Source organism: Nicotiana attenuata, unplaced genomic scaffold, assembly GCF_001879085.1.
Source record: "Nicotiana attenuata strain UT unplaced genomic scaffold, NIATTr2, whole genome shotgun sequence".
Taxonomy (NCBI): domain Eukaryota; kingdom Viridiplantae; phylum Streptophyta; class Magnoliopsida; order Solanales; family Solanaceae; genus Nicotiana; species Nicotiana attenuata.
The window spans coordinates 87,068-153,429 of NW_017672294.1; the positions used below are offsets into that span (position 1 = coordinate 87,068).

Below are 66,362 nucleotides of genomic sequence, written 5' to 3' on the forward strand. Positions count from 1 at the left end.
GGGGACTAATGTATATTTAATTTCTAAACCGATACTTTTTCTAAATGAAAAATGTAAGGAGTACTAAGTTAATATTTGAAAAAAAATGATATGTTTTTTATTTCTAAACTGATACTTTTTCTGAATCAAAATTGTAGGGAGTACTGATTTAATATTTGAAGAAAAAAATGAATGTGTTGTTGATTTCTAAACCGATACTCTTTCTGAATTGAATTTGTATAACTAAAACGACAATTAAACTGAATTACACCATTTAAACTAAAGAGTAAGTTATAGCAAGAAATAAAGAAGGTTCAATTTGGTTCCATGACTATAGTAATTGTAACATCCCAGACTTTAGACAGAATCTCACATGGGCAAAACACAAGAGAGATGTTGGGTATATAAGTTAACTAGCCTTAGACCCTAGAGGCGCGTTTTAAACCCGTGAGGGCCAAGGCCTAGAGCGGACAATATCACTAGCGGCTGAGTTGTTACAGATGGTATCAGAGCCATAAGAAGGGGTGTATGTAACACTCAGACTTTAGACAGAATCCCACATCGCCAAAACTCAAGAGAGATGCTGGGTATATAAGTTAATAAGCCTTAGACCCTAGAGACACATTTTAAACCCATGAGGGCTTAGATCCAAAACGGACAATATCACTAGCGGACTGGACTGTTAAAGTAACTGCTACAATGTGAATGATTATGGTTGAGAAGAGATGAGGGATCAAAAGAAGGAAGGTGGTAAAAGGCAGAAAGGAAAGGAGCTTAATTAGCAAGCTAGCTGGAAGAGAAATTGGGTCATTTTGGAAGGTTGCACTTAAATTTGGGCACATGGAAACAAAAGGCTGTCTATTTTGGTTTTGCACTCTTAGCGGGGGGATATGCCTTGATTGTCCCAAACCATAGTTGTCCCACACTATAATCTTGTCTTGTTATTACCAAGACATGTCGGGGCCATTCCCATTCTCATTGGTCCACCTCATCCATGCCTCTCTAGATTATACTCCTCAGCTTAACTATAGTACCTACGTATCTCATGTTTGTTTCAGTTTCTTTTTAAATTCTAGTTGATGGAAATTTGGAGACTAGATCCTTTCAACTAAGATAAAAGTATATACAATCCCTTTTGTAGCAGAAGATAAAAGATTCGTTCTTCCTTTTTCTCCATCTTTGGTACCGTACATGGAATTTGAGATATAACGTATGTTTATCTTGCAATAGTACATAAGCCGATTCTGAATTTTAAATTTATGGGTTCATACAGAAATCTCAAGTTAATATACAATAATAATTGAATTAGCGGATTGAGTTTCGAGCTAAATATTCTTATATATTTAATAAATTTTTTAATATAAATACATGAGCTAGGCAAAAGTTACTTGGATTCATGGAAACCCATAACTAATGCACTGGATCCGCCCCTGCCCACACATGAGGAGATGTGCTGATACATATCGTAATTAATTGAGGATAACGTAATTTTTTTTTTGGATTATTTAAATTTGTAAAAAAGATAGTCACACACTTCAATAAATGACCAAATATTTTTTTACGTTGCACTTCCTAATTGTTTGTTTTGAAACCTAATATTAGAGGCCAACTTAAAAGCAATGTCGCTCGACATAGGGAAATAATAATGGAAGTCTAAAATTAAGCAATGCATATATAATACATGATAGGGAGTTGTAGACAGCGCAATAAGTAGCAATTCCTCCTACGTTGGTTTAGACCTGAAAATTTCCTCATGCAAGCTAAGGCTGATCAAAATTTGGACCATCCAAAGAGAAGTCTTGAACGTGATGGCACGTGCTTTTTATTAGGAAAGAAGCATTAATTTGGAGATGTTGCATTTGGCCACTGAAGTGGTTAGTCTATTAAACATGTGAAAACTATAGCCATTTGGTCTTTTTGGGTATTTTCTAAATCAAGACCTTACAAGGAAACAATTGTTGATCTCCTGATCTTGTCTAGCTATTGAAATCTGCAATATTAATTCTACTGCTGTAACTTAAAAGGTAATGAATATCATTTGTCTGAAAATCGAATCACACGTAAAGAAAATATTCAAACGGTACCATGATTTTAACCACATGCATCACCTTGTAAGTTCACTCCAGTAATCAATTCATCAATTGATAGTAGTACTAGTGATTGTTATTTTAAAAAATAACAATGTAGAAAGGAGGAAAATGGATTTAGTATAGTATGCGTTTGGACATAAAAATTATAGTTTTTGAAAAAAAGTAGTTTTTGGAGTTAAGTTGAAAAATAGTATTTGGAATTTGAAATTATGTTTAGACATGCATTTTACACGTTCAAGAAATAGTAGTGCTTAATTATTATCAGTCGCGTTGACGTTCTTGATTTTTTTGACACGTGTGTGTACAATGGGTTGAATTATTACTCCCTCCGGTCCAAAATAAGTGATTTTTTGGATGTTTTCACACAGATTAAGAAATCCACCTTTTAGCATTAATTAGCAATGAAATTGATCATATTAACCTTTACTATCTCACATAAACATTCCTAACACATATTCCAACACTATTTACTCCAAGGACAATGTAGGAAAAAAATAATTAATTCATTCTTGAAATCTGAAAAAATCACTTATTTTGGACCACAAGAAAAATGCCAAAAAATCACTTATTTTGGACAGGAGGGAGTATTAAGTGAAATGACATGCATGTGTGAGACGCAAAGCCTTCGGTAATGTTAATTAGGCCTATTATGTGACAGTATGAGTGTCGTGCTTGTTCCACTCTACAGCTCTAGTGGACGAGACGTGCAGACTATATAATTAATAAGAAACACTAATCGAGAGTTTCAACCTTCGTTTTTTTTTATTTTTTTGTTTACTTAAAAAGAAAGTCCTACAACAGTAAGCAAATCCCTATTTTTCTGGATTACTGAATTTCCTTAAAATTACTAGATTTTTGTTTATAGTATTAACAGTTGCTTTGTCAATCCTCCTCTTAATTTTTCCTCCCTTCTTAGTTCGTACGTAGCTTTCGTGTTGTTTAAAGTAATTTAGTGTCATTTTTTTTCATTTTACATAAATTGAAAGAAGTCCGTGTTGAAATTAATTTCCTTTATCAATGTCATCCGTGTTGAAATTAAGATCCTTATCTGCGTAGTACGTTTTCAGATTTTTTAAAAAATAATTATTCCTAATTAATGGTTTTTCTTTTCGCTAAACTATATACGAAATTTGTACAGGATTAGCATTTAGTTTAGCACCTTAAAAACGTAAATTTATGTTACCTTTTCTCACGCTAATAGCCCCTTTTCTCCATCAATTTATGAAGAGATTTATGTGTTAACAGTAGAACAGTGCTAAATCTCAAAAGGGGGAAGACAGAAAATGGAGCGAAAATGAGAGGAAACTGATATTGTATAGTCGCTCTTAAATTAATAACAGAAAAATATAATTTTTTATATATTTTTTGAGTATATATACATTTATGTATGGTATATATAAAAAATATACATTATATATTTATATGGCTATTAGATATGAATAGTTTCTGTTGGAAACCTGAATTTGAAACCAGAAAATTAGAGAAGCAGAGAAACATTAGTTTAATAAACAAAAACAGAAAAAATAATTCCGAGCCCACTGAATGCACAATGTGTCCTTAAGGAATTTAATCCCCTCACTGTTGCCCAAGGTATACGGATTAATTCCTCCCAGGATAGAACGGAATAACTATTCTGTGATAGCGGCACTTCAAATCACAGAACTTCAGCGAACTCAACAAACGGAGCAAATCACACTTGACACTTATGTTTATTTAGAAAATAATGCAACAATGTATAAAAGAGGGGAGAAGATTTCAGATTTTCCTTGTCTGATTTCATATCTAAAAAATGAGGCCAAGCCTCTAAATTTATAGATAAAGGAAGGGTGATATGGAGAGGTGCAATCTAAAAGGTGCCTCTTCCATTTCCCATTCACACCCCTTAATAAAAACGCAACAATCCCCCACATGAATGGGGAATGGTCATATGAGGAAAAACATGCATGAAAATACTGTGTGATTCACAAATAAGGATTAATCGCATCTGGATAAGTAGGTTTCCCTTAGAACTTTCCGTAGTGAACTTATGTCGGATATACTCGGTCAATCGGTAGATTTGATATCTTTGAACCGTCGAACTTTGGTGTATACCTAGACAATCATAAGTCACACAATTAACCCTTAACCGTTTTTGGTTCTCACGGTTGTGTTCGTTTCAGCCATGAACACCGCCTGATTTTATGAGTGCTTAGAGAATGGGCCTTTACTTTCATTCCCCTTAAAGCGGCTTACACTTAACACTTACATAGATGATTTCTAAACGTGTAATCCTATAGACACACTATCTGGTCATATCCTGCCAGACTTAGAAAATCATTAAAAAGCTTTAAGCTTTATTGATTCATCAAAAAGCCTTAATGCTTTGCCTTGATTTCTGAACATTGCCTTCATCACGAGAATGGGTTGAGTTATTTGACAATGTTGAACCGTCATTCATAACTTTGTTTGATCTCTTTGAACTTAGCTCTTGGAATCTCCAGTCTGCTGGGTAGAGTTACCGCCATGATGACTTGTCCTAGGCCTTAGCCCCATTCCCTTCAATGATATTTCAACTGCCTCTCTAGATAGGCCTTTTGTAAGTGGATCTGACATGTTATCTCTTGACTTTACGTAGTCAATCGTGATAACACCACTAGAGAGTATTTGTCTAACGGTATTATGTCTCCGTCGAACGTGACGAGATTTTTCGCTATACATAATGCTCCCTGCCCTGCCTGTTGCCGCTTGACTATAACAATGTATACATATAGGTGCCAAAAGTTTGGGCCAAAATGGAATATCTTCCAAGAAATTCCGAAGCCATTCAGCTTCTTCACCGGCCTTGTCTAGGGCTATAAACTCAGCCTCCACTGTAGAGTGGTCAATACACATTTATTTGGACGATTTCCAAGACATCGCTCCTCCACCGACTGTTTAGAATCGGTTGAACCGGTGATCTAATTTGCATCACTATACCCCTATATTATCGCGGGATACTTATTGTAGTGCAAAGGCTTTTGTCATGCATAAGCTAAAAGCCTCCACATTTTAAATATTTCATCAACATATCATCTACATATAATCAAATAATGACTATATGAGTTGAAGTATTCTTAATGTAAACACATTTGTTTACACTCATTAATTTTTAAAATCATTTGACAATAGTATTTGATCAAATCTCGCATGTCATTGTTTGGGTGCTTGTCTTAGTTTATAAAGTGACTTAACAAGTCGACACACCTTCTTTTCTTTTTCAGGAACCACAAACCTTTCAGGTTGTTCCATTTAGATTTTCTTCATCCAAATATCTATTTAAGAAGGTTATCTTTACGCCCATCTGATGGATTTCAAGGCCATACACGACGGCTAACGCTATTACCATCCAAATAGATGTAACTTTCGTTACCGGTAAGCATGTGTCAAAGTAATCAAGACCTTCTCATTGTCTTAATCCTTAATCAATCCTGCCTTATATTTGTCAATAATACCATCAGGTTTTATTTTCCTTTTGAAAATCCACTTAGAATCCAAAGGAGGATCAACCATTTTCCCAAGTATGATTACTTAATATGGATTCTATCTTACTATTGACAACTTCTTTCCGAGGAAGACATAACTTCTTCCAAAGTTTGAAGATCATTTTCTAACAAGAATGTCAGAAAATATGACCCAATGGAAGCAGTTGTCCTTTGACGTCATGGATTCACCTCATTAGGTGTACTTTCCTTTGCTTCTTCCCGAGGTTGCTTAGATATTTCACTAGACGACTCACATTCCTTTTTATACGGATAAATATTCTCTAAGAATTTAGCATTATCTGATTCGATTACCGTATTAATATGAATGTCGGGATTTTCTGATTTATGAAGTAGAAAATGATATGCCTTACTATTTGTTGCATATCTTATGAAAACGGAATCAATAATTTCCGATCCGATTTTTATCCTTTTTGGGTTTAAGAACTTTCACTTTACCCAAATAACCCCCACACTTGAAAATATTTCAAGTTGGGTTTTCTTCCTTTCATTCATTTTTCATATGAATGGATTCCGTTTTGCTATGGGGAACTTAATTGAGTGAGTTAGCTATAAGAATAGCTTGTCCCCACAAGATCTGGGGTAAACCAGAACTTACAACAAGACATTTTATCATCTCCTTTAACGTCCTACTCATTCTTTCCGCAATTCCATTAGATTGCGCTAAGTAAGGGGCAGTCGTTTGATAAATAATACCACATTCCAAACATATTTCTTGAAAAGGAGATTCACGTTCACCACCCCTATTATGTTGTCGATCCAACCACAAGAATTATTGTTTGTGCCACGACATAGCCAGAATTAATAAATGGTGAAGTTTTTAATCTTCAAACCAATTTGACACATTCAGAATTAATAAACGGTAAAGTTTTTAATCTTCAAACCAAGTAACATCTGATACGACTAAATCTAATAAACGGTGAAATTTTGAATCTTTCAAACCGATTAATATGTCTCTGCTTCTCTAATTTTCTGGTTTCAAATTCAGGTTTCCAACAGTTTCAACCGCTAGCTAGAATAGCTAGCGACACTGATTAAAACCATTGTTTATTAGTCAAGCCAAATAAAAAGTATACTACTATTTATTGATAACCTAGTAGAGTAGAAATTAAATATAGAAATTATAATTAATTCACAAGTTGCAAATAGTGCTAGCTCCAATGTTCTGAATAACGTTGAGTGTAGGATTTCTCAAACAAAGTGGAACAAAGTTGGGATATTTGTCTGTTTCTACCGACCACGATAACAACTTTGTTTTTGCATCATCTTGTCGCACTTTCTATGTACCCTTTGCCCATTGTGAATCTCTACAATTGGCTTTTCTCATAAGCATGTGTAGAATTTTTTTTAAATTGTTTTAGCTTTTAAATTTACTACTCCATATATTACATTGATCAAGACAATATCAAGTAGTAACAGTTTCCCTATTTTCTACCTACTACTATAGGACCCCTTCTACTTGTTTCTAGGCAAAAAAAAAATGATATTAATTAAAGAAATATAAAGAGCTGATATCTGAATGTTTTGTCTCTTGTAAACCATCCTTGCTGTAATGTCTCTCCATTTTAGGCCGTGTCTTCTGACCTAGAAATTATCATTTTCTTCGCCTATACGATATTATTGTTTATTACTGTGTATATATGTGATTTTCATTTCTCAGCTTACATAAAGCAATAAACTAATTAAGGTGTTCATTCTCTGTCTATAACATACTTTCTCTAGATAGTAGATACGTACGTTACTCAAGATTTCATTTTCAGGGACTAAAATAGTTTCTCTAGATACGTACATGAAGTACTAAAGATTATTCGTTTTCACGGACCAATAATTAAATAAAATTAAAACAGTGCAAATCTGATAAAACTAGACAGCTCAATATCTAAGCAATTTTGAGGTTCAAGTTCTTGTGAAATCTTTGAGGAAGCAATAACACCTTTAATTTAAGCTCGCTATCTCAAATAGCTAATGGATTTAAGTTATATAATAATAATAATAATAATAATTATTATTATCATTATTATTATTTTATTATAATAATAATACAAAATATTTTAACGTGTCGAGCAGGTTATTACTCTATTTTTCATGCTTTCATATTAGATTTACTATAAAGAGTTAACTGCTATTGAAAGTAAATTTAACATGATGGTGTAAAAATTCGATACACTATTAATACCCAAAACTTAAACTCTAAACCCCTTCATTTAAGTTTTATGTGTCATAATATGAGTCCAAAACTTAATTAATAATTTTTTGAACATAAAATACATTTTTGATGTTAAAAAAAAGGATACAATAATGGGTATTTCGCAGTTTTATACTGCGAATTGGCTTAACGGATTTTTTGCCGTTAAGGCATTTCGCAGTATAAAACTGCGAAATATTAAAAAAATAATTTTTTATGACATTTCGTAGTACAGTACTGCAAAATAGGCTGATTTTAGGCCCCACCAATAATTAACTGACATAAGAATAATTCAAATACATAAAACGCAGTATAATACTGCGAATTACTTTGAAAAATTGTACACCCCAAGGTCGGACTTGCCTTATTTATAGGCGCTTCAATTTTATAAAAATTCATTCAACACTTAAACTTCAAACATACGTTTATTCTCTCTTCTCCTTATCAATCAATTTTTTACAATGTCTGAAGTGTCAAAAATAAGGGTTTCACTGTATTGGGGGAGGGGGGGTGAGATTGTGGTGGAGAATAACTCTGTGAGGTATAGCTCACCTCCACAGTGTCATGTTAAATTGCCGCTTAATATGGAGTACGATACATTGGTATCGTTGCTACGTAAAAAAATGAGTGAGCGGAGGCGTTCGGTTAGCCTTAAAGTAACCGGTAGATTTCCTTATTCAGTGACTCCGCAGGGGTTTGCTTATTATTCTGAGTTTAACATCGAGGATGATGAAACTCTTAGAGATTTTTTGCGGATTCCGGATGAATACAGGAAATTTATTGAATAAAATTATTGGAAATGTACGTCAAGGTGGAAGACGTTCCTAGTAATGAGGGCGTGCAAAGCAGGGATAACCCCCAATCATCGGGTGGTTATTCTGGAGCAGCGTTTGCCGGACAGATTGGAGATGAAAAAGCTTGCCTTGATTTAAACATGTCACCACAGGCGAATGAGCAGCCAGAAAATAATGTTTCCACTTTATATAATCAACAAGACGACTGGTAAACTTCAATTTTACTACGTTTTAGCGATTTTTTTTCCATGTTTTAATTGGATTTGTATTAACACTCATATTTTTTATAGGGGGTACCGTCCGGATTTGAATTTTACAAGTTATGACCTCGCCCCTAGTTGGAATCTGCGTAGGTCTGGAGTATTGGACCACGGTGGTCCATCTGGGAGTTATCACCAACCTGAAAATATCCATCATGAAACGTCAAGACAATACGATTTGTAAGTAAAGTGATATAGCGATATCTAAAGTATTTTTCCTGAGTATTGGGTAACTTAGGTTTTTGTTCATTTTGTGCAGTGAAAATGAGCTTCTTCAAGCTCCTGGCCTCACAGAGTTGCCCATAGACGACGTTTTTACTCGTGATTTGGCAAATGCGCAGAGTCAGGAGGATGATAGTAATTATGACAACAATGCGGATAAGTCTGGGGATGAGACACCCTTCCATGATGAGGGTGATGATGAGGAGGAGGAAATGAATGTTGAACCTGAGCTGACTAGGGAGCATGTTCCTCCACCTCCCGCTAGACCAAGAGTGTATGAGTCCCACGTGCCATTTCATGAGAGAAATATTCCCTACCTTGATAATTTGCCAAGCATGCCTAACGTTGATGCCCTAACAAGGGATGATGATGAATTACGGTCAGTGATGTGGGATGAATCTAGACCAGTTGTTCTTACAAAGGGCATGTATTTCCCCGATAAAGCTCGCCTAGTTAGGGCTGTAAAAATCTACAGTATAAGGGAGTGTCGTGAGATGACGGTAAGTGAGTCAACTACGGAGAAATACAAGGCTGTATGCCGTAGGTGGTTTATGGGTTGTCACTGGATGCTGCGTGCCACAAAGAAGAAATCAGGTTTGTGGAAAGTGGGTAAATTTATTAGCGAGCACAGATGTGAAATGGACACATTCAATGAGAATCACTTCAACTTGGATGTGGACTTGATTTCCCTTGTCTTGATTCCATTTTTGGAAGTGTCCATTAGGTTCAAGATTAAAGAGTGTATTACAGCCGTCCACCAGGAGTATGGTTGTACTATAACCAAAAGAAAGGCATATCTCGGTCGCAAACGTGCCTTTGAACTTATTTATGGCGACTGGGATAAGTCTTTTTCAAATCTGCCCAGGTACATGGCTGCACTGCAACACTTTAACCCCGGGACTGTTGTTGAATGGAGGCGTGAGCGAAGTCCGGACAGACCGGAATATATTTTCAACTATGTATTTTGGTCATTTAAACCAGCAATTGATGGTTTTGTGCATTGTCGTCCTGTAATTTCCATAGACGGTACTCATGTCTATGGAAAGTATGATATTAAGCTTTTGATTGCAGTTGCTGTAGATGCCAACGGACAAATATTTCCACTAGCTTTTGCCATTTGTGCCAACGAAAGTGAAGAGACGTGGACGCAGTTCTTGAACCACTTGAAGCAGCACGTTGTCAAACAGCGTTCAGGTATTTGTCTAATATCTGATCGGCATGGTGGTATTTTAAGTTCTGTACGTCACTTGCCTGAATGGCATGAACCATATGCATACCACCGTTACTGTGTGAGGCACCTGAAGGCCAATTTCCAGAAGAAATTTCCTGACAAGGCCTTGCATGACTTAATGTGGATGGCTGCAACTGAGCACCAGCAGTGCAAATTCACGAGGCGCATGGAAGCGATCCGGCAGATAGATCCACGAGCCTATACTTGGTTGATGCAACATGAGCTTCACATGTGGACATTGCATGCTGATGGCGGCAGACGATGGGGAGCCCTCACTACAAACGTGTCGGAGTCATTCAACGGCTTGTTGAAGTCTGCCCGTGGACTGCCTGTCACTGCCATGGTCCGCATGACTTTCAAACAGAGTGCAGAGAGGTTTGTTGAAAGGCATGCAGCTGCATCGTCATTGATGGACAGGGGTGTTGAATTTATGCCAATACCCATGACAAGATTTGAAAGGTACAGGAGGCGGGCACAGTGGCATTCATTTCTTCAGTATGATCATGAACGGGGTGTTTTTGAAGTTAAGACCGCTATCAACGGACACCGTGGGAATAATCTACAGACGGTGAATGAAAATAGAAGGTTATGTTCATGTGGGAAATGGACCATCTACCACATGCCGTGCCCACATGCATTGAAGTGCTTTCAACAAGTTGGATATGGGGCAACAAACTACATTGATAGGCAATACAGTGTTGCAGCATACGTAGACACGTATAGTGGGAAGTTGCATCCATTAGGTGCTGAGCATTATTGGCCGCCGGAACCTTTTAAGTTGGTATGTAACAAGGACTATTTGCGCAAGCTGAAAGTGCAAAAGAGAACGCGTATACGGAACCAAATGGATGTTGGTGAGTCCGTTTATGCGCGTAAATGTGGCATATGCTCTCAAACTGGACATGACCGTCGTAAGTGTCCTTCAGGTGGTGGGCGTGGCGGTGGTAATCCTGGTGCAAGTTCGTCCAATGTACCCAACTATCAAGCATACCCCTAGCAGGATTACCACCGCCACGCCCACCACCTGAAGGACACTTACGACGGTCATGTCCAGTTTGAGAGCATATGCCACATTTACGCGCATAAACGGACTCACCAACATCCATTTGGTTCCGTATACGTGTTCTCTTTTGCACTTTCAGCTTGCGCAAATAGTCCTTGTTACATACCAACTTAAAAGGTTCCGGCGGAGCATCGTTTCCATCCGCGCGTAGTAGAGATCCTCCAGACTTCGGGATTATATACCATTTTTCAGCTTGGACGGATGCAGCTTGATTGGTCGCTCATCACGTCCTTGGTAGAGCGGTGGCGACCGGAGATGCATACATTTCACTTGCCCACTGGAGAGGCTACTATCACGCTGCAGGATGTCCAGGTTTTATATGGACTGCGCGTAGAGGGGCGCGCCTTCGCATTGCCCTACCACTAGAGAGGGATGACACGTGCACAGTTGGCGGACATGATGGGGAGTTGACTGGTTCGAGACCGCAGGGTGACCGGGGTGGCAGTCGCGTGGCTTTATCATTCATTAGAGATCAGATGGCGGTATTGCACCCAGATATTACCCACGAGACAGAGCATCTTTGGATTCACCGGTACACTCGGTTGGCGTTGCTCCTGCTTTTCGGGTGTGTCTTGTTTCCGGACACCTCGGGGAACAAAGTGAGTATGCGCTTTCTTCATTGTCTTGAGCAGCTGGATGAGCTACCCCAGTACAGCTGGGATGCTACTGTTCTGGCGTATCTCTATAGGAGCATGTGCCGCGCGAGCGTAGGTCCAGCGGTTGATATATGTGGTTTTCTGCCCCTCCTTCAGGTGCAAAAAATTTCCGAATACATTGTTTGTTTCCCCAAATTCTATATCGTGAAATGACTCATAAATTTACATCAACATTTTATCTTAGGTTTGGGCCTGGCAGCGGATCATGCCGTTGCAGCCACCTCTACCAGTACTTCCGCCCGGTCAGGATTATCCGTTTCTCCCTCTAGCTATCAGGTGGATTCTCCGGCGTGGGAACTACCGAGGGACGGATGCTCACCATAATCTCCCCCTTCTTAGGGATGTGTTAGATATGTTGGTGGACGGACAGGTAAATATATTCCTATACTTGGCTGTTTTAAATTGAGTTATGTTTTGCGTACTCATTTTTATGTTACTATTGGTAATTCATCTGGATGCCATACAACATCGAGTTGCTTGGTCACCTACCCGCTTGTTGCTCAGTCGACCGGTTGATTTGGAGCACCTCCGTCCCGTTGATCTTCTGGGATTTTGTTGAGTATCATGCCACGGAGCGTGTGCTTCGACAGTTTGGCCGTCCTCAGGCTATACCGAGGGAGCCTGGATGGGAGCCTACTCACTATCAGCGGGACAACCGTTCGAACATGGACCAACAGTATGTTGGGTGGCTACAGCAGCAGATAGCTTATTGGGAGGACCGAGCTGAGCACATCCCGCTACCACCTACAGTTTTCCAGGAGGCCTCTATTCAGCTGTATGATGGGTGGTACCGCCGCCATACCCGATTGATGATCGGGAACCCCGTGCATGTACTTGGCGAGCGCTACAGACCGTACGCCGGGAGGCATGAGGCACTGGTATGTTTTTGTGACTTATTAATATCTTATAATTGTGATATAGAGTTATTTAATTACTATTTTAAATGTTTCACAGGCTATTGGGCTTCATCGCATCTACCAGTCGGGACAGGAGATGCAGCAGCGTTCGGACATCCCTGAAATGGTTGAGTATGGCCGGGAGATGGCCCAGATGGCTCGTCTGACACTGTTGCAGGCGAGGGATGCCGAGAGGCTAGACCATGAGCCTCAGTATGTGGCTCCAGGGGCCTACCAGAGGGGTAGGCCAGTCCCACGAGCCAGGGGTAGGGCACCAGCGAGGGGACCCCCACCAGGCAGGGCTGCCCCACGGGGTCGCAGGGGACGGCGAGGAGGTGGCCAGCAAGGAGGCGTTGAGGTACCTGTCGACCCACCTGCCGATGCACATGACGAGGAGTTCGGAGTTGGGGGCTTTAGAGATGACCAGCAGGGTTATATCCCTCATGCAGATGAGCCTTCCAGCAGCATGCCTTCATATAGCCTTCAGCTATCTTTGCCAGCATCGCAGGTCACCCCGTCAGGAGCATTGTCGATCATGGGTACATTCGACGGGGATGTAGATCAGTACTTCGCATGCCCATCTACCGCAGCTGAGGATCGGCCGGCCCGAGACGTGGATGGCGGGCGCAGGTTGAGTTATCCATCGTCCCCGGCAGTTCATGCGGTATGTTTGTATGACTTTAATATTTCAATTTGTTTTCTTTTCCTTAAATCGCTGCCATTAATTAATTGTAACTTTCTTATGCAGTCTTCGTCTCAGCCCATCTTTGAGGACACTACATGCGGTGATGAGCACACCATCGATACATATACCCAGGAGGTCGACGAGACCATGGTGAGAAAATATTTTCTTACTTAAAATAATAGTACATTCTGTAGGTTAAGATAATAATACATTTTCATAAAATAATACATTCATACATGCTAAGATTACTTCTTGTTTTGTAGGTTACTCACGGCCCGACGGCCTATTCTTCCGACCCTGCCAGTTGTGGTGTTGATGCTGCTGCACATCCTCACATAAAGAGGCGGCTTGATGATGATGATCCAGATAGTGTGCCCGGGCGACAGGGGATGCGACTTAGGCCAGCAGCAGCACTGAAGCACACAGGCTGCGGCACTCACTGATTTGCTTATGTATTAAATTTGTGTAAATAGTGCTTTATGTAAATAATAGTAACAACTATCTTTTGACAACAATTTTATTTTAATTGCGTTTGAACAGCAATTTTACTTAAACAATACAACTCAAACACAAACCTTACAAACCTAACACATAAACAAACAGTACAACTAATGAAAGCACTTGACACAACAGAAACATGAAGATACACTACAACACACAACACGTAAATGTCATCGCTTAGTTACGACCGCCTAGTATTCTCTCCTTAATCCTCTCGAGCTTTCTTTCCAATTTCTTTTTCTCTTCTTCCACCTCCTTGATCTTCGCCTTCAACTCTTCAATTTCTTGTTTCGATTGGCGCTGTCTGTCCCACTGCCCATTACACACATCTTGAAGATGATACACCTGGTCTTTGTAGTATTCCTGCTGACATGGTTCATCAACCCATACCTTAAAATTGCATATAGGTACGTCGGGTTGCCTATAAAACTTGTTCATGCACGCCCAGTAGCGGCGTCCAGCTTCTTCCCATTCATCGTACATCATGCTTTTGTTTCCACATTCGCACTTTGGGCAACGAAAGGGTCGTACAGACATTTCTTAAAGAGAAGTTTGGTTTTATGGAAAATCTCGATTATAGGTTCTTTTGAAGCGTAGAAAATAACTCGAACGTGCTTGTTATTTATAGGCAAGATATCAAATAGATCGTAGTATTATACTGCGAATTACAAACATGACAACTCCACAAAACGTAGTATTATACTACGAATTACATAGACATGACAACTCCACGAAACAGGGTTTTCACATGCTTTTCAGCTTTTTCAGAACGAAATGACAACTCAATAAAACGTAGTATTGGAGTACGAATTACTTATTAAATTTCTCTGACACAAATTCGCAGTATTCAACATGCTTTTCAGCTTTTTCAGAACGAAATGACAACTCCGTAAAACGTAGTATAATACTGCGAATTACATATTAGACAACTCCACAAAACGTAGTATTATACTGCGAATTACATATTAAATTTCTCTGACATGAAACAGGTTTTTCACATGGTTTTCGACATAACATTTTAAATTTCCACATGACAGCTTTAGACTTGCATATTTCGACATATTTTTTATTGAAACAGAATTTGAACAAGAAACATAATTTGAACATGAATTTTATTAGAAAATGAAACACAAACACAAAAGCGGGAAATCTAAAGATACATGACAGTACAACTGCTACAAACACATGACAATGGAAACATGAAAATACACTACTACGCTTATTAAAAATAAGCTACTATTTAATCACGATCGTGTCTTACAATTCGCTCCAACCACTCGAGTTGCTCTTCCAGGTTTTTTTTCTCTTCTTCTGCCTCGTTGAGTTTGGCCTTCAATGCCTCAAGTTCTTCATTGGTTCGACGCTCGCTCTCCGCTTGGCTATGACATAAACAATGAAGCTCATAAATTCTTTCTTTGTAGCGCTTTTGCTTACATGGTTCGTCCATCCAAACCTCAAAGTCACATGTAGGCTTGCCGGGTAACTCCTCGAGCTTGTTCTTACATGCCCAGTAGCGGCGTGCACCTTCTGGATACCATTTGAACAAACTGCATTTTTCTCCGCAGTAGCACCTTGGGACATAAACGTTTTGTGCAGACATTTCTTATAGAGAAACTTTGGTTATTGTTAAGCGAAGAATATAAGTACCATGCAACCGTTATTTATAGTCAAGATTTCAAACAAAAACGTAGTATAATACTGCGAATTACATAGTAAATTTCAATGACTTAAAACAGAGTTTCCACGTGCTTCTCAGCTTTTTCAGCAGGACATGTCAAATCCACAAAACGTAGTATTATACTACGAATAACATATTAAATGACCCTGACACGAAACAGGGTTTTCACATGCTTCTCAGCTTTTTCAAAATAAAGGACTAGGGGTATGCTTGATAGTTGGGTACATTGGACGAACTTGCACCAGGATTACCACCGCCACGCCCACCACCTGAAGGACACTTACGACGGTCATGTCCAGTTTGAGAGCATATGCCACATTTACGCGCATAAACGGACTCACCAACATCCATTTGGTTCCGTATACGCGTTCTCTTTTGCACTTTCAGCTTGCGCAAATAGTCCTTGTTACATACCAACTTAAAAGGTTCCGGAGGCCAATAATGCCACGCACCTAATGGATGCAACTTCCCACTATACGTGTCTACGTATGCTGCAACACTGTATTGCCTATCAATGTAGTTTGTTGCCCCATATCCAACTTGTTGAAAGCACCTCAATGCATGTGGGCACGACATGTGGTAGATGGTCCATTTCCCACATGAACATAACCTTCTATTTTCATTCACCGTCTGTAGATTATTCCCAAGGTGTCCGTCGATAGCGGTCTCAACTTCAAAAACACCCCGTTCATGATCATATTGAAGAAATGAATGCCACTGTGCCCGCCTCCTGTACCTTTCAAATCTTGTCATGGGTATTGGCATAAATTCAACACCCCTGTCCATCAATGACGATGCAGCTGCATGCCTTTCAACAAACCTCTCTGCACTCTGTTTGAAAGTCATGCGGACCATGGCAGTGAGAGGCAGTCCACGGGCAGACTTCAACAAGCCGTTGAATGACTCCGACACGTTTGTAGTGAGGGCTCCCCATCGTCTGCCGCCATCAGCATGCAATGTCCACATTTGAGGGTCACGTTGCATCAACCAAGTATAGGTTCGTGGTTCTATCTGCCGGATCGCTTCCATGCGCCTCGTGAATTTAAATTGCTGGTTCTCAGTTGCAGTCATCCACATTAAGTCATGCAACGCCTTGTCAGGAAATTTCTTCTGGAAATTGGCCTTCAGGTGCCTCACACAGTAACGGTGGTATGCATATGGTTCCTGCCATTCAGCCAAGTGACGTACAGAACTTAAAATACAACCATGCCGATCAGATATTAGACAAATACCTGAACGCTATTTGACAACGTGCTGCTTCAAGTGGTTCAAGAACTGCGTCCACGTCTCTTCACTTTCGTTGGCACAAATGGCAAAAGCTAGTGGAAATATTTGTCCGTTGGCATCTACAGCAACTGCAATCAAAAGCTTAATATCATACTTTCCATAGACATGAGTACCGTCTATGGAAATTACAGGACGGCAATGCACAAAACCATCAATTGCTGGTTTAAATGACCAAAATACATAGTTGAATATATATTCCGGTCTGTCCGGACTTCGCTCACGCCTCCATTCAACAACAGTCCCGGGGTTAAAGTGTTGCAGTGCAGCCATGTACCTGGGCAGATTTGAAAAAGACTTATCCCAGTCGCCATAGATAAGTTCAAAGGCACGTTTGCGACCGAGATATGCCTTTCTTTTGGTTATAGTACAACCATACTCCTGGTGGACGGCTGTAATACACTCTTTAATCTTGAACCTAATGGACACTTCCAAAAATGGAATCAAGACAAGGGAAATCAAGTCCACATCCAAGTTGAAGTGATTCTCATTGAATGTGTCCATTTCACATCTGTGCTCGCTAATAAATTTACCCACTTTCCACAAACCTGATTTCTTCTTTGTGGCACGCAGCATCCAGTGACAACCCATAAACCACCTACGGCATACAGCCTTGTATTTCTCCGTAGTTGACTCACTTACCGTCATCTCACGACACTCCCTTATACTGTAGATTTTTACAGCCCTAACTAGGCGAGCTTTATCGGGGAAATACATGCCCTTTGTAAGAACAGCTGGTCTAGATTCATCCCACATCACTGACCGTAATTCATCATCATCCCTTGTTAGGGCATCAACGTTAGGCATGCTTGGCAAATTATCAAGGTAGGGAATATTTCGCTCATGAAATGGCACGTGGGACTCATACACTCTTGGTCTAGCGGGAGGTGGAGGAACATGCTCCCTAGTCAGCTCAGGTTCAGCATTCACTTCCTCCTCCTCATCATCACCCTCACCATGGAAGGGTGTCTCATCCCCAGACTCATCCGCATTATTGTCATAATCACTATCATCCTCCTGACTCTGCGCATCTGCCAAATCACGAGTAAAATTATCGTCTATGGGCAACTGTGTTAGGCCAGGAGCTTCAAGAAGCTCGTTTTCACTGCACAAAACGAACAAAAACCTAAGTTACCCAATACTCAGGAAAAATACTTTAGATATCGCTATATCACTTTACTTACAAATCGTATTGTCTTGACGTTTCATGATGGATAATTTTAGGTTGGTGATAACTCCCGGATGGACCACCGTGGTCCAATACTCCAGACCTACGCAGATTCCAACTAGGGGCGAGGTCATAACTTGTAAAATTCAAATTCGGACGGTACCCCCTATAAAAAATTTGGGTGCTAATACAAATCCAATTAAAACATGAAAAAAAAATCGCTAAAACGTAGTAAAATTGAAGTTTACCAGTCGTCTTGTTGATTATATAAAGTGGAAACATTATTTTCTGGCTGCTCATTCGCCTGTGGTGACAAGTTTAAATCAAGGCAAGCTCTTTCATCTCCAATCTGTCCGGCAAACGCTGCTCCAGAATAACCACCCGATAACTGGGGGTTATCCCTGCTATGCACGCCCTCATTACTAGGAACGTTTTCCACCTTGACGTACATTTTCAATAATTTTATTACAATAAATTCCCTGTATTCATCCGGAATCCGCAAAAAATCTCTAAGAGTTTCATCATCCTCGATGTTAAACTCAGAATAATAAGCAAACCCCTGCGGAGTCACTGAATAAGGAAATCTACCGGTTACTTTAAGGCTAACCGAACACCTCTGCTCACTCATTTTTTTACGTAGCAACGATACCAATGTATCGTACTCCATATTAAGCGGCAATTTAACATGACACTGTGGAGGTGAGCTATACCTCACAGAGTTATTCTCCACCATAATCTCACCCCCCCCCCCCCCCAATACAGTGAAACCCTTATTTTTGGCACTTCAGACATTGTAAAAAATTGATTGATAAGGAGAAGAGAGAATAAACGTATGTTTGAAGTTTAAGTGTTGAATGAATTTTTATAAAATTGAAGCGCCTATAAATAAGGCAAGTCCGACCTTGGGGTGTACAATTTTTTAATGTAATTCGCACTATTATACTGCATTTTATGTATTTGAATTATTGTTATGTCAGTTAATTATTGGTGGCGCCTAAAATCAGCCTATTTCGCAGTACTGTACTACGAAATGTCATAAAAAATTATTTTTTTAATATTTTGCAGTTTTATACTGCGAAATGCCTTAACGGCAAAAAATCCGTTAAGCCAATTCTCAGTATAAAACTGCGAAATACCCATTATTGTATCTTTTTTTTTAACATCAAAAATGTATTTTATGTTCAAAAAATTATTAATTAAGTTTTGGACTCATGATATTTGTGTGGCTATAAAAACTTTTCCTTATATATAAAATAAAAAGTTTAAAAGTAAACCTTTTTTTAAATTAAAAATACAACAATAGTTTTTAAAAAGGGCTAATCAGGACGTAATGTCACGTAAATGAGAGTGAGGCTGTTACGAAGTAAGTAAATTTTTTATTTTTTATTTTTTATTTTTTGTAATGTGCGGGAGTAAATTATTGATTGCAATATAAAAAAAAGAAAAAGGAAATTGGTCCATCTTGTATGGAGGCGTATGGATTGTGGAATGTCAAATATTGCGTGTTATTCTTCTTTAGTCCCCGCGTTTTCGGGACGGCCACTTTTTATCCATGAATATGCTATATTTGAGTAGTATGACTTTTCTACAAATGTTTGCTATATACATATTCTTGAACAGCAATAAAAAGTTGTCTTTTTCTTTTTTAGTTTCCTTTTCCAACTCGTGATGATTATAACTGCCCCAATTTGTCAAAAGTGGAGCAGTATTTCCAAAATATTACAAATATACTTTCCCCTTTAGCCTTTTAATTTGGAGGCAGAAAGCAAGTTGTATAGCTATTGGAGTTGACGTTTAAGTGGAGATCCCATACCTGTAAAGAGCCAATTTGCCTATTGCCTCTTTCAAGTTCAGCTTCAGTTACTTATACTATTAATTAGATCATATTTACATCTTGTAAAAGGTAATTAATTTATTTTCAAGATTATGAATAATCCTACTTTATATCGGAAAATACTCGTAATAATTTTTAAGTCATGACGTGATAGTTTTAAAAAATTTACTGTCGGGAATAAGGAAATATGTATCTTTTCACTTTGTACTTTGGTACTTGGGCTAAACTTTCAATGCTGTAGTTAAAGATCCGTTTGGTTGGACATGAGGATACTTATGATAGAATGACCTTTTCTGATAGATATTACATATACCATGCTACATGTACATTATTATGAGAATAAATTAAAGAGGGTGTTCTTACGTTGTCTAAGGAATTTTTTTTCTATCAGTTTATACATAGTTAATTAACATGGAAAAAGTAGAACTCAAAAGGATAATCATGGTTAGGAAGACATTTGATTCGAGTTTGTAATGTTGCGGTTCACAAAATGACTTTGTACGGCCATATTATTCACTAATGAGTAATGACAGCTCCAGTAAAACATTTAATTATCTTTGGAATAATTGGTCAATGAACATTGAAGTTCTTTTAGACATACCAGTCTATTCGTTTTATCAAATCATTTACGCAAATTTTGGATAATTAAGGAGAGAAAAAAAAGAAGAAGAATTAGATATCCGATCCTCCATTTATTATTTTGCAGCTCGGACATATAGAATTTTATTTATATTAATAATTTTCTTAATATCAGGCATAGCTTGCTTACCATATGAAAGTTGCAAAAATTTTTATTTTTTACCTCACACAACTGACACTAGTCGTGTGAGGCCTCTTTTTTGTCTTGCAACTGTGGTAAAAATTGTGTGGGGTAGCCACTTTTTAAAGTGGTATTTACTTTTTATCCAACATTTTTAATGCTTAGCAATAGTAGCCATTAGTCTATTAAAATTAATATGAAACAACTGTGTTACCCTTTCTTCTACGTCTCTTCTCTAACGAAGATAGTTTAGGTTCTCTGCTCGGTCAGAAGACCAGCAAAGTTTTAGTACTTTCTGTTTCCACCTTGCTTTCAGTAGAAGCTGTGGATCTAGAGCAGAGGTGCTCGTGTCTTGGCACGTCCTCTTCATTTCGTTGTTCTTTTCTTCTTTTTAATTTGTGTTGGTTCTGGTTTGTGAGCTTCAGTGGTGAAATGAGTCGAATATACCAAGCCAATTCATATGGCCAGACAACGAGAAACCTTGTGCTAATGCTCGAGAACTTCAAGTACCACATATTGACCTAGGAGGAGTACTTTCGGGTGATCCTTTTGCAACAAAACAAGCAGCTACCCTTGTTAATGAAGCATGTCAAAAACATGGTTTTTTTTTCTAGTTATTAACCATGGAATTGACAATAATCTCATTTCTTGGCACGTCCTCTTCATTTTGTTGTTCTTTTCTTCTTTTTAATTTGTGTTGGTTCTGGTTTGTGAGCTACAGTTACAAGTTCAAAAGTTAAGGACACTTGGTCCTGAACTTCGAGTTCCAAGTTCAAAAGTTAAGGACACTTGGTCCTGAACTTAGACTAACAAGCTTAAAAGCTAAGGACAATAGGTCCTGAACTTACAGTTACAAGTTCAAAAGTTAAGGACAATAGGTCCTGAAGTCCTGAACTTAGACTAAGAAGCTCAAAAGTTAAGGACAATAGGTCCTGAACTTAGGCTAAGAAACCCAAAAGTTAAGGACAATAGGTCCTGAACTTATACTAACAAGCTCAAAAGTTAAGGACGATTGGTCCTGAACTTACAGTTACAAGTTTAAAAGTTAAGGACATGTAGTCCTGAAGTCCTGAACTTAGAGTTCCAAGTTCAAAAGTTAATGACATGTAGTCCTGAAGTTAAGTTCAAAAGTTAAGGACATGAGCAGAAGGGTATTTTCGTCCGGGCAGTTAAAGTTTATTAAAGCAGTGGCTAAAGACTAAAAACATTTTAAACAGTGGCTTAAAAGTAAATACATGTGTTATTAGTGGCTAACCGTGCACTTCCCCCGCAACTGTGTGGTCCAGAATTTTTGTGAACCCAGATGTGTAAGATATGGGTCAACGAATATGTGAGATAAAAAGAGACCTCACACAACTAGTGTAAGTTGCATAAGGCACAAAATAAAATCACTCTGAAAGTTGCTAACAGAAAAACAGATTATGCACACACTCCCAAAAAAATGTATTGAGAAAGGAAAGTATTCACAGAAAATACAACAACAACAACAACATACCCAGTCTTATCCCACACCATGACATCTGGGGAGGGTAGTGTGTACGCGGACCTTACCACTACCTTGTGAGGATAGAGAGATTGTTCTCAATAGCCCTCAACTCAGGAAAGCATAAGCACCACATTTAGGGGTGTTCATAAAAACCAAAAAAAAACAAACCAAACCGTAAACCGAACCAAACCGTCCAAAAAAATCGATACTTTTTAGGTTTGGTTTGGTTTTGGTTTTGAATTTTAAAAATCGATCAAAATTATTTTGGTTTTGGTTTTGGTTTTAACCAAAAAATAACCGGAAAAACTGAACCAAACCGACTATAAAAGTAGCTATTTAAATTTATTATTACACCTATATATATGTATATTTTTATATAAAGTTTCTAAAATTTTATGGTACATATTAGTCATTTATATTTTTAGTCGAGTTCTTTACTATTATAATCATCTAATTCTTTGCCTTTACATTCTAGTTTGATTAGTAGTTTCCTTTTTCTAAGTACAAGAATCTATTTTATGTTAAAAATATTCGATTTTTAATTGAGTACTTAAATTATTCATCACTATTTGATTCAATTATCATCAATATATCTTGGTAAATGATAGATTTCTCAGTGAGCAATTGATTTGATAGTGTTACGTTGAAAATGTAGTCGCCGAAATATGTGTTTGGTAGTGTATGTCTCATATTTAAGAAAAAAACCGAAAAAACCGACAAAAATTGAATTGATAAAAACCGACTTAATTGGTTTGGTTTGGTTCTAATATTTGATAAACCGACTTACTTGGTTTAGTTTCTTTTAGGAAAAAACCGACTCAAACCGAACCATGAACACCCCTAACCACATTAATAAAAATATAGACAAGAAGGGACAGTACCAAAAAGCCACATAAAAGCAGAATAAAAATAACAAGATAGTAAGGCAATTGACAATGAAAGAAAATAACGGTTAGTTATAAAAACCTACTACCCATAGAAAGCGAGATTGCGTGTCAATACTACTGTTTTGAACACTCTAGACTACCTACTCTACTACCCTAATCCTCGACCTCCGTACCTTCCTATCAAGGGTCATGTCCTCGGTCAGTTGAAGCTACGCCATGTCTTGCCTAATCACCTCTCCCCACCTCTTCTTTGGCCTAGCTCTACCTCCCCGTAGGCCCTCCAATGTCAACCTCTCACACCTCCTCATCGGAGCGTCTGTGCTCCTCCTCCTCACATGACCAAACCATCTAAGCCGCGCTTCCCGCATCTTTTCCTCAATTAGGGGCACACCCACCTTGTCGCGAATAACCTCATTTCTGATTCTATCTAACCTGTTGTTCCCGCACATCCATCTCAACATCCTCATCTTTGCTACATTCATCTTCTGGCATGAGCAATCTTTACTGGCCAACACTCAGCCCCATACAACATCGTTAGTCTGACCACCACTCTGTAGAACTTACCCTTAAGTTTTGGTGGCACCTTCTTGTCGCAAAAACACGGTAGAAAGTCTCCATTTCATCCATCCCGCCCCAATACGATGTGTTACATCTTCATCAATCTCCCCATCTCCCTGCATAATAGACCCAAGGTACTTAAAACTCCCACTCCTAGGGATGACCTGCGAGTCCAGCCTCACCTCCCCTTGAGTCTCGCCACTGAGCTTACACTCCAAGTAATCTGTTTTGGTCCTGCTCAACTTGAAACCTTTAGATTCCAGGGTCTGCCTTCATACCTCTAATTGCGCATTCACTCCATCTCGCGTCTCGTCAATCAATATAATATCATCTGCAAATATCATGCAGCACAGCACCTCCCCTTGATGTGGCACGTCAGTACGTCCATCACCAGACTGAGTGTCGACCCTTGATGCAACCCCATCATAATCGGAAAATGGTCCGAGTCGCCACCCATCGTCCTCACTCGGGTCTTTACTCCATTATACATGTCCTTAATCAACCTAACGTAGGCAACAGGTACATCTCTAGCCTCCAGACATCTCCACAAAACCTCCCTCGGAACTTTATCGTACGTCTTTTCTAAGTCGATGAACACCATATGCAAATCCTTCGTTCTCTCCCTATATTGCTCCATCAATCTCCTAACAAGGTGGATGACTTCTGTGGTCGAACGCCCCGGCATAAACCCAAATTGGTTCTCAGAAATAGACGCCCTCCTTCTCACCTTTCTGTTTTCTATTCACAGAAAATAGAAAACATTAAATTTTTCCTTAAGATTCAGAATAAATTGATGGGAAAATGACATTGTATGACCGCTCTCAAAATAATAGCCAAAAAATATATTTTTGTTGTATATATATATATATATATATATATATATACACACACACATACATACATACATATACACACACACACATTATGTATGTTATATACAAAAATTATATATTTTTTCGGTTACTAAATGTAAATAGTTTCTGGCACAAGTTAAAAGTGATAATACCGTAAAAACTAAAGGGATTTTTTCATTCCTATACACTATTTGAAACCTTATTACGAAAAATATCCATTTTTTGGTATTTACCCGACCTAAACATATTTTAGTTACAAAATATATACAATTCACCTTAAAAGGCTCCCAAATCCATTATTTGTGTCTTCAATCCAGGGATTTAGTTACACTCTTTTCATTTTTTTCTCCTCAACTCTTTCCTTATTTTTCTTCCGCCTTAATATACGGTAATCACTATTAAATTCATTAGGTGTATAAGTTACCAAATCACAATATTTTATTTCGGATGAACATAAAAATTTATGTAGAGGAAACCGAGGAAATTTAGTCGTTATTTATTCTTCAGTGTAGCAATTATTCTTTAGTGTACAAATAAGTTTAAAGCGTTCGCTCTGTTGAGTCAGGCGAGAAAAGGAACAAAATATCTTCAGATATTTGAAGAAGATTTTTTCAAAAAAAATATTCTTTTGCAAAAAGAGTTTTTTACAAAAAAAAAATTAGGAAATGATTCCAGAATTTTTTTAAAAATATTTAAAAACAAACACCGCATGAAGAAATGCAAGAGTTAGACCACACAATCATTTCCTAGATGTTCGCAAAATTTTCCTATCAAGATTAGTGTTGATTTTTAACCTCGTATTTTTATATTCCATCCCAATTATCCTTTATCTACAATTTTCATAAATTATTTCTACCCAGTTATATAAACTACAATATCATACCACTTAAAAATAATTTTTATACAAATTTTATACAATAGGTCTTTTGTATATTTTGTATCTGATTTATACATAGTAAAAATAAATCTCATACAACTAATTATATATTATCAACTTATCTACAACTTTCATAGATTATTTCTACCTAATTATATACAACTACAATATCATACAACTTAAATACAATTTTTATTTATCGTTCAATTTTCATACAATATTTAATTAAAAAATATATATATAAACAACAGAATATAATTTTTTTTTTTACAATTTTACTACAACTTTACTACAATTTCTTCAGTATAATGCATGTCATGTCGTCGTCGTCGTCGTCTTCTTCTTCTTCTTCTTCTTCTTCTTCTTCTTCTTCTTCTTCTTCTTCTTCTTCTTCTTCGACTTCGAGTTTCAATCTGAAATTCAGCCAAAATCAAGTCTAATCTTCACCAAAACAACCTTAAAACTGAGATATAAACTCCAAACCATATTCCCAATTATTTGCAACAACACCCAATCCAAACAAATAATGATTTTTGAAAACCCAAATTCGAATTCAAAGCTTCAAAGCTTTTTAATGGCCGTCAATGGTGGAATTGCTGCTCTCTTTTCCTTTGCTTTACATTACTGGAATTAGGGATTGAGAGATAGAGAGAGACCTAGAGAGAATTCCCAATTGTTTGCAACAACACCCAATTCAAACAAATAATATTTTTTTATAACCCAAATTCGAATTCAAAGCTTTTTAATGGATATCAATGGTGTAATTGCTACTCTCTTTTCCTTTGCTCTACATTAATGGAATTAGAGATTGAGAGATAGAGAGAGAAGTAGAGAGAGAAAGAGCGCAGTAGAGAGAGAGAGACGGAGAGAGAGAGAGAGAGAGAGAGAGAGAGCATGAGGGAGAGAGAATAAGGATGAGAAATAATTGATTCCTAATATAAAGGGATACTCATTTAATTCCTAAAGTGTATATAATTGATAATTTTGTATATAGGAGGTAATTAAATTGAAACTTGAGTAGGGAGGGTAATAAGGTTTCCAATAGTGTATAGGTATGAAAAATCCCAAAACACTAAATTGATAGACTATATGAAATGTTACAAAAGCCCATTGGTTGATAGGATTCTCCGAATTTAACAAGGGATTTTTTCCTTCATATACCATATATGAAACTTTATTACCAAATATGTGCATAGTATCTAAATTACCCGCCCAGTCTACATTTTTCCTACAATTTCTGTACCATTCGTTTATTAGGAATTAATAGGGCAGAATCTTCCCTTAATAACGTGCGAAAAATGAGGAAAGAATCTTGGGATTGATTTATTCTACATTAAATTCAAGTTTTGAAACGGAAAGGAGATTTCGCATCTGCGTAATTTACTCTTAAACTACAATTCAAAAATTTAACAAAAAAAAGAAGTACGAACAGCTTCAACAAACTACGAACAGCTTCAACAAACTGAATTTAAATTGTAGAATTCAAATCTTCGAGATTCAACAACTCAAAATTGCTATATTCTATTCTTCGTCGTTTTCAAAAATCAAATTGGCGATCATATATCTGTTCTTCATCTTTTTTTCTCTCAATCTAGAAATCCAAAAAAACGAAAAAATTTAGAATAATATGGGGGTTCGTGTGTATATGGAGACCAAAAAGGAGAATAAAAACTTAGGTTCATATCCGTTATATATAAGTGTACGAGATTTCAATATGGAATTGGCAATCACCAACGATAACACAAGTGCAGGTTTGTTTAGTTCGAAATTGCATAGAATTATGGTTTTACGTTATTATCTACAAAATTACTACATTTGCCTACAATTAAACTACAAATCAGTTTAATGAAAGAATAAAGCAATGTTGTTTTTAAAATTATCTACAAAGTTACTACATTTATACGACAAAATAAACTACAATCTATGATTAGAAATTGTTGATTTCAAAATGTCTGACATCCTAAATGGATGGGTACAGAATTTTCACTATATCTACAAATTATCTACAATTGAAATGGGAATTGGGATATTAAAATTCAATGTATCCAGTTTGTAGATATTTTGTAGATAAATTGTAGATTATTTGTATTCTGATTGTAGATGCATTTGTTTTGTGTTTTCACAAATCCAAAACGGCTAAAACTTCTACAAAATCTTCTGCAAAAAACAGTCTACAATTTATCTACAATTTATCTATAATTGTTCTACAATTTATCTACAATTTCTACAATATGTCGTCTTCTTCTTCTTCTTCTTCGAGTTTCAATCTGAATTTCAGTCAAAACCAAGTATGTCCAGAATATTTATGAAAAACAGGAAAATTAAACAAAACTTATTTTTCCTAACTCTTTTATACATTGATATTAATTGCAGGTCAAGATGATTCTGCTATAATTATGCAGAAGAGGAAATTGGGAAAGAAGGGAAAAAGTTATGCTTATAAAATTCGTGAGCATGATATGCGTCTATTTACATCTAGTTCATTCTTTTCCTTTTTCCTTCTTTAAGAAAACAATAAAAATATTTTCCTATTTTGATGTTTTGCAGTGAAATTGGGGCCAAAGTTTTCAGAAACAGTGAAGGGGAAGTTGAAAATAGTGAAAGAAGGAGGGAGAAGGAATATATTCAGGAATATGTATAATGTAAACGAAGGAGAGAATCTGCTAAAAGATACAGAAAAAAAAAAACGGCCCATTTTTGGTACCTTGAATTAAGGAGGGATATATGCTGCATTAATTGTACTCTTAAAATATACTATGGTATAGAATTGGTAATTTGGTATACTAAATGTAATTATATCAAACCTTAAACATTGAGGGTAATAAGGTTTCCTATATGGTATAGGAATGTAAAAATTCCATTTAACAAGTCCAAAGAATGGACACATAGCCGTTGGACCCAGTGTAGCAATGCGGCCCAAGATCGCCAGAATTGGGCGAGCTATTAGAGTACCCGAATCCGAATTGAGAGTCCAGTTTTAGGGCCAAGCTGCCAGATAGCTCTTTACAAATTTGACTCACTTAGCTGTCATTACATCTTGAATGTTTTGATTCAATTTTTCAATTTAGGATTTGGAAGAATCAGTTCCGTTGTTGCGGAAGCAGCATGCCAGAGAAACGACTTCTAGATTTCAAATATCAATGGTACGCTGAGGCTACATTTCAGGTTTTTAAATTTTATTGTTTTTTGGTGATTTTATTGCTTGTTTCCATGACAGTAAGAGAGCTAAACCATGGTAAATCTCTCTATTCACTATTTACCTTATGGAGAAAGCTACTTGATCATGTTGTCATATTCTAAATTGCCATTAGAATGATGATGTACTCAGCACTGTACTATTTGTTACTGTTCCCTTGGCAGATATAAGCACTAGCTATCTTACAATTTAGTCCTTCTTTGTTCCAAATTCCAATAACGATAAAGATGTTGATTATGAGATTACTTGTATGAACGCTCTTCCCAAAAAGTTATATATATATATATATATATATATATATATATATATATATATATATATATATATATATATATATATATATATAACCGGTCTTGTGAGCCCCTTTGGCGGACGTGTCCTTGTACAATAAAGTCAAGAGTATAGTTCATATGTTTTTAAATCATACGGCAATCAGTTTTTGTCAGTCGGAAATGAGATTCTCTAGTGCGGGAGAACTAATTTGTCCTAAAAAGATATTGTAATGAAAGAGGTCTAGATAAAGCGAAGTGTGTATTGGAGTTCTTAAGCAAACTCCAATAATTTGACATTGAGATGTAATTCTTGTTGTAATCAGTTCTACTCATCTTCTTTATTTTTACTTTTGATGGGGGGAAATTGCTTGAGTGTCTTATATGAAAATTAGTAGTAATACATTGTATTGGTTCAGACTCATTAAGAATTTTAATGTACCAGAGAATTGCCTTTGTTTACTAGTAAAACAAGAATACCTTGTTGAAATTAGCAAGTGCTTATTTGTAGAGTGTACAGTGTAAACACTCCATGCATCATTTGAAGCAGGTTGTAGCAGTTTTTGCTTATTTAGAAGGTAGTGACAGCTGTTGTTGTCCTTTGCGTTGGCATTGATGCTTTACAAGTTATATCAATATGGAAATTGTATGGCCCAACTAAATTGTCCTATGATTTGTTACAGAGCGTGACTATCTGGACTTGGTTCTTCCTGCTTAGAGTCTTCCAGAGCATTTGCAGTTATAGGTGCTGGAGTCTCTGTGCTCCTTAGCTTTGCAGCCAATGCTTATTCTGACAAGGCCAGAGAAGGCTTAGAGTTTTATAGTCATCCGTGGCCTCAGTAAGGCATTCTCAGTTCGGCCATGCTCCGTAAGTACATTGTGTTCTCCCATGTGATACCGTTTATTGGAGGCTGCTGTAGCATGCAATTTTCATATACTAAGACCTGGTTGAGCTTGTCCAGCAATGGGTTACTGAAATTAAAATAATGGGTTCTGTCTTTCAGCAATATTTCCATAGACCAACATATTTGCTTAAACTTAGTTGCTACGCATACCGCTTAACCTTTCCCAGTCAGCATATAGCGGAAATATCAGTCTTTTCTTTTAGGTGGATATGGAGCTTTGCAACTAGCAACTCTATGTCACCAATTTTTTAACGTGATATTGTAGGTGTGGTATACTATATACCCTAACGAACTGAGGAAGAAACTAAGGGCATGGCAGCTGATATTTGAGGTAATCGACGAGCCTAATGATGAGGGTGAGATGTATCGTTTGCTCTGAAAACAGAGTGATCGGCTTCCGCAGCCTTATGCTAATGAAGTGGCTGCCAGATTTGATAATGGAGGAGCCTATCCACCTGATCTGGGTCTTATCACTAAGGTAATCTTTACAAAGTTTGGCAAAAATTTAATCTGTGTTGCCTGATTCTCTTTACGTTTTCAGGCCCGACACAATGGTAAAAACTATGTTTCCACTCTTCCTAACTGGCTATAAAGACCGTCCTGCAGTCGTCTCAGTACTTTCTGCCCCTCATACTGTTCTATGTTTTTGGTGCCGTTCATTTCTTGATAATAGGGTAAGCTTTGCGCAGAAAAATATTGTGCATCTGATGTGGTAGTGAGTAGAGAAGATATTTGTAAGAGGGTTAATCCTTCTATTAGCACATAGGAAAAAGAGGCATATCTCTTTCATAAATTGTAGAAAGAAGACCTTCAATTCCTCTCTTAGTGAATTTTGGACCACATCGAGTGAGTTTCAGATGACCGAACAAATCCATAAGATAAGAAACTGGAGTCAAATTGCATATTTTGATAGATAATTAGAGAGTATCAGACTAGAAAAGCAATGTAGAATGTATGAATGACTGGCATGTTGCTAGCTAGTTTTTTTAACCGTATCTTAAGTATGTGTTACAATGATGTGTTTAGATTTATCTCCTGTCTGGGGCTTATTAAAATAGAGTTTAATTTGGAATTTGGATTCATCTGATTTAATATGAGCAACGAATGAGTAGATTCATGAAGGATGTTATTTCATTTCTTGAATTTGTAAGTACATGTAAAATATGACACCGAAGACTAAATGATGTAACCCTCTAATTGCTTTTGCAATATGAAAAAACAAACATCTCCGCCATAGTAACATTACATGAAATAAGAACTCATTCCCTCGCATAAGAAATGCGGTAATAAGAAAGAAAAGGAGAGGCTAACTAATAACCATTCAAGTTTATGTATTACTAGTAATTAATTGATCTCTGGAATTTATGGATGGCGAACTCCAACTAATCTCACATCATCAACCACAGGACCACACAATGAGCCAGAGTGATCGCTCTTCATGTGATAGTATGTGCTCAAGAACCTGACCCTGGTGTGCTCAGAAACTGCTTTGAACCGAAGCTTGGCTCGTTTGAATCCTCCATTACCTGTGGATTCATAGGGGACTCGCAAAGTGATCTGGCCGGCAAATGCCTCTATAAGCATTGACCCTTGGCAGGAATTGCTGGCATCTCCTACCGAGAACATGAGGTCATAGACCTTTCCTTTTGTAGTTATCACTACTTGTGCTATTGCACTTTCTCTACCGGCCACAAGTTCGATGGCACGCTTGCCCTCCGGCACGGTGAAGTGTGCAGCATCAATGTATTTTACTGCCTTGAGAGATTCAATCATCCATCCGGGCAATGGTGAGTGATCATCCTCAATATTTGGAGGAATTAGAACTCCCCAGCTTGTGTTGGGGATGATATATGGACCCTCTTCAAAGTTTCCGTTCTTCAACATGTTGCCTGCGTCCATTTTATGTATTAGAATCTGAAGTTTAACTTTTATACACCGATAGTATAAAAGATTTTTTTACCAGCTTAAAACACACGCAGAGAGAGGGAGAGGGGGATTACCTTTTGGTCTATGAGGGTTTTTCAAAGCCTTGAGAGCAATGAAATCAATGAGAGGGCCACAAGCTGGGTCCTTCTCAATTGCAGGATTGTGTAACATGATGTCAATTTCATTGGCTTGGGCCAAGAAACCCCACGAATAAGAGTCCCAACCATCACTGCTATACATGGTCTGCATTGGAAGCATTCCCCAGTCATTAGGCTCATTCGTAGGCGACACTGACACGTTGAGCTTCTCTTCTTGAGCACAGGTCCTAGCAAAGTTGAAGGACAAAGAGTAGAAAGTTCCCTTAGTGACGTTCGTGATTCTGGTTTTGATTGAGGCGTCTTCCCCAAGCCTAACAGCAAAAGCTCCTTCTGGCACTGGAAGTAGCATGTCACCTTGGGTTTGGCCTGATTTAATGTATTCTACATAACCTGATATTTCCCAGTGGGGTATTGCGTGAGGGTCTGTCACTTTTGTGCCCTTCAATTGTGATGGTTTTGGACCTTGCTCGAAGTTGCCATTAGGCAATAATCCTGATCAACCCCAAGATAGAAAAGTTACGTACGTCCATAGAGAGACAGATGAGGCATGAGTTCAATAGTCTAATCGAATCCAATATATTGGATATGGGACATAAACAGTGGCGTACGCAGGAATTTTTGTAAGCGGTATCATTATTTGAAGAAGTGAGCAAATAAATATATTACTGTAACGATATGCGATGTTATTTTTTATATTTTACCCAATATTTTAATTTTATTTATTATTTATACATATAGATTACAAAAAAAAAAAAAAAAATCGACGAAGTGGTGTCATCTACAACCTTGTATATATATATATATATATATATATATATATATATATATATATGAAAATGATCACTAAAATACTAATGTATATCAATTTCTGAGGTCATATTTCAAGAGTGTAATGTGTTCAATGATTTGAGCTTAAATCATAGATCAGACTTTAACACAAGTTATATTCTAAACATGCTTTTAACACAAGCAGACCTTCCTCGAAATTGAGAAGATCTATACGTTTACGTGGACTAGAACCTATTCTAAGGTTAAGGTATAATCTAAACAGCATGTCATGTTGGTTGTGATCAGATACTTCTTTTTTTTCAAATTTGCCGTCAGAGTGAAAACCCTAAGAGTATTTGTTATATTTCTAATGAATAAATTAATGTCAATATAGTTATTTTTATTGCTAATTAACGCTAAAAGATAAATTCTTTAATATGTGTGAAACAACCAAAAAAAATCAATTAAAGCGAACTGGAGGGAGTATTAGCTAGTCTTCAAAGAACCCCACCAATTAAATGCAATATGAACTTGAATGATACAGTCCCATGTATGTCCCAAATAAGAAGAGAAATATGTAAGATATTAAATACTATGTTTCAATTTTATATTTCTGGAAATTACATAATAAGTATTATAAACTATAATTATTAATAATTCAAAATATTTTTAAAATATCTTAATAAGTCACGGTAAAAAAAAATTTCTTTAACTCTGAATAATAATGGTATTAACATAAGTGAAACAAAGAGAGTAATAATTAACACGGCACTCAAGCTATTCCGATATTCCCAAATCCCAACCAGTTATTTTATTGCCCCAATTCCTCGTCATAAAGATCCATGTGCAGAAAGCTGAAACTTCATTCTGCATGAAATTAATACTCGTACGAAGATATAAGCATTAAATTGCCTTATAGCTGAGTAACTATGTGTACGTCGTAGGTCGGTCCATGAATATTTTCCTGAATTTATACCCCAGTACTTTTCCATCACCACCACTCCCAACAAATTAGAATAAAGTTTGATATTCCAGCGATTTTCATAGTATTCTTTTCTTCATCCTTTTTTACCATCTTCTTCCTCTTTAAATGTGTGTCTGTGTGAGATATTCAATCATAAATCTTCTATGAAATAGCTCTATAATGAAGAAAGAAAAGTTAACAGATATGACCCTAGCTAATTTTTATAAATAAATTATATTATAAGAACCAGATTTAGCAATAATTCGACAAATCAAATATTTCCAAATAAGGGTTTATGATCTTATCTTCTACGTATACATCTATTGTTCTCTGCTACAGCAAAGTCTGGCAAAGCAAATTAAAACTACAAATAGGCTAAAAGCAAGAAGATGCGGAATTTCAGGCAAGGAGTAAACTTTGCATTTCACACTATATACGTAATACGTTAACACGTAAAAAGAAATACACTATCATGTTTCTCAAACTATTCTTAATAAGTAAAGTTAGTAATTTGAGATATAATTAGATCAAAACTAATCTATGAATGTAATTTAGTTAAGTTACACTAATATAAGTTAAATTAAATCATATGCTGAATCATTTATACACTATTTCATGTATATTTCTCAGCAATGGAAGCAAAATGAGAAAACTTACCATCGTTTACAGATAAAACGACATTTATGGTGGCACAGAGCAGCACTATCAGTATTGCCGTTCTCATTTTCATAAATTCTGGTTTTTTTGGAAGAAAAAGAGAGAGAAATATGTTGGGATGAAAATTCATAAACGCCTCGACTGGCTTTTATGTATTTCTATTCTAGAAAATGCCCCTGAGATTGAATGAATTAACGGTATTGCCACCACCATATTGCTCGTTCGTAGCTGGAACAAGGAAGCAACAGGTTTGCACGTGCACTTCTCCTGCCGAAGAACAAAGATAAAAAAGAAAACAAAAACTAATTAATTAAATAGTACTACTAATCAATATCCTTAACAATCGCAAAATGTCGGAATATATAATGTCCTACTTATTTTATTTGAAGGTTTTCTAAGGAATTACAAAGGTATGAAGGTTTAATTCTGAATCACCTCTTAATAGTATTTCTATAGGTTTTCTTAAAATTCTTTAGTTTAAACTAAATGTTTACCTTAAAACTTGGATAACAATTAAACTTATAATGTGGTTTTAAGGATACGTGATTTCACCTAATACCAATTGATAAATGCAAAGAATAATAATAGAAATTAACAATAGTATAAGGCGAACCGGTGTTTGAACAGAGCCCTCGAGCTTGTTATGCAAGAATAATTAAAATGCAATAAAATGATAAACAGAGAGTGTAAATCAAAGAGAGAATATTGTATTGATTTGATATGCGTGAATGTAATAATATGGTTACAAAATGATTAGGATCCCCTTTATATAGTGGAGGAATCATATTTATGGTACAATTCTAATTACGGAAGTAAATCCCATGATTAACTAGATAACCCCTTGATTTGATCTGTTCCGAGATATACGCCATGATATTTGGCCAGTCACGGATATCTCGCCTTTCCGTTGTTGCGCTTGGCTCGAAGTCTGTCATATTTGGTCTCGATCGCTATTGGCCTCAATCTCGACAGGCACCTCCATTCTTTAGACTTAATATCTCGTCTTCGTGCTCCGGTCCGATCCATTACGAGGCTAACCCTCGATGCAGTTTTCTGGTCTTGATCAAATAGCACAATCGGGTAGGCCTGATTTTAACCGTATACAAATAGTCCCCTCGTTTCTTGGAATGTAATGAGAAAAAATGAATTGAGCCTTCGATTTTGTACCTCGATTTATCCTGACTCATCCTCGTGACGTAAGCGACGGGAGCGACTGAAACATCCAGTCGGTACAATTTCCAAAATCATTAATGAGTGTCAGTTAGCGATCGACCACCAGTGCCTTTGAACCGTCGCCGTGAATCCTTAAATAGGTTTTCTTCTCACTTCCTCAAACTTTACTCTGAATTTTTCTTGTACTAATCTTCAAAATCCCTTTGAGTTCTTTAAGTCTATCTGCAAATCTTCAAAGCTTTTTACATCTTTTAAGCCTTCCCGTTCTGCATGGTCTCTTAGGCTTTGTTACCAACCCTTCCTCAAAACACCAAACCTCATTCTCTTCTTCCTTCTTTCAACTTACAGATATGGCAAAAACATCTAAAATCGTTCCTCAAAAGGAAAAGCTTCTTCATCGCGGTCGGCCGGTGATAAAACGCTAGTGGATCCACGCCTTGAGGAGTGCGTTCCCGATGGGGGTGTGGTCTTACTTCCGACTTTAAATTCGAGAAAACTTCCTCTGTCCCTGGCCAGTGTGAGCTAATGTCGAGATACATGTGCTCGATAACTAAGAGCGGCCTTGAGCAGGTCAAGAAAGACTGCAATTGGGATAAGAAAGAGGTGGTGATCCCGATCCCTGAGGAAGATATCACTACCCACGTGAATGGGTTTCTAAGTGTATACACTTACCCTTTCACTAGGGGTGTTCATAAAAACCCGAAAAATCGAACCAAACCGACCAAAAAACCGATACTTTTTGGTTTGGTTTGGTTTTGGTTTTGAATTTTAAAAACCGATCAAATTTGGTTTGGTTTTGGTTTTAATCATAAAAAAACCGAAAAAACCGAACCAAACCGACTATAGGAGTAGTTATTTCAAATTTATTATTACACCCATATATATGTATATTTTTATACAAAGTTTCAAAAATTTTATGGTAAATGTTAATAGTTTGCACTTTTAGTATAGTTCTTTACCTTTACATTCTAGTTTGATTGGTAGTTTTCTTTTGTTAAGTGTAAGAATCCATTTCGTGTTAAAAATAATATATTTTTAGTTGAGTTCTTAAATTATTCATCACTATTTGATTCAATTATCATCAATATATCTTGGTAAATAATAGATTTCTCAAAGGGCAATTGATTTGATAGTGTTAAGTTGAAAATGTGGTCGCCGAAATATGTGTTTGGTCGTGTATATCTTATATTTAAGAAACAACCGACAAATAACCGAAAAATCGACAAAACCCGACATAAACCGAATCGAGAAAAAACCGACTTAATTGGTTTGGTTTGGTTCTAATATTTGAAAATCCAAACCGAACCATGAACACCCCTACCTTTCACGCTGGGCACTGTCGACCTCGTCGTCCTCGACTTCTGCCACCAATATCAAATAACCCTAGGTTAGATTCACCACCTCATCAGGCTGTATCGGCCCCGTCTTTTACGAGGTGGACTGATAAAGCTTCAGTGTCGGGCCACCAAGATATTGTTCTCGAGCATAGACGAGGAGAAGGATCGAGGGTAGATGGGTTGATTCGTCCGAGTGAAGACCTCCGACCTAATTCTGCCCGAGAAGATACCATTTCTCGAGAAGTGGAATGTGAAGCGTAAGTTCAACTCTTCTTTTGGCTTTAATTCGCTGTTTTGTTTTCTCTAATTCTCCTCATCGACATTCTTTTCTATGACATAGCGGTTGCTTGGATGCCCGGCGATTCCGAACCTCGAGAGCTGGGTTCGGACCCTAGCTTCGACCTCCTCGTACGTTGAGCGCTCATGGCGCGATTTAGCAAGGGGCCGATGGGAGGCCAAAAATCACGGTAAGCCTTTTCTCTACGTATCTGATGGCTTTTGTTAAAATGTTTCCCTCTTTTACTCACTTGGTTCTCTTTCCTACAGGCCTCGGGAAAGATGCTGTCATGAGGCCCCCGTCCGAGGAGGAGAAGGTTTAGCCCCCGGTCCCGAAGCCGGTGAAGGAAAAGAAAAGAAAAGGGGTCTCACTCTCTGATACTCCAAAGCCCAACAAGAGCAAGGATCACAAGTCGAAGATAGACACAGCCGCCTTGCCTGCTGATGTAGCTCAGCGATTAAGGGATGAGGACGAGGAAGATGAAGATGCTGGCTTCGAGATAGTAGCCCGAAAGAGGAGCGCCGAGGCCCCAAAAGCTGCTGAGCCGGTGACGATCGAAGAGGTTCAGCCTCGGATTGAGGAGGTATCGGAAGAAGGTCCAAGCAAAGTCCCCGAGTCATCGGAGGTTGTAGATACTTCCCGCCGTGATGAGTGATCGGCGGATGTTCCCGAAGGGACCGATTCTATGGCCCTTCAGAACGAAGGGAACGCCCCAAGTGACTTGCTTGGGGCAATAAATATTGACGATTCGCCGCCCCTCCCCAAATTTTTCGAGGGGCAAATTCAGGTGGCCCGGGCTGTGGAGACCCCCTACGTGGGAATGGACCACGAAGGGGAGGACCTTTTCTGTGGTTACTTTAGGGGGTCGAAGATGTTACCGTTCCGGGTGATGCATCGAGTCTCTTTGATAAGGCTCAACAACTTGTGAGCCGGGTAAGACTCAGTTCCCTTCATCAATATTACGCTTGCATTTATTTTTTCTTGCCTGACTTCCTTTCTTTCTTCGTAGGCTTTCACACTTCATCAGGAAGCATTTTCTAAGTCCCGGGCAGAGCTGAGTCGGTGCGAGGCCGATCTCAAAAAAGCTTACGGAGAAGAGAGATGCCCTCAAACTTCTCAGTGGACAAAATAGAGGAGATTAGGGACCTCCGAGCTGAATTGGCAACAGCTCATAAAGAGCAGACCGACCTGATTAAGTAGGTAATGTAAGTTTTTGGAAGCTCGATATATCAATTCGGGAACAACGACTAACACTTTGATCCTGTAGGTTCAGCAGAAGGACAAAAAGATCGAGCAACTTCGCTAGGAGGCCAAAATGATGAAGGCGGAGACTTTAGGGTGGAAGCAAAACATGGATCGCCTTGCCTCGGAGAAAGATACTGCTCAAGCCCAACTGTTATCGGTCGAACGTCAGCTCCAAAGCATGAAGGAAATGTCAGCTCTAAAGCATGAAGGAGGAAATCTTGGCCCGAGCCAAGAAAATTGATGAGCTTGAGGCTCGGTTGGCCGCTGAGCTTGCAAAGGCCACATCTGAGACGGAAAGAGTAAAGGCTGAAGCTGAGGCGATCGTGGCCGTCTATCGAGCTGATGCTGAAGCTGCTCAAGTTCAAGGAAAGGAAGTGGCTGACACCGCTCAGACTCGATCATACTGGGTTGTCGAGCATGCCAAATACCAGTCTCGAAGAGAGACTCTCAAGGAGATTTATGCTCGTGGCTTTAACCTTGATGTCGATATCGAGAACGCGAATGTACTTGAGGCTGAAGCCAAAGCATTGCTCTCTTCTGATGGTGATGATTCTGGGAGCGCGAGTGGATCCGAGAGTGGAGGGGATTTTGATGATGAAGGCGCAGCTCCCGAAGAAAATTAGGCATTTAGGATTTATTTTTTCTTTTAGAATTTTTTTGTGTAGGATCCTGACGGACCATGCAAATATTTTCATATATATAAAACGTTTCCTTTATTATCTCGACTTTTGCTTGTGAAAATTCCGATTTTCTTGCCTTATGACAAGTTTGATACGCTTTATACCTTGTGAGGATTTTGACTTACTTCGTTCCCTGTGAAAATTTTGTTTGTGAATCTGAAATTCAGGCAACTTGATTGAAGTTAGATTAATATAGTTTCTAATATCGAGTGAGTACTTGCTCAAACTCGAAGTAGAAAGAACCCTTAGGTTTTAGTTGAGTGAGGATGACTTCTCGAAATCAAAAAATATAATGGCCCTCAGGCTCTTGAATTGGGCCGATATGGCCTCAAAAGAGTGGTTTTTTCCCTTTTAGGCTTAATAAGTTTATAACAATTTGTTATGCCTTAGCACGAGGTAAATCTGTACCCATTAGGATTTTCGAGGGTTAGAGTTATCGAAACCCTTTATTCTGTTATGCCTTGGCATAAGCTTGTCCGAGAGTTGAGGGTTGATGTTATGGAAACCCTTTGTAATTTTGCCGAGGGTAGCCCTTTTAACCGGTTTATAGAAGTTTCAAAGGCCTGTTTTCATTGCAGAATATGGACGTCTCCGAACCGTGTTAGTTTAGCCGTAGCCCTAGGATTTTCCCATTAGGCTCATTTCGCAATTACACTTCGAACTTGTTCTATGTGTAAGTCCCCGATGGGGTGGCCTTGGCCTAAAACGATCGAGGGTTGACTTTTTAAGGTCTTATGATTTTGAAGTTTAATAATTCGAGCATGTCGATTTTCGGACGGCAGTCCCCGAGTACGGGGTCGATTGCTCGATCTTTAGTTGCAATCGGCGCTTGAGCCAGTTTCCGCAATAGATCATAAGTATGAAATTGTAAAATAGAAATTTCACTAAGGCATGGAACATCTGATAAGGAAAAATACGTATTTTAATAGATCATTCATGTGTACATGTTTTGCCATTAGGGCTCGAGCAATCTACATAGGCACGGTTCATTTGACTGTTTGGCCCTTTACAAAATTTACCTATCTAGACCCTGTTGACACGAAGTATTTTCCTTGAAAACTTAACATCCGAGGGTGATGCCCCCCATTATTCGAGGTTGGTTGTAAAGGAACCTCGGATACTGTTGAATTACTCTAAGTTAGCACGAACAATGGTTGCCTCGTTAAAATCCTTGCCGGAAAAACCAATTTGGGATAAAATTCAGTCGAAGGGAAAAAGAATGCAACGCGTGCTTTCAAACCTAAGGACTTCGTGTTTGGATAGAACTCGATGTCTTTGATCAAACACCTGCAACAAGTTAGAGTAAAATACAAATGAAAAAGGAGAAGGTCATACCTTAGCAATAATATCATTTGAAGAGTGATACGTTCGAGTTATTTGGCAATTGTTTGCCGCTCACCGTGCCAAGTTTGTAAGACCCTTTTTCGACGATATCGAGGACCTGATATGGTCCTTCCCAATTGGGGCCGAGTTTTCCTTCGTCTGGGTCTCGAGTTTGATGGCGATCATACAAGCACTAATGCACCGGATCACATCAGAACTCCGAAGTTAAGCGTGCTTGGGCGAGAGTAGTACTAGGATGGGTGACCCCTTGGGAAGTCTTCGGTTTTAAAGTGTCGAAGATTGGTTCTTCAATTGTAATACCTTTCAATCCGCTGTTTCTGTGTTTCCATTCGAACGAGGGAAGCTTCCCGTATTTCATTTCGCAATTCGAGGCTCATATTCATAGCCTCGTGATTTGATTCTTCCGTTGCATATCGAAACCTGAAGCTGGGTTCCCCAACTTCGACCGGGATCAGAGCTTCAGCACCGTAGACTAAAGAGAACAATGTTACCCCCGTACTGGATTTCGACGTTGTTCGATATGCCCAAAGGACATCGGGTAATACTTCTCTCCATTTTCCTTTAGCTTCGTTCAACCTTTTCTTCAGATTTTGGATGACGGTCTTGTTTGTTGATTCGGCCTGTCCATTCCCACTAGCATGGTACGGCGTTGACATGATCCTTTTTATCTTGTGGTCTTCGAGAAACTTTGTCACTTTGCCGCTGACGAATTGCTTTCCATTGTCGCATACAATCTCGGCACCCATCCCGAATCGGCATATAATGTGGTCCCAAATGAAGTCTATGACTTTTTTTGCTCTGCCTTTCTCGAAAGCTTGTGCTTCAACCCACTTAGAGAAATAGTCTGTCATAAATAAAATGAATTTAGCTTTACCTGGGACCGATGGTAGAGGGCCGACGATATCCATTCCCCATTTCATGAACGACCATGGGGATAGGACCGAGTGGAGTTCATCTCCGGGCTGGTGGATCATCGACACGTACCTTTGACATTTGTCGCACTTTCGAACAAATTTTTAGTGTCCTTTTCCATGTCGTCACAATAATATCTTACTCTGATGACTTTGTGAACCAGTGCTTCGGCACCGGACTGGTTTCCACAAGTGCCCTCGTGAATTTTCCGTAGAACATAGTTGGTATCTCCTGGCCCAAGCATTTCTCTAAAGGACCATCAAGCGTTCTCCTATACAGTGTTCCATCTTCTGCCAATGTGAACGGTGCGGCCTTTGTGCGCAGAGTTCTCGATTCTTTAGGATCCGACGGAAGCTTCCGGTTCTTTAGGTATTCGATGTACTTATTCTTCCAATTCCACGTTAAGCTTGTGGAATTTATTTTGGCTTGTACTTCTTTTATAACTAACCTCGAAAGTTGCACAACAGTCCCCGAGCTAAGTTCATCGTCTTCGATCGACGACCCCAAGTTTGCAAGGGCGTCGGCCTCCTATTTTGTTCTCGAGGTACGTGCTGCAGGGTCCATTCTTTACATTGATGTAGAGACACTTGTAATTTGTCTAAGTACCTCTGCATTCGATCTTCTCGAACCTCGAAAGTTCTGTTGACTTGATTTACCACAAGTTGGGAGTCACATTTGGCCTCGATGACATCTGCTCCCAAACTCTTTGCTAGCTCGAGATCTGCAATCATGGCCTCATACTCGGCCTCATTGTTAGTCAACTTAGAAGTTTTGATAGATTGCCTAATAGTATTGCCCGTGGGTGACTTCAAAACGATGCCAAGCCCGAACAATTCACATTCGAAGCACTGTCCGTGAAAATAGTCCACACCCTTGAAGATGTACCTGTTTTTAATAACAGTCCTGTTTCGACCTCGGGTACGAGGGCTGGCGTAAAGTCTGTCGCGAAGTCTGCTAAGATTTGAGACTTGATGGTCGTTCGGGGTCGATACTCGATATCATATCCACTGATTTCGATGGCCCATTTGGCCAATTGGCCCGAGAGTTCAGGCTTATGCAAAATATTACGGAGAGGATACGTGGTCACCACACAAATCGGGTGGCACTGAAAATATGGTTTTAATTTCCTAGAGGCACTTATTAGAGCAAGAGCTAATTTTTCTAAGTGTGGGTACCGGGTCTCGGCTTCCCCTAAAGTTTGACTAACATAGTAAACGGAAAATTGTATACCTTGCTCTTCTCGAACTAGGACCCCCACTTACTGCGACTTCCGAGACTGCCAAATATAAGTAGAGTTGCTCGTCCGCTTTCAGAGTATGAAGTAATGGCGGGCTCGAAAGGTACCGCTTTAATTCTTCCAAAGCCTGTTGGCATTCCGGGGTCCAAGAGAAACTATTCTTCTTTTTGAGCAGTAAAAAGAACCTGTGACTTCGATCTGAAGACCTCGAGATAAACCGACCTAAGGCAGCTATCCGCCTTGTTAATCTTTGTACGACCTTAACGTTGTCCACGACCGTGATGTCTTCGATTGCCTTGATTTTATCAGGTTTGATCTCGATTCCCCGATTTGACACAATAAAGCCGAGGAATTTGCCCGAACCGACTCTGAAAGCACATTTCTCAAGATTGAGCTTCATGTTGTATTTTCTCAGTATGTTGAAAGTTTCCTACAAATGTGTTAAATGGTCCTCTGCGCGTAGGACTTAACTAGCATATCGTCAATATATACCTCCATTGAATTACCTATTTGTTCTTCAAACAATCGATTTACTAGGCGTTGGTAAGTGGCACTAGCATTTTTTAGCCCAAACGGCATAACATTATAACAATGGGTAGCATATTTAGTGATGAACGAAGTCTTTTCCTGATCCTCCGGGTTCATCTGGATTTGATTGTACCTGGAGTAAGCGTCGAGAAAACTAAGGATCTCGTGGCCGGCCGTGGCATCGATCTTGCGATCAATATTCGGCAGAGGAAAATAATCTTGGGGACATGCCTTGTTTAAATCTTTATAATCTACGCACGTTCTAAGTTCGTTCCCTTTTAAGGGACTATAACTACATTTGCTAACCATTCAGGATATTTTACTTCCCGAATGGATCCTATCTTGAGAAGTTTGGTTACCTCATCCTTGATGAATGCATGTTTTACCGCGGACTGAGGCCTTCTCTTTTGTTTTACCGGTCTAAACTTTTGGTCCAGGATCAATCGTGCGTTGTGATCTCCATGGGATCCCTGTCATATCTAAGTGGGACCAGGCAAAGCAATCCATGTTATTTAAAAGGAATTAAATTAGTTTTTTCCTGAGCTCGGGAGTTAACCCTGTGCCCAGGTATACCTTTCGATCGGGAAGGTGTTCGATCAGTACAACTTGCTCCAACTCCTCGATCGTTGACTTCGTTGCATCGGGAGTTATAAAGGTTCGAGGTATCATATAATTTTCATCCTCGAAGATCTCTTGCTCCTCCGATGGGGCCGAGGCTGGTGCTTGTGGTTGCTATTTGACTTCCTATTTTCCCTTTGTCCCCGATCCCTTTGTTAACGAGAGCACAAATACTAGTACTACTTCGTCGATTACAAACATCTCTTTGGCGGCGGGTTGTTCGCCGTACATCGTTTTGATTCCTTCCTATGTTAGGAACTTCAAGACTTGATGGAGCGTCGAAGGTACTGCCCTCATATTAGGAATTCAAGGTCTTCCGAGCAGCGCGTTGTATCTCTTGTCACCTTCGATTACATGGAACTTTGTTTCCTGGATGGTCCCGGCCACATTTACTACCAAAATAATTTCCCCTTTGGTGGTTTCACCTACCATGTTGAAGCCGTTGAGTACTCGAGCTGCAGGCACGACCTGATCCTGGAGGCCGAGCTACTCCAAGACCCTCGTTCGAATAATGTTCACCGAGCTACCTGGATCAACCAACACGCGTTTAGCTTGAATTTTATTCATAAGGATAGATATTACCAGTGTGTCATTGTGAGGCTGTTCGATCCCTTCTGCATCCTCATCGTTGAAGACAAGGTATCTTTTGGTAAGTAGTCCCGCGTACGTTTCTCCCTTGTGACTGTTACCTTGGTGCGTTTAAATATCGGGCCCTGAGGAGCATCCACCCCACCTACCATCATATGAACGTGTTGTGGTTCTTCCTGTTTGCATCCCTGTCTCTAAAGTTTTTTTTAGCTCGGTGAACATATAGGCTACCTCCTCTCTTAACTGTCTGCATTCTTCGGTTATGTGACCATGGGTCCCATGGTATTTGCATATTTGATTAGGGTTCCTTTGAGCCGAATCGGTGTGTATGGGTCTGGGCCACCTGGTATCCTTGATCCGTCCAATGGCAGATACAATGCCCGATGCATCGATGCTGAAGTTATATTCCGATAACTGTGGCGCTTCTTTAGGCTCGACATGTTTATCGAAACCACTCTCACTCATGAGCCCTCAAGAGTTTTGCTCGATCATACCTTCGATCATTTCGGACGGGATTACGTCCCAGTCCGTTGTTTCTATGATCTGCACTGTATGGTTGGTACCGATCTCTGTTTGACCGGGGCTCTCTGTCGATGTCCCTTTGAACTCTGCCGTCGGATCTATTTTGGTAAACGGAACAGGAAGGGGCCCCTAACTGATCACCTCGACCCTGATCTTTGACTTTATCGATTATGTAAATCAACCGAGGTCGCAGCTGGATATTCAATCAAATTTTTCTTTAGTTGTCGTAATGCAATTGAACTTCGCTCGTTCAAACCTTGAGTGAAGGCTTGGACAGCCCAATCATCAGTGACCGGGGGTAGGTCCATGCGTTCCATTTGGAACTGAGATACGAATCCCTTAACATTTCATTGTCCTTTTGTCTGACTTTGAAGAGGTCTGACTTCCTCGACGCTACCTTTATTGCTCCGGCGTGTGCCTTTACGAACGAATCAGCAAGCATAGCGAAAGAATCGATGGAATTGGGGGGCAAATTATGGCACCATATCATTGCCCCCTTCGATAAAGTTTCTCCAAACTTTTTCAACAAAACAAATTCAATTTCATCTTCTTCTAAGTCATTTCCTTTTATTGCGCATGTATAAGAAGTGACATGCTCATTAGGATCAGTGGTTCCATTGTATTTGGGAATTTCTGGCATGCGGAACTTCTTTGGAATGGTGTTCGGATCCGCACTTGGAGGGAAAGGCTTTTGTACAAACTTCTTCGGATCCAAACCTTTTAGAATCGCGGGTGCCCCCGGTATTTGGTCAACCCGTGAATTGTACGTTTCTACCTTCTTGTCATTAACCTCGATTTTCTTTTCTCCCAATTCGATCCATTTAGTGAGCTCCTCAAGCATCTTCATGATGGCGGTGTCAGTTCCCGATCCATTATCGTTCGGTTTCTCCGGTACAGGTTCGACCCTATGAATAACTTCTTGTGATGTATCGAGCACAATTCTCCTTGGTGCTCGATTCTAATTCTGGATCTGCGTTATCGCAACTTGCTGAGTTTGTAACATTTCAAATATCCTTCGAAGGCTAATCCCGCCTTCTTCACCGCTCTATGCATTTTGATCGGCTGCCGGGGTGTCTCTGCGGACGCTATTCTCGGGGTCGGCGCCTAAATTTCCATCAATGGAAACACGAGAACTGACATCAACTGGATCTATGGTCGGTGGTCCATCGGGATTGGTTGGAGGTACTCTATTTTCCAGGGCGACTATTGTTCTCGTTCTCGCCATGAAGACCAAGGCCGGCGTCAGCGTAAGTAGGTGCTGCTTGAGAATTATACATGTTGATTCCTGAAATCAAAGACACTTAAGAGAACAAGCGTAAAGCAGTGTATGTTATGAGGATTTAGTACTGGGCAATCACTATTATCCTTAGCCCCACGGTGGGCGCCAAACTGTTTATCCTAAAAATTGGATAACTTAAGGATACGTGATTTCACCTAATACCAATTGATAAATGCAAAGAATAATAATAGAAATTAACAATAGTATAAGGCGAACCAGTGTTTGAATAGAGCCCTCGAGCTTGTTATGCAAGAACAGTTAAAATGCAATAAGATGATAAACCGGAGAGTGTAAATTAAAGAGAGAATATTGTATTGCTTTGATATGCGTGAATGTAATAATATGGTTACAAAATGATTAGGATCCCCTTCATATAGTAGAGGAATCCTATTTATGGTACAATTCTAATTACGGAAGTAAATCACATGATTAACTAGATAACCGCCCTTGATTTGATATGTTCCGAGATTTACGCCATGATATTCGGCCAATCACGGATATCTCGCCTTTCCGTTGTTGCGCTTTGCTCGAAGTCTGTCATATTTGGTCTCGATCGCTACTGGCCTCGATCTCGACAGGCACCTCGATCTTTGGACTCGATATCTCGTCTTCGTGCTCTGGTCTGATCCATTACGAGGCTAACCCTCGATGTAGTTCCTTGGTCTTGATCAAATAGCACAATCGGGTAGGCCCTGTTTTAACCGTATACACTAAATTTCTTACCTTTAAGGCAGGGGTTATACACTACCATCCCCAGACCCTATTTGTAAGACTATACTGGGTTTGTCGTTTGTTTAATTTAAACTAAATTTAACCAGGCTCTTTGTTTTTTTTTCGTTGAAAGCAATCTAGGAGATCATTTTTTGTTCAAGCATCTCTCTTGCACGTTATGCTGGGTCGATGACAGCCATGATTGATCTCAGGTAGATGGAATATTTTCAATTATGTGAAATTATTGTTGCCTTAATTTCCATCTTACCTTTAATTAAAAATTTGCCTATTAATATGGAATAAGAGTCAAGGGAAGGTCTTATCTGATGGTCAGCCGGAGGACACTCTTGGCATTTCAAGCCTTTTGCCGCTTTCAATATACGTAAAAATTAAAAATTGCAATGCAATTACCAATATTATTACTTAACGTATCGCCATTAAAATTTGCCATGCAATTAACAATATTACTTAACGTACCGCCATGCATTCACTTGATTCATTCATTTGACTTTGTATTTTGATTGCAATGCAAATTTAATGGGCATCTTATGTTTCTCCTACAAGCGGGTCTGCATTTCCCCCTCTTTTTTTTTCCTATCTGATTTGGAAAGAATTGTGAAAATAAGTTATGCCAACTTATAATTTCAATAGAATAAAATGATCTTACAAAGATTTTATGCGTTTCATTTACATATCTTTCGTATTATTTTTGTTAATCTCATGTTAAAAGGGTCAATATAATTTAAATAATATCTTGCTAACATAATTTACAAAATCAAATTTTCGAAAGACCTTAATGCATAACAAACGGATACAGAGAACCTCGAGCACATGGTTGTGTAGCAGGATAATGTTTGGCTTTGGTTCATTAATTATAGGAAGGTGGTCGCCGTCAAATATTTTGATGATGACACAAATATCCTCGTAGATATACTGTATATACAAAAAATAATGATATTAAATTACAAAGTAGAATATTATAATATCCTTTGTATGATACAGAGTTTTAATTTCATTAAAGTTTTTCTTTTATTTTTGTCGTCCCATTATTCCCGGTGTACATAAGGTACGTGTCAACAGAGAACGAAGTGAGGAACGTGAATAAGAGAAATCGGGAATAGGAGACATTCAAGATCTGATGATACTGAGGCAAGCCCATGTGCAACTCCGTATTCAATTTTGAGGACTATTTGCACTATATCGCCGTTCTTTTAATTTTTATTTACAATATTGGTCTTCAACCCAACTCAACTATTTCATCGGATACTTATTAATTCGACTCAACAAAGATTACGCAGATAGAAAAAATTTATCTGGTGTTTTCTTATCTTAATTTGTTGAAATTTAAACCTTGATCTGTCATATACGTTAATTCATTTTCTTTAAGTCTAACTTTTGTCCGCATTGGCTAATGGTCACCTTTAAAAGTAGTTGAATAATTTTTTTTCAGACAAATTTAATCCACTTTTTTTTCTTTTTTTTTTTTTGCTAAAATAATCCACTGACTTAACAGGGACAAAATTTAAAGAGTGTACTAAAAAAGTCAATTTGATGGGAGAACAAACCTCCCCCAGCCACCAGCGCCCCTATTCCAAGGTTCTTATAACATGATTAGCGTCCAAGTGATTCCAAACCCTTTTAATTTAATTTCTCTTGCCGTCTTTCCCTTCAGATTAATTAGCACTTTGTTTGTGGTCGGTATTGATCGGAAAATGTTTAATCGGGACGACATGTGCAATAATAATTTGGGTTTTTTTCACTTTTAGCCCGCGCCAGAAACTATTTAAATCTGGTATAAGTGTATAAAATTTATATCATTTTTGTATATAACATATAAACTATATACAATTTTTCGGTTATTATTTTGAGAACGACTATATATATATTGTTATTTTCCCTAATAAGTAATTAGACAAAGGAGTAAGGTGGCGCATGCATGTGTATAATGTAAGCAATTTTCCATCTTTAGTATGGTAGGAGTGTGTCATGTAGGGCATTTTGCAAAAATTTCAGAGTTTAAACGTTGTTCCGTTTTGTCTCTATTCAAAACACAGAAGCACCTTAGATTAGGAAAAAGTTGAAGTCAAAGCCCAAGAGACCCAATAACCAGAGATAGAGATAGCCAAGATTTGAAGTTCATCGATTCGAAATTTTGGTCCTTCTAAGTTACTGGGTTTTAAATTAATAATTTATAGATATATTAAGACAAATATAAAATTTGGACTAAAATTACTAAGTTCGACCAAACCCATAACTGAAAAGCTAGCTCCGTTTCTGACCACAAGGAATAAATTGGAAAGGTTGCCTCTATTCTTGTCCAGAATGCAAGGGTCAAAAATGTAGGTTAAGCTGCGGAGAATTCACTCTACAATCATTCTAACATTACAATTAAGATTATACTTTGAAAAGATGTACTATATGTCAAGCTAGTTAAAAACAAGAATACTGCCAAGTAATTCTTCCATTCTAATTCATGCAATACTAGTACATCAATAGTCTGCCATTCTTTTACTTTAAATTGGAACGTTATCATATTAAAAATTTGAGGCATTTATGTTGTGTAAGATATTACCTTTCAGCACTCCATCGACGAAGGAAATTAATTTCGGATATTATGTCAGCCTTTTTACAAATAGGTAATTGACTAGTTAATGTTGGAGTAATTTGTAATGTGAAATCTATATAAAGGTACATCTGTTTAACCTATAATGTCCACTTAGGTCCAACTTAATTCTGTTAAGGAATGTACAATTAAACAAGGGTAATATATTTACACACAGACACACAGCGGCATACTGTCTTGCAATCATAGATTATGCCCCTCCCAGTTGACCCAAGCTCCATCTTCATTAGTTGAAGGATTAGTTACCTCCTATAGCAAACCTTATTTATTTTAAATAAATACCCTTTTACAAAATTATATTCCATAGTTACCTTTTGATTTTTTATAGCCAAATATCTATTTATGGTCACCTCCTACCCTTAAGCCATAAAATAAACTTTGTATTATTTTTCTCGCTCATATCCCCTCAAATTTCTCCTATCCCCTACCCCATATCTATTCTCTCTCTCTCTCTCTCTCTCTCTCTCTCTCTCTCTCTCTCTCTCTCTCTCTCTCTCTCTACTTCCCAGTGTCTTCTCCTCCGTTGATCCACCTATTAGGCGTGGTGATGATGACCCGAACGAAAGTCTAGAATAATTCCTGCACTAACCAACTTCTGGATCTTGTTCATCACAAGGGGGTTCTTCATATATTCCTGTGCAGCTTTGGGGTTCTCCTGGAAGTCAACTAATACATGCTGATCAGGCCCAACTCTAGTCCTAAAAAGGATAAGCGGTCGCTACAAATATAATCCGGTCTAAAAGTCCGGAGTCGAATCCCATAGAAAATTAAGGTTTCACTATAATTGTTCAATATCACTCAGAAGACAAGCTCGAACAATTCCTAAGTTATAATATTAAGATTTTTATGTCTAACTAATTAACTAACAAATTAAAGAAGTAAATTAAAAACTAGGGATACTAAGGGTTGGAGAAAAGATTAGGAGGTCTAGAGTTATGATTTCCGCAATTGTCGGAATCCTTCTAGCTATGTTCCCTAAAATTTCACCAATGTATTCTCTACTGATCGTGAGCACTTTAGGTGCCGTAATTCTCTCTCGAGCAACTACAACAATTTACTAGACACATTCTCTCGAACTACACTAGTTGGCTTTATCTAACCGCTCATTATGACCACGTCAAAGCTTTGTTATTTTTAAACCTACCTTTAAACCCACTATATTGATTTCTCACATACGTTAGGAGTGACGTTGTTCAACAACCACCTAAATATGTATCCTTTCTCAAGCAACACATAATAAATAGGCACAGTCAATCGATGGCCATTCAATCAACAACAATAAATACGTAGTTGAACAAGTAGAGAAATCCAGCAGCTCAATTATATAAAAACATAACAAGAATTTATTCTATAAAAGGTTCCACCAAAACCCTACATAACAAATTAGCTATTCATAATAGTATGTAAAACTACAATACTAAAAGTCACAACCAACAATGAAAAAATAGGAAGTGGAAGGAAAAACTCGTAGAAGAATTTCCCGCCTTGCTCCTATTGTGTCTCTGCCTCTTTAGGTCGAATATGTGTCAAAAATCTGTCCAACCTCCTCAAAATACCGTTTTTCCATATATATATATACCAAGTAGGTGTCACACCTCCTTTTTTTACCCCGAAAGGAATATAAGGGAGTTTTTTTCAATTTAAGTGACAATCGAAACGGGATTATTTATATTAAATCAGAGTCGCCACTTGGGATAAGTTATGGTGTCCCAAGTCACCGGTTTAAAATCCCAAATCGAGAAAAATTGACTCTTAGTTATGGTCTGCGAACAATGCACTGAGCCAAAATGAAAACGAAACAGCTAAGCTAAGGCTGAAGTGCCCCAGCTTGAAACTTGACTGGGCTGTTCGATTTGGGCCCATATCAGGCCTCATTCTAAACTCAACATTCCTCTTACCCAATTGCAGCCCAAATCACTTGCAAATTTTAACAAAATTAAATATCCTAAGACCAAATCCTCATCATGCTACTGTGTTAATAATACAACACTTAGAATTTTCCTTATTCAGAAATCATAACAGCCTGCACATAAATTTATTTTTACCACTGTCACAATATAATAAAATTCCTAACTCTAACCAAACGCAAACATGGTTCAACACGTATGGCTTACTAATATGGACTTATTCATGTCTCCTCCCAACTCTAAACATGCATTCATATCTACAACATTAATGGCGAGCATGCTGAAGGTGTTCAATCACTTAAGCTCATATGGCAGCTCACAAACAACAATTTAATACAGTCCCACATATTACAATTATAGGTATAGCTGAAGCTGCCTAGCCAAAATGCAAAAAAAAATAACTAAAATTAGCTCTAACTTTCAACACTCAAACACCATGACTGAATGCATAGAAGTGAACATCAAATTTAAAGCCAAACAGCTCAAACAAATGGGCAGAAAACTACAAGTAAAGGAAAAATAAGGAAAAAACATTAAACAACAACGGATCTGGAGTTTCACTTTCCAACCAGCATATTATAGCCACATTTTTGCATTTGTGAGAGTACCTGGATACAGCAAAAGGGAAAGGAAAATCCTGATATCAGCTAAAGTGAACAATAAAGAAAGACCAGCAGCAGTGAACAACAATCAGAACCAAACAGCTTCAGTGATCAGCTATTTTTCAGCTTGGAAAACCAGAAATCCTCATGAAAACCTTTAGAGTTCTAAAAGAAAGATCAGAAAGTAGTTCGAGCCACATTTGATGATAAGAATGCAGAAAACATTTTAGGTATTTTCAGGGTATGAATCTCTGTTTTTTATTTGTGAAGGAAAGGGTCTATATATAGCCTTTAAGAGTGCCATGTGCTGAAGAGAATAATGGAATTATTCATTCAGCCACAAGGCATCTTTTTAACCAATTTGGACAGCTGGCTGTCCCTCATTGGCTTATGCTTTTTGTGCAAACCAAATGAGGCCAGTTGCCCCTATTCTAGAGCCTTCCAAATGTAGAAATTATCTGAAAGTCCTTGTTTTTATTTCCCAACTTACCCCCTAAGTTTCAATTGTTCAACTAAGACCCTAGGAGTTTCTAACCATTTACAAACTAAGGCAAACATCACAAAGCAGATAGATGTGGGTGAAACCAATCAAACAATAAACAAATACTGAAAGGGTGAATATCCGGACCCTTAACACAAATCAAGGATTCAATTTCATGATGAACTCCCAAAATCTAAATTTTACCGGCTAGTGACAAACTTGACTACAATTAAAAGAAAATGGACATGGAGCATTTAAGACACTGAATCACAAAAAACCTAAAATCAAAATCATGCAATTAAAAAATCGAAATATAAGATAAACGAAAGAAAACAAGAAGAACAGAAAATTATGGTAAGTCCTGACCTAGACATCCCAGAATCCAAATTAATCAAATGAACAAAACCCAATCTACTGATTTGAACAAATAAATAACCAAGACAAATAGACAAGCAGATGGTTAAAATTAAACGAAAAATCAGGAAGCAAACAAAACAAAATCCAAAGAAGAAGAGGTGAGATACTGGCTAACTGGAAAAGGCTTGGTGACTGAATCCAACCAACGACCAAGAAGGGCGAAGAAACAGCGGCTGGCCAAGCAGTTGGGGCTCTCAAAATCGAACCAAACTCATATTAATCAAGGTTTCTCAATGAAAAGGCTTGGTTAACACGAGTCTTGAGTCGAATTGAACTCTAGAAGGCAAAGGGTCGGACTTAAAAGAACTAGGTTTTTTTTTTCAATTTTTAGATCCGAAATTCGGGGAAATTGAGGGTGTTTTCAGGGAAATTGATGATGTATTTGGGAAGAGGAGGGGACAGGGGTTGCCTAGTATTGATTTGGGGAGGTTTGGAGGGATTAGGGTTTCGGGATCCCGATCTTAGATCTAAGATTCGAAACTTTAGGCAAAGATTTGAGGGAGATGGGTTGGAGATTTGGAAAGGGGAGGGCAAGGAGGTCGTGGGGTGTTAATTTGCTGGGGTTTGGGGTGACGCCTCCGCCGTGAGGCGATTTTCGGCGAAGGAATACGACGGAGCCGACGAAGGGATTTAAGGCGGCTAGGGTTTGGTTCAGAGACAAGGTGATGGTGGAATGGGGGGTTCGAATGGGGTGGACCGGGTTTCGGACAGCCTTATACAAAAACAATGCCCAGTTCACAGCCGTTGGATCACACAAGATCAACGGCTGTGATGACAAGGGAAAAAAACGGGGTCGTTTGATGATGGGGAAGATTGGACCGGGTAATTCAATGTTTGGGCTTGGATCTGGGGTGGTTTTTGGGGTGTAAAACTGGCCCAATTGGCTTTTAAAAAATCCAGCCCTCTTCTCTTTTTTCCTTTTCATCTTTCTTTTTTTTTCTTCTTTCATTTTCTTTAATTAATAAAATCCTAAATTATCTAAATTATAAAATTACACTAATTATATAATTATAATAATTATAAAGATTACTTGATCCTAAATTAAAAGAGAAAAATCACTAATCTAAAAATTAAAAGGTAAAATGTAAACATGAGCCATTTTTGATTTTTATTTTTAATAAAATAATTAATTAACTAATTAATCCTAAAATATAAAAACAAAGATCTAAATGCAATGCATGGCATTCTTTGTATTTTTTCATGATTTTAATAAAAACAAACATGCACAGAAATGCAAACAATTGACAAAAATCCTGCAAAAATCCTATAAAATTGCAAACAATTGGGGAAAATTCCATTTCTTTAATTTGTAGGAGTATTTCACATAGGGCAAAAATCACGTGCTCACATTAGGGTTGGGCCCAAATAACTATACCTTCTCCTACGCGAAAAAGGACAATTTTTCAGGTCTAGATGCTCGCGGTCGCGGTCCAGGCGCGGTATTTTCCCAGTGCACTGCCTCAGTCCGCGTCCAGGTCCACTATCGCGGTTTCGACCGTGTTTTTCACCCTGTTCCGTTTGGAATTTGGAAAAACGTAAAACATGAAAGTTGTGTCTCTTTGAGTTAGCTTTCCGACCGTATATTATATAGCCCAAATGGCGTTAGGATCAAAGAGTTATGTCTATTTTACTAGACAGTGCGCAATATGCCTACTCGAGTCTTCGTTTGTTCTTAACTATCAAATTTGACCCCTGAACACGATCTCAGCTTAATTCCTTGGGGTTTTACTCAGAATTAAAAGCTACAAATCACTTGAATTCATTTCATAACATCTATATAGCTCGGAATCACTCCTACAAGGCATAAAACACACAATTAGTGCAAACACTAGCGATTAAAGCGCAAACTTAACTAAAGTGCGGTAAATTAGAGTGTAATAATCAACTAAAATACGTAATTATAGCCTATAATCAACACCCCGCACTTAAACCATTGCTCGTCCTCGAGTAATCAAACTACACTTTATATAGACACGACATATTTTAAACAATTCTCCTAACTCATCACACCAAGAATATTTAAAATAGACTAAGTACAAAAGCGTAACATCTTCACCTCAATATTTGACTCACAAGTACCACGCATTATTCACAACTCACCCACTTACTCTAACATAGAGATCACTGACATTACCTTTCCTTCATGAATCAAGTGCCCTCACACAACAAAAGAGAGTAGTTCCACACAATAAAATTTAAGAATACTTAGGAACTTAAGATAGAAAGAATTCACTCACTCTCATAAATAACATTCATATGCCACAAAGAGATGCACCATAGGATTGCCCATAGTGTACTACTCTACTAATCGAGCTCATTCATTCTAGGATCAATTAGGACTTTATTTGGTTGTAAAGTAGGCTGCGGGACCGGTAGGATACATTTAGATATAAGAGTGACTACACTTCCCTAAGCACTTTAATACATATACTTTAACATTCAAACCACATACTTATGTCAAACCAAACTCCACCTTCACCTCAATGTATATTACCCCATACTTCTTTAAGCACAATTACATCAAGAGTCACCACTTATCAAGGAATACTTTTTTTTTACAGCAATACAACTATTTTTTTTTTCAATTCAAGTGGCTCTTACTTGTTCAAAACAGTGCTCCTTTCTCCTTATTTCATTAGTTCCATTCAAAAGCCAAACCAGCCACTCCACACTTTAACTTTTACACAGTTCATAAACAATTCAAGTGCTCATGGGAGGTTACAATAGTTCAAATAGATGGTTAATTCAAACAAATGGGTAAGGCTTGTAATGTGGTTGCCAAAGAAACAGGATTACAGGCTCAAAGGGGTTAACTACGATACATAATAATTAGGCGGGTAAATTATACATATCTGGATCAACAAAGAAACGCCTATATCACTTCCAAGACTGAACAAAATTACTACTTCGCTTTGCAAACACACGGAGCAAGTTCTAGACATCAAATGTAATGCATAGAACAACACACAAACCTCACACACACATGGCACTTAACTCACTCAGGATTGGATTCATCAAGACACTCTAGTCAAAGCAGTTAAGTAAAGTTAAGATCATGCAATTTAAGGTACTTATGCAAGAGTCAAAAACTGAGCCTAAGCGTCACAACCAAAGTACTCACTATTCTCAAGGCATAACAAAGTCAAGAGATATTGCTTCAATTCAAGACACATCACAACGGCTCCTATTCCTAAAAAAAGACTAACTACACCCGGTTCAAATAAAACCCTTGGAAAAGAACCGCGGCACAAAGAAAAAATAAGGAGGAATTACTACACTACCTACAAAGAAAACTTTTTTGTCCTTTTTTTTTCTTTAGACTTAAATCCCTCAAGAAAATTGTCTAGGATATCCATCATCGGGAAAATTCCAATTTTTTTTAAAGCATAATTCAATTAAACTAGCACAACTAAAGTAGCATAGAAAGTCACCCAGACAATCTCCTCACCCCACACTTAAAATTGTGCATTGTCCCCAATGCGCATCATAACTATAAGAGGGTAAGAGAAACTCCCTGGTAGGCCAAAGGCCGAAGTACTAGCAGCTCATGTGGTACTCAGACTTCTCCCATGCTTGGTCCTTCGTGTGGGTACCTCACACTTAATTCCAACCATCTGCTTTGTTGTTGCATCCATCCAATAGCTTTGCTTTCCATGCTCCTGGAAAATCAAAAATTGACACTACAAAATAATACAATTAAAAAAAATATCACAAAATAGATAAAAGAAAACAGTAAAGGTGGGTTGCCTCCCAACAAGCGCTTGATTTAACGTCGCGGCGCGGCATGAAGCACTTTCTGCCTCCACCTTGAGCTTATGAATTGAACCCCCAATTTGGCATCAAGTTTTTTACTATGCTCCAGGGGTGGAGGAACAAATCTAATTGGCCCAAGAAACCATTGTACTATTCTACACTTTTTGGATTTTGATGAGGTATGTAGTCCTGTCTTTCTGGCAAGAAAAATTCCAGAATGTAGGCACCTTGTTCCTCATTCCTTGACTTCTCAATTGGTTGTGATGACTCTATTTTCATATCATCATCCAAACATAATGTGGAAAAATATTTGGAGTGTGGACCAATGCGCTTAAATATATGAACTTCAGGACTTTCAATATCCTCAACATCAATGATACTAGAGTCAACAAAATTTATATCCTCAAATTCCTTGGCTGGCTCTAGTCTCACTTCTTCAACATTGACATTCTCAAATTGTAGTTGGCTAGGTTATTGATGTTCTACTCTGACCTCCCCAATTAACACCTCAAATGTATGCTCTTCTTGGCTACTATCCTCAATATTGGCTTGTTGAGCATTAAAAGCTCCAACCACTTGACTCAATTGAGCCTCCAACTTGCGAATAGTTGCCTCTTGCCTTTCTATCTACAATTGTTTTTCATTATTTTGTTTCAGAAGGCACTTTAACATATCCTTGATCTCCTTCAGGTCTGCATCCCCAGGTTCTTTGTTCCTGTTAATTTCACAAGAAAAGGTAGAACCATCATAGTAAGGGGTTGGGGGAAGATAAGAAATATCAGCACAACCATAAAAGTGACCATTTTTACCACCACACACATCACACACATTCCACAAATAAGATTGAGTTGGTGCACATAACTCGCTCTCAGGGACGTATTGAAAATTTTGCCACGTGTGGTTTCCTTCACAATATGTATGGAGATCAATAGTAGAATTATCTACACCTAAATTCCCATAATTCCAAGATGTCATGTTTCTCAAATCAATAGTTATAAAAAAACAAAAACAAAAAAAAAGTTCAAACTTGTAACCTAGCAATATGTACGCCTACAACTACACCGTTAGTTCCCCGGCAACGGCGCCAAAATTTGATCACGCCCAACTCTAGTCCTAAAAAGGATAAGCGGTCGCTACAAATATAATCTGGTCTAAAAGTCTAGAGTCGAATCCCACGGAGAACTAAGGTTTTACTATAATTGTTCAATATCACTCGGAAGACAAGCTCGAACAATTCCTAAGTTATAATATTAAGATTTTTATGTCTAACTAATTAACTAACAAATTAAAGAAGTAAATTAAAAACTAGGGATACTAAGGGTTGGAGAAAAGATTAGAAGGTCTAGAGTTATGATTTCCGCAATTGTGGGAATCCTTCTAGCTATGTTCCCTACAACTTCGCCAATATATTTTCTACTGATCGTGAGCACTTTAGGTGCCGTAATTCTCTCTCGAGCAACTACAACAATTTACTAGACATATTCTCTCGAACTACACTAGTTGGCTTTATCTAACCGCTCATTATGACCACGTCAAGGCTTTGTTATTTTTAAACCTACCTTTAAACCCATTGTATTGATTTCTCACATACGTTAGGAGTGACGTTGTTCAACAACCACCTAAATATGTATCATTTCTCAAGCAACACATAATAAATAGGCACAGTCAATCGATGGCCATTCAATCAACAAAATAAACACGTAGTTGAACAAGTAGAGAAATCCAACGGCTCAATTATATAAAAACATAACAAGAATTTATCCTATAAAAGGTTCCATCAAAACCCTAAATAACAAATTAGCTATTCATAATAGTATGTAAAACTACAATACTAAAAGTCACAACCAACAATGAAAAAATAGGAAGTGGAAGGAAAAACTCGTAGAAGAATTTTCCGCCTTGCTGTTATTGTGTCTCTGCCTCCTTAGGTCGAATCTGTGTCAAAAATCTGTCCAACCTCCTAAAAATACCGTTTTTCCTTGTATATATACCAAGTAGGGTCGGGCCCAAATAATTATACCTTCTCTTACGCGAAAAAGGACAAATTTTCAGGTCTGGACGCTTGCGGTCCGGGCGCGGTATTATCCCAGTGCACTGCCTCAGTCCGCGTCCAGGTCCGCTATCGCGGTTTCGATCGTGTTTTTCGCCCTGTTCCATTTGGAAGTTAGAAAAATGTAAAACATAAAAGTTGTCTTCCTTTGAGTTAGAGTTTCAACTATATATTATATAGCCCAAATGGAGTTTGGAGCAAAGAGTTATGTCTATTTTACTAGACAGTGCGCAATATGCCTACTCGAGTCTTCGTTTGTTTTTAACTATCAAATTTGACCCCTGAACACGATCCCGACTTAATTCCTTGGGCTTTACTCAGACTTTAAAGCTCCAAATCACTTGAAGTCATTTCATAACATCTATATAGCTCGGAATCACTCCTACAAGGCATAAAACACACAATTAGTGCAAAACACTAGCGATTAAAGCGCAAACTCAACTAAAGTGCAGTAAATTGGAGTGTAATAATCGACTAAAATTCGTAATTATAGCCTATCATTACCTGCTCGAGAACATGACATTCAGATCACAATATCGAGGCGTGCTTCAATAATACTACCAATATTATATTATACCAAACTTTACCTGTCTCCAGTATACACAGGGCAGCAGATTTTGATGATTTTAATATTTAATATTTTGAGTTTCTCTCTAATCGTCGGCAACCGGAGGCAACGGTGACGACGAGCGAGGACTGAAAACTGATGCTGCTTCAACGAGATGACATTAGGGTTGTTCTTGAACAAAGACGACGGAGTTAGGGGCTGAGCAACTTGAATATTCTGTTAATATGTTTCAATGTATTTCAATGTATCTCGCTGTATTTCAATGTATTCATTATCTTTTTTTTCATTGTATTTCAATGTATCTCGCTGTATTCTATGTATTTCATTATATTCATTGTCTTTTTTTGCCATTGTATTTCAATGTATCCCGCTGTATTCTATGTATTTCATTGTATTCACTGTCTCGCTATATTCCATGAATGTATTCATATGTTTTTTTTAATTAATATAATTTATGTATTCAGATGTATTATATAATTTCTCTGAAGATAGCTATGTTTTTGGGGTATTTTTCGGTTGAGAATATTTTTTATAACTGAAAATACAAAATTTGTGTGTTATAATTGAGTTTGTTAAGTTATATTAGGAGTCTATTACGTTAATTGATTCACTTTTCGTTTAAAAACAGTGTAATCCTCTATTTCACGTCGTGAATACGGTCGAATACAATAATTTGTCCAACTATAATCCCATGTTTCACCCATGAATACAGTCGAATACACTCGAATACAAAAATATGTCTAGCTGTAATCCCCTGTTTCACGCCTAGAAATGTTACTATATTCATGAGTACAATAGCTTAAATACATCGAATACACTCTGAAAAATCTGAAAACATAGCTATAGGAAGTAATACAGTAAATGGTAGCTACAACTAGCTAATAATCACTAAAACATAGTGGTTTCTGAAAGTTTCTCTTAGTTGAATCAGTTCGTCGCTTCCCTCCTCAAGTACTGGTTTCTGAAAGTTCTCTTAGTTGAATCAGTTCGTCGCTTCCCTCCTCAAGTACTTGGGCTTGTATGGAGTTGCGGTTGCGGAAAGAACGGAAGTACAGGAAAATTACACATTTGGCTGTTTGGTCAAAAATATTTGTAGCCTCTAGACGATGCATATAAATTATACACTACTTATACACGACTACACACATAACTATATATTATACATCTGTCAGTTTTTTTTTGGTGGACAATTATTTTTAGAGATTTTTACCTCCTATAGCAAAGGTTAACACCTTATTTATTTTAAAGAAATACCATTTATAAAAATTATATTCTATAGATACCTTTTAATGTTTATAGCAAAATATCTAATTTTGGTTACCTCCTACCCCTAAGCCTCTAAATACGCTATTCAGTTACACTATTTTCTTTCTCTCTCTACTTTGATACATGCCATTCTCTTCCCCAATTTCCTGAAAACACGATGCTCAATCTCAATCCAACGAGAAACCCTAGCAAGCATTTCCGAATCGGAGCTCCAGAAAGGACGAGTCGAGCAAAAAAAGACTGAATCTTTTCAATCAAATTAATCGAGATGAAAAAGAAGAATGAGGTGAAATTATCAGATACTTCTGCTCCAAAGATACAAAAGGCAATGAAGAAATCCGTTGCAAATACAAAAAAGACTAATCTTTTCGATCAAATTAGAAGCCCTAGTATTCAATTAATCGTGATGAAGAAGAAGAATGAGGTAAAATTATCAAATACTTCTGCTCCAAAGATACAAAAGGCGATGAAGAAATCCTTTGCAAATACAAAAAAGGCTATTCTTTTCAATCAAATTAGAAGCCCTGATATTCAATTAATCGCGATGAAGAAGAAGATTTCTGTTAATATATTTCAATATATTTTCAACGTATCAGGTTGTATTTTTCATGTATTTCATTTATTCATTGTATTTTTTTTTATTCTAATTCAATGTATCTCGTTGTATTCCATGTATTTCATTGTATTCACTGTCCTTTTTTTCATTGTAATTCAATGTATCCCGTTGTATTCTATGAATTTTATTGTATTCACTGTCTCGCTATATGCCATGAATGTATTCATATACATTTTGTTAATTAATATAATTTATGTATTCAGATGTATTATATAATTTCTCTGAAGATTACTATATTTTTAGGGTATTTTTCGGTTGAGAATCTTTTTTATAACTGGAAATACAAAATTTGTGTGTTATAATTGAGTTTGTTGAGTTATATTAGGATTCTATTATGTTAATTGATTCACTTTCCGTTTAAAAACAATGTAATCCCCTGTTTCACGCCGTGAATACAGTCGAATACAATAATCTGTCCAGCTGTAATCCCATGTTTTACGCCATGAATACAGTCGAATACACTCGAATACAACAACTGATTAGCTTGACTTCCCTGATTCACGCCTATTTTTGCTACTGTATTCATGAATACAGTAGCTTAAATACATCTAATACCATCTTATAACAACAGAAAAATATATTTACAATCCGTAATATAACAAATGATATCTATAGATAGCTAATTACCATTAAAAGATAGTGCTTTATGAAAATTTCTCTTATTTTTATTAATTTCACAAGGAAGTACTTGAAAAGTGGCCCAATTATCTAATTCTGTTCTGAGATGTGAAGTCCAATGTCGTGCCACATATAGACAACTTTGCGGGTAGGGGAAGCAACAGATTTATTTCTCTAAGTCTAGTTGACGATGTTTAAGATTTGGGCCAGAGGATAAGCCCATTGGATAATTATTTAAATCCCTTCAAAAAGAAAAGGAGATTTACATAGATATACGTACCTACACCCTAATTACAAAAATTACGGCACTATTCCACTCTCAAAATATAACAAGTATTCACATAATATGTATAACCTCCAATAAAACTAACCAAAAAAATGGGATTTTAAAGATCTTTTTTTCTTCTATTCTCGCTCAAATTTCCACAAAATCTAATTCGAGACTACTAATTGAATTGGGAGTTTTAAAAAAACTTCAAAATTGCTATTCTTGTGCGTTCTTCACTTTTCAAATCGGAAGTTACAGAAAAAATTGATGTGAGGAATCACAACATGTTGCTGGGGAAATATTTTTAGAGTTAAAAAACATGGATATCCATTGTTTTGGTTATTAGATGGTGAAGAACCATCGTCAGCCAATATTAGTGAAGCTTTGAAGCTGAAACTAATTTTTGTGAATGCAAAATTATTTTTTTATTGGGTATTTGTTTCGAAAGCTTGGGAATATCTTAAGGAGCTTATATATCATGCTTGGAACAATTTGGTGCAGATTTGGTCAGATTTTAGATTAAATTTCATATGAAACTTCCAGGTTAAAGAAGATTTTCTTAATGTATGCCACTTGTATATCATATGTTTGTCACGTATATATCATACCTCTAAACTATAATACTTATGTACATGACATATATAGGATATATACAAGACATACACATGACAAACAACGGGTGATTTACATACGATATACCCAATCGTGGTCTTTGCATTTTGGCCTTTTTAAATATCAAAAACAAATTGAAATCTGTTTTAAATGCATCCAAACTTATAGCGGAGATGAGCAATCCACTATAATAAAAAGAGAGTACAAACTATCGAGAGAACAGCCTCACCAAGAGGCAAACACAAGTGACACACTAACACTTGTCCCGTAAATTTCTCTCCCTAAACACGAATCTCAAGCCCCATATGGCTACATTGTGGATGCTACTGAATAAGAATGATGGATCTTCAATTTATAGAGCTCCAAACCTTTTCCTACAAGAAAAGGGACTAGCCAAATATGGAAGAATTATATTTTCCTTCTAGGAAAAAAAAACCAATTATGGTAAGAAAATCTAGACAAACACCTAACAATTCTCCCCCCTGGCCTGATTTTCTGACAAAATAAACTTGATCCACCTTCTTTACATAGACTTTAACAGGTCGCATCTCTAAATCTCCACTACAAAGTTTGTCTCAACGTCACATCGGTCAAATTTTTCAAACAAAAGTCACGATTATCGTCAAATATGCTGCGGCTAGAGCTGAACCCGCCAAGATGAACCTGTCTTGAACCTCGCTCTGATACCACTTGTTAGGATCGAAAAATCAGGTGTCATGCGGAAGCTAATAAAGCAAACCTTGAACGACGATAAATCAGACAACAAAAGATAAATCTACCAAAAGAGACACGGATATTTAACGTGGATCGGTCAACTGACACGTCCACGGCGGAGATGAGCAATCCACTATAATAAAAAAAGAGTACAAAATATAGAGAGAACAACCTCACGAAGCGGCAAACACAAGTGACACACTAACCCTTGTCCCGTAAAGTTCTTGTCACGACCAAAACTGGAGGGCCATGACTAGCACCCGCCATACTTACCGAGTACCAACATACATTTTATCTAACCTTCTTTATTATCTTTTAGGGCTGACGAGATCAATATAAATGGTAGACATGGGTCATGGACAACCAACAATAAAATATGATGGCATGAACATACATAACATGGGATGACTAGACAATCAAGAAACTATATATATAAGGTACGAGCTACCACACTACCATGAGAGACTATACAACAAAAACCAGCCGACAAGGCCTACCAAACTATACATGAGTCGACACCTGTCTATGAGCCTCTAAAGGAACATAAGTGTTGCAACATAGCCGGAACAGGGCCCCGACATACCCATAATATCTATAACAAAAATGCATACAAAGACCACGGCAAGTCCGAAGAAGGGATCTCGCCAATCACCGCTGAACTGGACAGCCTACTATGGTGGGGGAGCTGCGCCTGCCTGTCTATCAGGACCTGCAGCACGACATGCAGCGTCCACAAATAAAAGGACGTCAGTACGAATAAAGTACCGAGTATGTAAGGCAGGGAACCATAAGTACGAACAGTAATGTAAGCAGGGATAGAGAATAAACAACCTGTAACATCTAGGTACCTCTAAGGGCTACTGACATGAAATGCGTGATACATATGTATATATACATAAACTTTTAAAACATACGCCTCTGTGGGCATCATCATCATCATATCGTACCCGGCCGTAATAGGCTCGGTAAAAACGTACCCGGCCACGTGGAGCTCGGTAAAACCCAACTGATCAGTGGTTGCACAATAGGTGCCGTACCCGACCGACTATAGCGAGGCTCGATAAAGTAAAATAGATACATATATATAATGCATGCTCGACTCATGGACTCACGTTCTAAACCTTTCGGAGTGACGTAAGGTCGGTATCATCTGTACACGTTATTAGGACTAACTCTTCACCATGAACCTTATAAGAATCAGGAAGTACCAATAACATTGATAACATAAGAATAAGAGAAGCAACATCAACATCAACCGTTCCATAAGAGGGGAAACAATGTAAGTACTGCTAGCTTTTAAGAGTAGAGTATCTTTGGAAGCTCGTTCATTACATTATGTACAATCGGAGTCGTGCAAAAGAAGGAAAGGGATAGCCTCACACACCTTGTATATACTGCCCCAATCTCAAGCTATCCAATTTTCACAACTCCTTAGTCTACAATAAGAGAAACGATACTATAGTTACCATTCAAGTGTCATAACTATTATGTATCGACCACAACCTATTTTACGATGAAACGGACAGCACCTCCCCTATATATATGACTTCACACAATTCCAAACAATCACCAAACAGCCCAAACAACATCAATAATAATCATATTGAGCCTCCCAAAACAGTCCACGCACAACCAAATCACTTCATACATACGACGGCCACCGTAGTCGTGTCAAACGACCCGGAAATGTTACGAAGAACTACCAGCCCACAACCCTACATCTATATGGTGTTTCTCCACACCCTTCCTCCTCCAAAACTCCACAAAACAGTAGTAAAACACGCAGCCCAATAGCAACACAAAACAGTCCGCTACAAGTGAATAACTCGAACTCACGGCTTCCGATCACCGTCCCGTGAGTTCTTACATGTATAGAACGAATTACCATGAATTCACAGCAGAATAAATGTATGAAAGATAGCATTAAACTCACCTTACTTGTTGGATAACTCGGCCCTTATCTTGGTTCTTCAAACTCTAGGGTTTACCCCCAATTTGAACTTGAAAGAGAGGGAAAATCAATTAGGGTTTGTGGATAATTTTTGGGAGGAAGTTTGCAGGGGTTTAGGTCTGGTTATTTGTGAAATATAATGAGGGATATATTGCAGAAGATAAGCCTTTTAATGGGCTCTTTGTCTGACCCGAAATTGCCTCTTTTTGGGCTATCATTTAACCAAATAGGTGACCCACCTACTTGTCACCTAGCAGCTTGTGCAGTCTAGCAAAAATGTCTATATCTCTCTACTCCAATGTCGTATTGATAAAAGGTTTAATGAGTTGGAAACCAGACTCATAGATCTTCAATTTGGTGGGTAGATCACCCCGTAATTCCAAGTATATTGGGAGAAAAACTTAATAACATTTGACCTAAAGTTTAAGTAAAACTATGAACTTAAGTTGCAACAACTCTTGTCGACTTTTGTTTCATAACTCGTTTGACTTCAAGACTATGATACGGATATTTTATGATTCATATACCTTAAAATACGACCTCTTGAGAGTATTAAGCACCCCTAGGTTTACCCAAAAATACGGCTGACAACATCCTTGATTCGTTTAACTTCTAATACTTGTTAACCACCCTTATACACCTTTGTATCATTTAAGACCAATAGGATTAATCTCTTATCATCTCAAAGATAATCTCTTCATGGATTTACGTCGACGACCTTATGGCATGAACTAACGTATGTGAATATGGGTTGTAACACCCTCCCCCCTTAGGAACATTCGTCCTCGAATGTAAGGGTTTATGGGGAGTCCAAATCATCGTGGATTCCAACGAAAATTCCCGGTCAATTTTCCCCTATAAAATGGTTACTAGCAAAACTTGCAAGCAGTTAAGCCCAACGTATGGCCTCACAAGGCTACACAAAGCATTATGGACATGTACATTATCTACATATCACCATTTTGTATTAAGGAAGAGTATTCTCAAGTTATTGCTTACCTCATAGAGCCGTTTCACCTTCTAATGTATCCTGTGTTCCACCAGCATCCTTGTTATCTTCATTCTGGAATAGGCAAGGATATTTAGAACTCATCTCCTCTTCCGCTTCCCATGTCATTTCTTCCTTATTCTTGTTCCTCCACAATACTTTGACAGAAGCTACATCTTTTGTTCTCAGCTTGCGGACTTGTCGATCTAATATAGCCACTGGCACTTC

At 38.0% G+C, this 66,362-nt stretch overlaps 1 protein-coding gene and 1 long non-coding RNA gene across 2 annotated transcripts; one reads left to right on the top strand and one right to left on the bottom strand.

Annotated features, from left to right (window-relative positions):
• The first annotated feature begins 28,460 nt into the window (after window positions 1-28,460).
• LOC109212632 lies at window positions 28,461-31,324 on the top strand. The gene is made up of 4 exons (XR_002065893.1): window positions 28,461-28,609; window positions 29,615-29,799; window positions 30,102-30,314; window positions 31,243-31,324. It is a non-coding gene; the product is annotated as an uncharacterized LOC109212632 (long non-coding RNA).
• LOC109212631 lies at window positions 30,946-34,382 on the bottom strand. Its single transcript, XM_019376298.1, has 3 exons — window positions 34,250-34,382; window positions 31,837-32,352; window positions 30,946-31,725 (listed from the first exon to the last, which is right to left on the bottom strand). The coding sequence occupies exons 1-3, from the start codon at window positions 34,377-34,379 to the stop codon at window positions 31,199-31,201; spliced, it is 1,173 nt and encodes a 390-aa protein (XP_019231843.1). The 5' UTR covers window positions 34,380-34,382; the 3' UTR covers window positions 30,946-31,198.
• Window positions 34,383-66,362: the final 31,980 nt, after the last annotated feature.

Excerpts from the sequence above, each read along its gene's own strand:
- LOC109212631 (XM_019376298.1), bottom strand. The coding sequence starts at position 34,379 with ATGAATTTTCATCCCAACATATTTCTCTCTCTTTTTCTTCCAAAAAAA. Across the intron at positions 32,353-34,249 it reads CGTTTTATCTGTAAACGATG|GATTATTGCCTAATGGCAAC; the intron begins GTAAGTTTTCTC and ends GGGGTTGATCAG. Across the intron at positions 31,726-31,836 it reads AAACCCTCATAGACCAAAAG|GCAACATGTTGAAGAACGGA; the intron begins GTAATCCCCCTC and ends AAATGGACGCAG.